The sequence below is a fragment of the Protopterus annectens genome, chromosome 3.part0, assembly GCF_019279795.1.
Source record: "Protopterus annectens isolate FY-2018-M chromosome 3.part0, PAN1.0, whole genome shotgun sequence".
NCBI lineage: Eukaryota > Metazoa > Chordata > Ceratodontiformes > Protopteridae > Protopterus > Protopterus annectens.
Genome location: NC_056731.1, coordinates 159701845 through 159773933, shown reverse-complemented (window position 1 = coordinate 159773933; position 72089 = coordinate 159701845).

Here is a 72089-nt window from a genome sequence, read left to right as displayed (position 1 = left end):
GAGATTTAGACTTCTGGCATTGAGCAGCATTACCCTTAGTTTCTTCACATTTTTGTTTTCTAGGGTGGTAGGTTTAGAATTTGAGCCTTGCCTAAAAAAGGCACTATGGGGTGGCAAGAGCCTTAGCCAATATCCGAATCCCAGGGTGACAGGTGCAAGCCGTCCCTTGCGAAGCAGCGTGGCTTGTCGAGCATGTCATCCCAGGCAGACAGGCACTGAATCCCCTTTGAATGACACCAGAAATTAAGCCAATTGCTAAAACTGATCATCTTGTCACTATATTGTGGCATCATTCTTGGTGAAGGAAGGATACTGCTCAGGGTCAGGGTCATACCTGCCTGGGCTACATAATCAGAGAGCTCCTCTATGTCTCTTTTCATGTAGTCCAGGGAGGTATGTCTCAGGTCGTTCACACCAGCATGGACAATGACTGTGTCATACTTGTACTTGCCGTGGAGTGACCTGAGTGCTTGTGTTATGTGGCGGATTCTAGCGCCCGATAGGCAGCTTACCATGACCTTCTCCTTGTTCAGCCTGGTGAGTGGGACGTCAGTGTGTCTGACTATGGAGTCACCTATGACAAGTATTTTTGGTGTTGTATTTGGCCTTAAGGGCAGTGACTGCTTTGCACACTGATTTTGTTGTTTATGTGTTGTTTGTGTGGTGTATTGAGTTTGCAGTTGCTTGGGTGTCTGCTTTGGAGGCCTCTGCTGTTTAGGTAAATTTTTACTCAGAGCCTCCGAGTATGTCTTAGTGTGTTTATGTGTTTGATTCAGTGGTGTGGTTGAGTTATGTGAGACTGGTATTGTGGTGTGTGTAGTTGCCTTCTCCTCCTGCCTGGTCTTGCCAGTCCTGATTGGCAGTAGAGTTTTTACGGTGTTGAGTTGCCAGCCCAGTGCCCAACCTTCCATGGAAGGCACACATATGCACACACTCACACCTAGGGCCAATTTAGAGTGTCCAATCCACCTACAGCATGTCTTTGGGATGTGGGAGGAAACCAGAGCACAATTTTAGTAAATAAACTACTAGAAGTAAAAACGGTATCAATGTTTGTCTGGGTGCCAAATCTATAAGAATAATGTGTAAAGTTAAGAGAGTCAGTTGATGTAATATTGTAGGTATTTCTCAAATGTTGAGAATTAATGAAATGATCTAAGTGTTTAGCAACTGAGGATACCTTAGGAACCTTATCAGTAGTTGTATCTTTACTATCAAGAATACAGTTAAAATCTCCTGCAATAATCAATTCACCTTTTGTATATAAGGTTATAATATTCAAATTTTTCTTAGCAACTTTGGTTCCAATTCCTGGTATCCAGTAAGAATTCACAATCACAAACATATAAGGTTTTTGTCAATTTCTACTACTGCTATGCCAAACATGCCATTTTTATCTGAATAGGCATTTAATATTTTAGGCATGGGTAATGAATTTCTCCAAAGAATAAGAGTGCCTCTCCTTTCTGATTTAAAATGAAAACTCACAAGAGTTGAATAATATTTTAACATCAATCTAGCTACATCTTCAGATAACAGATGTGTTTTTTGTAAGAAAATTATGTGAGCTTTATGCAATTTAAAATATTTGTTTAAGCTACTCCTCTTCACGGGATTATTAAGTCCACTGATGTTTAATGAGAGACACTTATATGCAGACATTCATAAGAACATGTAATTTTAAGATGATTTTAGCTTAAAATATAATAATCAATTACTAATAATTGTTGCCATGGACAAATAAAAAAAAGACCACAAGATGTCACTAAACAGAAATTAGTATCAGGTGACTTTATGTCCGCAGATGTCTTCTTTTTTTTCTTCCCACTGCATTCTTCTTTTCTTTTCTTCTTTTCAATATTTCACTTTTTAAGAGATTGAGCTAAAAAAACTACACATATATGTTTTAAAATTAACTAGATCAATTTAAATGTTTTATTTTTGTGTTTCTGCTGCTTGTTTTAACATTCTAAAAGTTCACTTCCTGTAAATGAAGGTTAAAGTTCAAAATGCATTTCCTGCAGCACAGACAACTTGAATATAGAATTTACACTGTTATAAGTTGAAAACGAACTCAAGGTAAGTGAAAAAAAACACATTCTAAAGCAATTTAACTAACACTGGGAGGGAAAGGGGACTGAAAAGTAGCAGTTACTGTAAAAAAAGGGCTCACAACCACGTTTAATACTCACAAGTTAAATAAAAAGACATTTTTATACTTTTAATAAGAACAAGCACTACTTTTTTTTAAAAAAATGACTTAACATTTATATAAATAAATGTACCAACAGTGAATAGCATCTCTAATTCTTTGAATAAGAGCTCAAGTAATGAACAGACACCACACAAGTTAAACCTATTAAAAGAAAGTGAAGTAATGTATATAAATGATTTCCATGCAGCCAAAACCACTCAACACCCACTGCATAAAGATAAGTCTTATCACATACAGCCACAGTCACCAGATAGAATAACCAAAAATAAAAAAAAAAGATTACGTGAAATTGTGTATAGAAAGTATGTATAAATTAAGTGGATTAGTTAAACATGTTAATATACACCCCCATACACTGTTTCGATCCCCACTGTAACCAATTTGCATTTTACATGTGAAACCAGTGCACAAGCATTTTATTTAAATAATTAGCTGCCAAATAACATATATTTGTTAACCAGAGTACTGTAGTAGGTCCAGATGTGAGGTGTCAGTTTAATAAAGATGTGAAACCCCCATATAAACATAAGTGCCCCATACAGTATAGTCACACATGAATAAATGTAATGAAAGTGCATTGGGAGGTGTCAGGGACAGTAAAAAAATTATAATATGTAATGAATGATGAATCAATCCCATATAGCAAATAGTTTGTAAAATAAAAAATAAGCAATGCTAAGCATTGCACAGCTTTGCTGACTGGGTATAAGCATTATGTACATATGAATACTAAGCAATGAATAGCCAAACTAAGTGGATTTTCCCACTGGTAAGCAATGCTGAACCTGCCCCTTTAAGCACTGCCAACCTTAGCTAAGCAGGTTTGCCTGTAGCTTAGTTTAGCTCAGCATATTCAAAACCATCCAATCATGGCAAAGGGTGGGAACTCGGCTGTATTTAAACCCCACAGGTGGAAATACAGCTCATAAATGGTTGCAGCTTCCCACTGTAGGCAGTATGGCAAGAGTTGGTGAGGGCATGCACTTCCAGATGCAGTGCTGGGGCATACAGAAGTCCAAAGTCATGGTAGGACTTCTGGTACAAAACCATGATGAAAGACTGCTGCAGGGCCAGTACCAGGGCTCTCAGTATAAAGCAGAAGCCTGGGACTATCTCACCCATGATCTCACCAGTGCCACTGGTGTCCCTCGGACTGGTGAGCAGGTCTGGCACCACTATGCCAACATGAAGTGGAGAAAGATGGAGCTCTTGGATGAGTGGGTCCAAGAAGCAAGGCAGAGAGGTGATGTCCCAGCAGTGTGTAATTAGTCATACCAATAACTGTTTACTAATGTCCAGCCTGTGTATGTGATGGATAGGTATGCCTAAATATTTCTCTAATTCCCTTATGGCTGCAGCTGAGTGGACTGTGAATCAGGAAGCCCATGCTAGTAGTTTGAAAAGGCTGAGTTGCGAGGCTGTTGAGTAATAATCCTGCTTATAGTAGTCATACCAAATAAATATAAAGTACTAGAAAGTCACCTAGCAGTATAAAGAATTGTTTATGGGTTGTACTGAATAAACCAGACAATATGACAGTAATATTTCCCATATAGGTGATATTTAAATAAAACTTTAACTGCCTGGCAATAAAGTTCGAAATCCTGGACTAGTTGTGTTTACTCTGATATTGTATGGCCTTTAGTGTTGCATTCTCTGAATAGTAATGTTGTGTTAACCACTGTTACCCACACTGTGCTACATAAAAAATGTCTAGGAATGTGCATTAAGAGACTGAGAGGTATGTGCATAATATTAACTAGGAATCTGGGAATATGTGTAGAAACAATCAGGTAGTGTTAAACGTTGCCCCCACAGGTCTGTCAGATAAGAAAACCGCAACTGCCTGACAATAAAGATTTAAATTCTGGACTGGTAGTGTTTACTCTGGTATTGTATGGCCTGACATGTAGCATTCATCAACATCTGATATCAGAATAGTACTGTTGTGTCAACCACTGTTTCTCACACTGTGCTACATAAAAATATGTCTAGGAATGTCTGTATAAGACTGTTGTAATTACAAGGTCAGATTATGCAACCAAGAGAGAGACTTAGACAGAAAACACTGAAGGAATAGACAGCCATATCCAAATACCATACTCTGATGAAACTTAAATTGTTGTAGTTTTAGCAGACACAGCCATGGTTCTAATCCTATGAGTGGTAGTAAGCTATATGCACAATCATACCTCTCAACTGTACAGATTTTTGCAGAATGTTCAGATAATTGGCTCATATTTTCTGCCTATTTCTCTGTCCCCCTGGCAAATCAGTGGGATGATCTCAGAAATTTATTCATGAAATAATGACATACATTTGATTTTCAGACCTCGAAACCTTCAGAAAATGTATATCAAAACAAATCATGTTACACTAGCAACTCTCCAAGTCTATGAGAGCAATATTCAAAATATGTTCCTATTTGTACCCCCATGTTGTCAAGCTTTGTCCAGAGTGTGTGCATTAAAAGATTGAGAGGTATGTGCATAATATTAACTCAGAATCCAGGAATATGTGTAGAAACAGTCAGGTAGTGTTAACAAACATTCACTCCACAGGTCTACCAGGTAAGAGATGTAGAATTTAACTATAAGACAATTGAAGTATACAGTGTGTACAAACATACCACTGCCCAAACCAAGGCCATAGAGTATTGTAATAATAGCTGTAGAGTAATGATTAGAGCAATGGTCATTAAAATTGTGAGTACTGGAAGAATATATAAGTTGTTAATTTACATCTCCCCCCCACCATATCTACAACAATAATCTAAACACACAAATCAATGGGTATGTTTACACCAAACCTACTGTTGGGACATATGTCCTATTCTTCAACAAATATTGAAATCTGTTTCTATTAATGTTCCATGTTGAAATACTATCATTGGTGACCTGTTGCTATCAATGTAACCTGCATGCCGTTGTAATGGGCACTGTGGTTCCATATATGTATGTGTTCTGTTTGCTAATCAACGGTTCCAAATCTGGTGTTTTGGATTAATGGGAATATCTATGCATGCTGTTATAACTAATCCTGGATTGTGTTGACTATTACTAACCCACATATGTTCTAAAACTGCAACACCATAGCACGTTTGGGAAGGCTGATCCCAGTGGATCCACCTCTCCCACCTCATCTGGCCGTGGCACCGGGGTCCAGCACGTCTAGGACCCACCCGAGACCTCCCCATCCGGTGGTCCTGCACCACCTTCGGGTGGAACCACCTCAGGGGATGGGGCTCATCCCCCTGGGAGTGGACGCAGACAGGATCCTATCACCCAAACTCAGATCTGGGGATTTGTGCATAGTGATCTCTGAAGGGCATTTGGAGATCTGCTACACCAGTGTGAGGGCCACATGGCACATTTAGAGGGTCAGCCTGCCCCTCCTGCTCAGCCACCAGCATAACCATCTTCGGGGCCATGAAGGTGCAGCGGTGACTGCCCATGGGTGGGGACCTCAGTCCCACTGATTCCATTTGGGGGCTCATGGGCTTCTGATTTCCAAACCTTTCTACCTGTCCAGTGTGTTTACCCCCAACATGTGTCATATACTGCCCCTGTATGCTGTCTTGTCTGTCTTCCTACCCAACCTACCTCCCCAAATATACCTACTATCCTTCCCCAACATCCCACTCTCACCTTAAAAAAAAAAGGGCAATCTGTTCCCAAAAAAAAATTTCACCCTGTACATAGCTGTCCATTTCACACACATGTCCACTGGACACATGTAATCTGGTCTAATTGGCTTCACAACACATTATTGTTGTCCTCACCCATCTCTCAGGTGTTTGAGTGTCCAAATATACCTCCAAATACAGTATATATGCACAGTTGTTGCTGTAGAAGAAATGGACATCTATGGACCTTCCCTACACCCATCCAGCACATGCCTAGCTACTTTCCCTGTTGTCTTTCCCTCTTTGTGCTCCCTTTTTTCACCACTTTCCTATAACCCCTTTTTTCTCTTAAAGAAATTAGCATGGTGGTAAGCATTATTAAGCAGTAGTAAGTGAGTTTAAGCCTGTTTGTGTGGTGCTAAACAGTGCCTACACAGATTAAGCACTCTCAGGCTGTCTGTAAGTATATTTAACTGTAAGTTATCATTGCTTTCCGCCGCACAAACCCACTTACAACTGCCTTAATCACTCTGTATCCAACAGCCCTTGTTCTGCCCGGCCAAAAGATAATCAGCCCTTGCAAGTCTCGAACCCAAGACCCTGCACACCAAAGGCACAGCAAGTTACCACTAAGCCATTTGAGCTGTAGATAAGTATGATGTTTTCTCAAACATTTCATGCAGCACAGTCATTCAGCAGTAGAGAAAATGTATTTATACATGTATATTTATGTATGTATGTATATATTATATATATATATATATATATATATATATATATATATATATATATATATATAGACATACATGTCTACACACACACACATATATATATATATATATATATATATATATATATATATATATATATATATATATATATATATTGCATTCGGACATCAGATCCACACTCTGAAGCTCTCACTGCAAAACATCTGACCAAAGGCACTGTAAATGGGGAGTGAAGGGGCCCAAAATAGGGATCTCTTGTAATTATTGCCATAATCCCTTCCTCCACAGCTGAACTGATCTAACTTGCAACAAAATAACCAGCACTTGTACGTCTTGAACCCAGGACCCTGCACAACATAGACACAAGTTACCAGCAAGCCATCTCAGCTGTAAGATGCTGGGATGATTTCCTCTAACATATCATGCAGAACACTCAGTCTACCATGGGGAATGTACAATTTGGAAGCACTAAACATTCTAATGATACACACACACGCACACACACACACACACACACACACACACACACACACATATAAAATATATAAATACTTATAGATATATGTATATAAAGAGAGTATATATAGAGGGTGCATAGCATATCATTATCCCTACAGTTGCCACCTTTTCAAATGGACATTTTCTGATTCTTTCTTACAAATGAGAATTATTGCATGAACTATATACCCACACACAGTGCAAAGGACATAACACCACACTCAGTTTGCATACATAGAAATGTTTTTTGTGTACCATTTCAGTTGTTTATGCCATTTTATAGCATGTAGGTATTTGAAATACATAATAACTAATTAATGCAACTCTCAAAGAAAACATGTGATATAGTATTCTGCAAAGCATAACATACTTTGCTTTCTAGGCTAAAACCTTCAAGAAGTACAACAGTGAAAAACACACTTCCCTGAAGATGAGACTAAATCAACACTTAATTACATTTGTAGTTCAACAACCTCCAATTACACTCTGTACTCATTCCCTAGGGGGGAAAGCATCAGTTGTCACAATGTAAATGTATCCATTACATAACAATGCTTAACTTAAAACATCACTATCACACTGACAAACAGAACTGTGTGAAAGACAGTAAGCTACAGCCCACCACTGTTCCCATGGTGAAACATATGAAAATGTACATCCACATACCTTAATGTTTCTTATTACTGATATCCCTCACATGTTGTAACAGCCTATGTTTAAAACATTTAAAACCCCTCCCCCATAAAATGTGTTATAAGGGCGTATAACATTGTTCTCCAGACACTGACCTCCAGACTGTACAGGGGTCACATGTGTTTTGTCCAGCTGTAGCCCTCATATATATGGATCCTACCCCACAACTTGTGTGAGAGTCTACATCACTGGAATGATAACAGGAATGTCAGCACTAAATAATGATAGACCATTAACTATCAACCTTCTACTGGGTGAGATCTGGACAAAGGCTGGTATATAGGTGGAGAACAGAGGCTGAAACACAGGGCCATATTTGAAATGTTGTTATACACTGTGAAAGTTGCTGGTGTTACAGGACTGGTTGCAACATACCCTTACTCAAGAATATGAAGTCAGAAACACTAATGGGTGTTGCCATGTACTGATTACAATCAACAGAGTAAATCCCACTGATATGTCAGGGTCAAGACCTGTGGTGGAACAGACAAAACATAACAGCCAATCCTCTGGCCGTCATGTGGATAAGCCCACAATTGAGAGCTATGCAGACAGACTGCATTCCATGTAAAACTAGCATGTACACACAAACCCTGTAAAACTAGCAGTATTCAATGCATATAATAGCAATACTCACACACTGTCCCTAGGTCTCGTACCTTATACAAACATGTAGTTGGCCTGTGTGCCCAAGCCCTGTTGTAAGAGGTATAGCTATCTGCTGTCAGTAACACCACTGCCCACACACAGGAAGGCTGTCCATACAGGAAAGATAAAGGGACAACTCCCACACTGTCACTGCATACAACAAAATAAAATGTGTACTGCTACTAATTGTTGGATTGCCATGACACTGATATGGGTACTACAGTAGGCATGCTTATCACATAGCAATCACAGAAGTGTACACCTGTGTTATAACCTTCTGTCCATGCCTACCACTAACAGCTATGTCAACACCCATATACACTGGATGTCAAAGTGTACAATACTTGTTGGAATGCCAGGTCTGTGTGCTGTATGCCAATTAGACCACAGGAAGTCATGTCAAAACATTTCTCACCTCAAATGTGACCCATAACCTGTAAAATTCTATTTAAAAAGAAATAAAGCTGTTTCATGGAAGGTGAGCAACCATTGGCAATTGAAGATGTGATATGATGTTAGAGTACAATCCAAGACAACTGGATGCTGTAATCATCTCAGCAGGTGTTTACACAACATACCAGTGTTAGGGTGTGCACACACATTCAACTGGCTTACTGTACTGAGTATTACTTCCTATATGCTGAAGGGACAGGTTCATAACCCAGAGACTCCCCATGCTATGGAATAGACTTCCCATACATGTCAAGCAAAGCACCTCACTGGCCCTCTTCAAGAGAAATCTTGATTAGTGGATAGAAAACAGAAAATTCACCACAGCGATCACTCCAGTAGCTTTACTTGCCAGAGGCACTGGGAACTAAGGTTGGGTGGCACGATGTCAGGGTAATCCCATGGGCTAGGCTTGTAAAGGCTCCAGGGCCATTAGCCTAGTACATACCTATGAACCTATGAACCTATATGTTTCTACAGGACAGGTTATGTTCCCTATTGAACTGAGCAGGCTATAGGACACATCACAGGTGGGGATTGTGTTGACGTGCTTTTGTGGGGTCATGTTCCAATTGCACAAGTACCATGCATTGTAACAGGGGTGTGTACACTTCATATCCACTGTAGCTATATGGAATCAGCAGTACCTTACCTGTACAACCATCCTCCACCAACGATAGACTAATCCCCCTTGGTGGACACCACAAAGACACAAAGCACATAATAGGTTGCTATAGTGGCTCTACAGGGACACATAGGGGCAGACCACAACTTGGAAGCAAGTGCACCTCTATCTGAGCAAGCATGTTGGTTCACAGGTGACCTCCTGTAAGGCTGACTATGACTAGAAGTCAGACATATGCAAACCACAGAGGCCAGTTGCAACCATGTCTACACGTATGTACACAGTCTCAGAGCCAGTAACACAAGTCAACCTGTACTGGGGGTAAAGCACACCTCATACACACATGCCATGGATACAGGCAACCTGCATCAGACAGGATAGGCAGGAACAGTGGCACACTGTCCACAACAGTTGAACAGGGGAATATGCACATCACCCACACTCCTGCCTACATCAATGGTGAGCATGGGCATAATGCTAACTGATGGCAAAAACATCAAGTCTCCATGGGGCATGAGAACATCACAGTTTGCCTCCTACATTAACACAGGCATGTGCTCACAGCCACATCACATACTACAGTCAAACACACTCATGCCACCATCCACACACCATCCACATGGAAGATGGCCACTGTCATCCCTCTACACAGAAATGAATGGTGTGTAGTGGATTATGCCATTAAGTGTCCAACATTTGGGGAACTGGACAGGTTAGGGCCAGGAGTGTAATGCAAGATGTACAAGCCATGATAGATTACAGTGTTATGGTATATTCTGGATTATTTGCAAGTAATACCCACTGTTGATGTGCATGTGGAAAACTGTATGAGGTTCCCTGACCTTTTTTCCTGTTTATGTCTTCCAGGTACAATGTCCCAGGAATGCCTGCCCACATACACACCCCTGGAAAATTATGCTATATTCCAGTTCCTTATAGTCCATCATGCCATCCTCTTCGGCCGTAGGGCCCAGGATCCGTCCACAGGGTAAACAATGTCAGCCTGCACAACTGTAAGTGTGAGCAGCTGCAGCATTGCTCCATAGATCTGATTCCCCATGCCCATCAGTGTGTCGCTGCAGTTAGGCGGGACAAGCTAGCCACAGCTGGGGGTTATGCCATCTAGCCCCCACTGACACATGCTGAGGAGCTCCTCACCAGCCTTGGGGCACTCGCCAGCCAGCCAAGCCAGCAAGCTGAAGACAGCATTGTGAAGGTGGGTGCCACCCATACAATGAACAAGGAGCATGCAGGTAAGGCCCCAGGACACATTAAAAGACCACTGTTGTTTATCCATTTTCATCTGTAAAGAATCAACATGCATATGTCAGATAAGATAGTTTGTTGCTGGAGTGTAGTAATGAACAGATGTGCATAATCTCTAGTATTGTGGGTTTGTACAGTCGATGTGCCAGAATGCTGCTTCCACCCTGTACCAATGCTACAGGTGTGACTACTGACATTATGTCTCTCACACAACTATTTAGGTCCCTCTGGTATACAACTGGGGCAGCAGCCTGCAGCTGGTGAGTATGGAGTTTTTTGTTCAGGTTTGCCAGTACACCGGCCATGTTATGGTCATGCTATTTGCCATGCACACCTGTAACACACCTACCCATAATGCACGCTGTACATGTTCACTTATTGTTGCTGTTAACTGCATTTCATCACAGTGGTCACCATGGTGGCATATCTGAAGGGTGTGTAAGAGTTCTGCAGTATATCTGTCAGTGCAAGATGTGTTAACAGAGATGAACATAATGGTGGGACAAATGGCCTACAGTAGGGACATGTCTGAAACATTACCCTTATACAGTGGCTACGACAGTGTATACACCACTATTACAATGGCAACTGTTCGTGATCTAAACAACGACAAATCATAATACCACATTCCACACCTTTTAGAACTTGTAATGTGATACTAACATGAGCAATGAATGTGTAATATGGAAACTTATGTTAAGACAACAAATATGGGGAATACATGCCTTAACATACACTGGAAGCATATGTGTGCACAAACCCCAAATAACATATTGTGGAAACAGCTTGTGAGGTACTGACAGCATTCATTCTTCTTGAGTACAGACCTTCCATCAAGTATAGGGCCTCAATGTCACACCGAGTAATGGTCTGCTGTCCAAGAAGCATGTCCATGACATTTGCCCACTCACCTGCAACAGAGGCAGCCATGGCTTGCACACATCTTACAAACAATGAAATGGATCCCATATCCGAAAGGTAGCACTCATGAGTGGAAAATTAGCCTTACCTCACCATTGCATATACCATAGCAAACAGTGCACACAGTCATGTATGTGTATGAAGTATGGGACAACATTAATGTAGAAAATAAATAGATGCCCATCCAAAACAGATGACAACACATGTTGCAAACTGGTCATGGAGGCTACCCAGAAATAATGCAGCAACACTGAGAGACTTGCAGGAATGTCTTGCAAATGCTGCCTGTGCAGTACCTGTGTGGACAATCACCTGGAATCTGCATAAGTGTGGCCTATGGGTTAGGGTAATCAGACGGAAGAGTTGTTCCACAGGCAACATCATCCAAGGCTCTCTATAGATAGCATATGCATAACATCAAGTCTCCCAAAGGCATGTGTTGCAATGTGTAATGGTGTCATGAGACCAAGGCTGAAACCTACAGACAGTATTCATAAAGATACATGTGGTGCACATGCAACACCTCACACCACCTCAGGGCCACCATCTTCATTTGTACCTCACTGGTGCCAGTGTAACCTTTAGGTTTGCTGTTCATTAGCAAGAACTAGGCTGGTAGACATGGTGTTCGGAATTTGGAACACTGCAAAATAACACTCATGTGTCTCCTATAGTTGTCAAGCATCTGCAATAAGGCTGCGGATGGGGAGGGGTGTCATCCTGAAACACAACAGTGAACTGAAGCATACATCCAAAGCTCGCTAAGAGTGGTTATATCTGAACACAGTAAAGGTCATGAATTGTGTCAGACATAACTCTGACTCCACAGAAATAGTGAAGCCACTGTGTGACCTCCAAGGGCTGTGCACATGAGCTGACCTTGCAATCTGGCAGAGTTGGGGGACATTTGCAGGGAGGAGTGACCAAATAATGGCAAGTAAAGATGGGCCATGCTAGTATACCCCTTCTAAGAATAGTGGCTGCTGTAGTTCACTTAACAGGTGCTACAACACACCATTGTGTTAAGGGTGTGCACACTTATGCAACCCACATATTGTATGCATCTCATTCAGCATCTGCACAACTAACACATTTGTTTGATACTGCATTGGATTGCACAGGTCATATGTCACATATCAGGTGTATGTAATATTAACATATGCAGTATTGTGGCCCCGTTGCATACCATGGAAGAGGCTGGCATGTCAACAAGGGTGTGTACACTCCTCATATCTACATTAATCTTTGAAGGTTGTCAGTGTAATTGGATTTTATTGCTTATACATGAACTGCTGCTGATGAGATCTGCAAATCAGAGGTCAGGCATTAACTATTGACATCAGTCCTCATATCATCCCAGGTATGTGTCAGACAAACACATAAGGGCTGTGAGCAACAGAGCAAACATAACTGCCACACATATATACATTAAGCAATGGTGTGTACACTCGTGAGGTATGGTGCACAGTACATGTCAGTGTGCTGTACAGGTGCACAGCAATACTGTGTACATGGGTGCAGTGTGTTCCAGGTGGAGGGGCATCACCTACTAACACAACTCATGCATCACAGAGATGTATAATGTTGGTAACAAGGATTGAGTATAGCTGCAGTACATGCTGTTGAGTGCCATATGTCATGCATGTTGACTGTTGGGTAATGAGAGGTCTGTGTAATATCTTTGCGCCACCTCACCTGTAAGTGTCTGTGTGTGTGTGTGTGTGTGTGTGTGTGCGTGTGTGTGTGTGTGTGTGTGTGTGTGTGTGTGAGTGTGTGTAGAGGTAAACTATAATGTATAGTTCTTAAATTAGATTTTTTTGTTTGCCCCTCACAGGTGGCGAGGTGGGTCAGGGTCTCTCCTGCAGGCAAACTGATGTTAGTGTCCATACAGACTCTAACAATGATGATAGGCATGGTGAGGCAAATACAGTGTTGTCAGGGGGTAAAGCTGTGCCATCAGTTGACATCCTACTTTTATCCACCCCATCCCCGCGTACAGTCTCAATGCCCATACATACCCCATCACCAGTGGCCATAGATGAGGGACAGTTGGCGGGTGGTGGCATGGAACAGGACAATGTGGGGACTATGGCAAGTGTGTCTGAACACAGCAGCCATAGCCAGATGACCGGCGAGGTACCACACAGGCAGATATACAGGGGTGCTCGTAGGAGGGCTGCTGGACATCATGCCCCTGGCAGTAGTGCCACAGCAGGTGTCATCAGATGCATGTGTTGGGCCACCATGGAGGCAGAGGCACATATGGAATGTTACACCAGACAGAGTCTGAGGCTCCAGAGGGCTACTCATTCTGCTGTACTTGACAACATCCATGATCCTGCAGGTGCCCACCGTTATTTTGCAGACGTCCTGGATAGAAAGTTGGGTGAGATGGTGGTAATCCTCGACCATGTGGTGTCTGTGGTAGAGCATGTGGTGGGTGTAGGGCGGCAGCCTTATGGACGTAGGTCAGCAACACCAACTGGTGGAGGTCTACGTGGATGTGCAAAAACTCACTGCCGCTCCTGTAGTGGCAGTACCAGCAACAGCACTGCAGGGGGGTGCTGTCCACACCACAACACAGCAGGCTACATGCACATGGTCCTTGCCAGTCCTAACAGGGATGCAGATCCAGTGGACAATTGTCATCATCAGGGGAGAGTAACATATCTGGGCTTCTACCTTGTAGTGCCCGTGAAACCCCTGGCAGGCACAGTTCCAGTGTCCGTGGCCAGAGACAGTGAACTGTACATCCTGCCATGTACAGTCTGTAACTGTCCAACAAACCCCTGTATAGGGCAGCCACATGGCAGACATGTGTGCATACATACACACACACTTCACCAACAAAGCTAGGGCACCTTCATACCTACACATGCCACATCTGCACAGCCCATTTAATAAAGAACCCCTAACCCACACACATGATGTCAACCAAACGGTTCAGCCTAGGCCTCTGGCAAACCTGAAAAAACACCCTGTGCATATGATGATACCTGTGCCACATATGTGTTATCCATACCATCGATGCAGGGACATACTGATATGGTTCTGAGGCACAGGGTGAATGTCCTAAGATTTAGCAATGCAATGCTGTTGAACATGTTTTCAGCTGGAATGATTAATGCTTACACATCAGGGAGTGTAGCTGTCCAGTCATGATGCATTATAGCTGTTATTAACATTGACTGATTGTGGTCTCCATAATGTATTCTGTTTGTGTTCTAGGTGTCTGTGTGTCAGCAGGATGTTGGTCTGTCCTACAAGGGGTGTAGCACTGTGGTGACACATTGACTGTGTCATATCCCGGGTAAAGCTGAACACAGGTAACAGGTCTATATAACAGTTACTGCATTTGCCACATGGCTGATAGGTATGAGGGGTGTATACAGGTGAATACATGGTGGCTGATGTCAGCAGCTCTTCTACAGTGGACAGTTGTAAGTGTACTGTGTGGCACACACCAAATGTCCATGAATAACATATACACAGGCTTTGGTGTTGATGCAATACACAGAAAATACTGTTCTCATGGATGTACTTCATTTTGCAGTGAACTCATTTTGGCCTATGTAATTCCACCCAGACCATATTGCCAAAAGATCACATCAGGAAAATAATCAGTTCACCAGTTTAATGTCATTGACAATGGTACTGGCAGGGTATGTGTCCTCTTACCCCAATGTAGTACAATCCTGGAGTTGGTAAACATAGGTGTGCTGGTGTGGGTGGCACAGCCTCCCACTTTGGAGGGTGTGGGGTGACGTAGAAACACACATAGTATGATTAACAACTACTTAACTTGTTAACATAAACTGTAGAGTATAACAGCACACTAAGCGGGGATATACCCACAACAATAACCCCAATGTGGGTGGCTGTGGCCACAACAACCACACCCATGTATATATACCAACTCCTATATAACTGTACAGCTGTACAGTGGGGAAGAGGGTATGCATACATCCCATACTAGTTTTGCTTGAATGTATTTCCAGAAGATGATTGCTTTGAAATGTTACCTTTAGCCAGGTAGTTCATGGACAAATGATCTCCTGGGACATATATTTTCTTCAAATTGAAGTAGATCCCTTCACACACACACACACACACACACACACACACACACACACACACACACACACACACACACACAAACACACACGCACACTTACTTGGCAACACTGAGAGTAGAACCCCTACCAAGGTACTTATTGCTACTAATGTGTTTGACTTTCATTGCACACACCACAGAGCTTTTAGGATGAGGTGTGTTACGAGTTTCCTGTTAAGTGACGAACATCACCAGGCCTTGTACAGTATGGTAATGGGGATGTACTAGGTGTTAATGAACAACACATAGTATGATATACTGTCATATGCACATTGACGAACACATACAGTCATAGACATGTCTGACAGACCTGGGTTTAACAGTGATAACTACCTTGTCAGTGAGTCCATTCTGTTTCAGAGAATTGGCATGCAGCACATGCATCATTGGGCTGGATAGTGTAATCAATTACTTGTATGGTTGATGGTGACAGTGGTACTCATACAGTGGACCTTGGGACATGTACTGGGTGTACCATGGTGTAAAGACAGTATACCCAGCACTCACACCCTACATTGGATATTGTACTCACTGAAATCCATGATAATGCTCTGACATATCCACAATCACACGTTGACGAGGACTGCAGTACAACCCCTTGTCTAGCTAAACAGTGCTACTACAGGGATATGCATTTATTGCACATGCCACAGGGATAGTAGGGTGAGGGTTTGTCATGGCTCTCTTAATGTCAGCAACATCACTATCCCTTATAATGTATGGCAAGGTTTATTGTATTTGGAGAATGTGGTCTCAGAATGCTGTCTCCTACAAATATACACACTCACACACATACACACACTTGCCAGGAGTCAAAGGGTAACCCACACCTATCTAGCCATTTGCAGAACAGTGTTATGCTGGTACTGCAAGCTCCAGGTAGCCCATAGGGTGAAGTGTGTAACAAGGTACATTTAATGGCAATTACAGCAGCAGCCATTTCTAAGTATGGAAATGGAGGGTGTAGTAGGTGAGAAGGCCCTCAGAGTATTGTCAACAACAAGCTTACAAACACACAGACACTGTTATTCTCAGTAATGCACACTGACACATGTGTCAGTACTGGGGTCAATAGGTGCAAGTGTTCCTAGGTATATACCAGGCTAATGTCCATGGAGAGATGAGAAGATCAAGGCATGTGGGTACACTGGTATCATGCCACCTGACATTTGTCAGTAGGCCATCTATCAACTGATGTCACTTGAGTGATACCCAGGCAATTCAACATCCAATCATTTGGTTTTCTCTTGCAGACGGCCAATGAGGTGCTCCAATTGACATGTATGCAACATATATTACACAACATGGCCAGTGTCTGGGTCAGAGACCTGGTCCCAAGCATGTTCTGTTGACTGTGGTAGTCTGATTGAGGTATCTATGGCATGTGGTGCATACAGAGTGGGGTCTCCTAGCTGTGGCATTCATAACACAGCTGGGCAGACATGTCAGTGTCAGATTGTCTATAAGCAGCCAAGATGGATACCTGACATCTGCACATCTGTACAGAGGACAGACAGAAATCAGCTAGCCAACAGGTTATGCATTAGGATGAATGTTTTGACAGACAGACATCTGACACTGATAGGTGCCATTATTACATGACAGCAGCCATCAATGACATGTCCTAAACACATAGTAGTTAATATCCACATATCAGATCAATATTGAGTAGGAGATACCTAATAACATACAGCTCACACACACCAACAACACAATAGTCAGTACTCAGAGTCCAGCTTTGAATGCTGGGGTGTATGGTTCCAGTACTACAAGCTGCAATCTACTCTTACTTGGAAAAACACTGTTAAAAGTAGTAACATAATGATACAATACATGCAAGTCTGACTGCATATAACCTGGAATACTACCCATGTATGAAACACATACAAAGAGAAAAGATTCATAGATTCATAGGTTCATAGGTTCATACTAGGCTATCTGCCCGAGGGCATTTATAAGCCTAGCCCATAGTTTTGTGGCTTATACCACCCCTTTAGTTTGGAGAAACTATGCCCATTATTTTGCTGTGCCTCTGTCGAGCAGTGACACTGAGGTAACCCCTGGGGTGTATCTGCGATCTCCCATCCATTGGTCAAGATTCCTCTTGAACAAGGCCAGCGAGGTGCTCTGCCTCACATAAACCGGGATTTTGTTCCACAACATAGGGAGTCTTTGGGTGATGAATCTATCCCTCCAGCACGTCCTATTAATAACCGTGTCGAGGTTTAAGTCTCCCGCCCTTGTGGCTCTGAGGGATCTAGATTTTTTGAGATGAAGCATGTTCATCAAATCTGGGTTTGACATGGCCTTGTATGTCAGGCATAGGTCACCTCTGAGCAAGCGGTAAGCAACTGAATATAACTGGAGTTCTTTCAGTCGGGCAGCATAAGACAGATTTTTGAGACCCTTTATCCTTTTGGTGAGGAACTTTTGTGGCCTCTCCAGCTGCTGCAAGTGTCGGGTCAGATACATCCGAATGGGGCATTGTACTCGATCATTGGTCTGATGAGTGATGAGTATAGGGAGACTATGACTTCCCTTGATCTAGATGTGAATCCCTTCATGATAAGGTGGGCAATGTAGAAGGTCTTCCTAACTACTTTAGCAATATGAGTGTTGAATGAAAGGCTACTGTCAACCTGGGTTCCCAGGTCCCTAATAACTTCTGTGTTCAGGGGATTGCCACCTATATGGTAGCTAGGGGTAACCTTATTTTTCCTGAAGGGTATGACTATGCATTTCTTGGCATTTAACTTTAGGCCATGGCTCTGGCACCAGTTATCCATTTCTGTGAGACCCTTCTGAAGGATATCTGTGTCGGATGTGTTTTCAACTACGGCCCAGTTTGCAGTCATCTGCAAACTTTGTCAGCCATAACCCTCCTGTGTTTGCTTGTACTTCAGAAAAGTAGATGCCAAACAAGAGTGGGCCCAGGACTGAGCCCTGTGGGACACCATTTGTGACAGGCTTTGAGTCTGACATGGCGCCAGCAACTCTGACCCTGTGGGTTCTGTCACTCAGCCAGTTTGCAACCCATCTTGTAATGTATGGGTTTACATTTAAGTTGATGAGTTTTTCAATGATACCCGAGTGAGGTATTGCATCAAAAGCCTTCGCCAGGTCTAGGTAGGCTGTATGGACTGCCTTTCCCGTCAATGGCCTTGGTGACTGTTTGAAAAGTCAACCAAGTTTAGAAGGCATGATCTGCCTTTGACAAAGCCAAACTGGGTTGGATCCAAAGTCTGCAAGTTCCCTATGTCTTTATTTATGAGATCCATTATGATCCTCTCCATGGCTTTGCAGATAAGGCTTGTCAAGCTAATGGGACGGTAATTTCCAGGGTCGGTGGAGGCACCGCCTTTGTGGAGTGGGACCACAGTCACTGTGCCACTCCTGGGTACATATCCGGAGGTGAGACTAAGATTAAACAGCTGTCCTAACTGTGGGTTTAATTCCTCGTTGAGTTCATGGAGCACACAGCCGGGGACACCATCAGGTCCCATGGATGCTGTGTTCTTTGCCTTGGAGAGAGCAGTTCTCACCTGGGTGTTAGAGATGTTTGCAGGGCTACAATCATTTGCTACAGATATCTCTACTTTAGGGGAGGGCAAGTTTGCACTGAACCTGTCAGCCAGTATGTTGGCAATGTCTGTAGGATCAGTAATCTTCACATCATTTTGAACTAATTCTGAGCATATCTGGGAGTTTCCTCCTAGGTTTCTGACATAGCTAAAGAATGCCTTATGGTTATCTTTAGAGTCCTTAGCTATTTTTTCTCAAAATTAGCTTTGGATGATTTTATGAGAGCTCTTGGCTTTTACTTATAGTGATCAGCGGTGTCTTACCTTTTAAGGATTTTGCTCTATCTTGTAGTAGCTTTCTCCTTTTGTTGTAGAGTTTGTTTATGGCTGGGGTCCACCAGACTGACGCTTGCCTTTGGTACAAAGAGTCTTTGTTTTGCTTGGGATTGCCTGATCCATGCAGCCCTGCAGGTGCTGGTAGAAGGCATTTGTAAGTGATTCAGCGGTTTGGGTAATGTTAACCGGCTCAGGGCCTTAAAGGAGACCACACTAGTCTTTAGAAGTGTGAAGTCGGCTTTCGAGAAGTTCTTTACTGTGGTCTTTTTCATTTCGGGTGGGGGCGGGATGAGGACCTCCAGCAAGATTAGTTTGTGATCAGATCTCACCAGTGAGGGGTATACTTCCGGCATTGAACATTGTGCTCCAATGTTCATGATGATGAGATCAAGTATGTTTTCTCCTTTTGTGGGGATGGTGACTAGTTGTTCCATGGCATTTGAGTTTATGAATTCCAGGAACTTTTGGGCTAGAGTGTTTGGGCTTGAGTAGTGTTCCCAGTCTATATTAGGGTAGTTGAAGTCACCTAGTATGATGGTGTTCGGAGATACATTTATCCCCTCCAGTGTTTTCAGGAAGGCCATATGAGGTTCCTGAGTTTGCGAGGGTGGCCTGTAACATGCTACAAATTGCAGAGCAGTCTTGCCTATGGTTAATTGCACCTGGATGGTTTCTGATGCATCGTGCGATGCCACCAATCTTGAGGTGTGGGTGTCCTTGATGAATATGGATACCCCTCCTCCTTTCTTGGTATTGTCCGGGTTTTGGGGCGGAACGCATGATATGAGGTAAAACCTGATAGTGCTGGGGTGCTCTCAGGAGCCTTGAACCAGGTTTCTGTCACAGCACAGACATCGATGTTCTCCATACTGAGAAGGGCCTCGAGTGTGTGCATCTTGAGGTTGAGACTTCTGGCATTGAGCAGCATTACCCTTAGTTTTTTTTCTTTGTTTTGTTCTAGGGTGGTAGGTTTAGAATTTGAGCCTTGCCTAAAAAAGGCACTATGGGGGTGGCAAGAGCCTTTGCCAAAATCCGGAATCCCAGGGGTGATAAGTGCAAGCCGTCCCTTGCGAAGCAGCGTGGCTTGTCCAGCATGTCATCCCAGGCAGACAGACATTGGATCCCCTTTGAATGACACCAGAGTTTAACACAATTGTTAAGGCTGGTCATCTTATCTCTGTATTGTGGCATCATTCTTGGTGAAGGTAGGATACTGCTCAAGGTCAGGGTCATACCTGCTTGGGCTACATAATCAGAGAGCTCCTCTATGTCTCTTTTCATGTAGTCCAAGGAGGTACGTCTCAGGTCGTTAACACCAGATTGTTGCACTAGCCAAGTATACTCAAGGGTCACATACAGTATACTTACACCCCTTGCTACTGCAATGACAGCACATAGAAGCATGTTATGTAGATGGGATAAAATACACTTATTAAAGATGTCATTACCCTGCTATTTTATCAGACTCGAATGTGATCACTGGTTACCAGGGCTGAGCTATGCTTAGCAGGTGCAAGCATTGCTTAAATGTAACTGCTAAGCAGATATGTACACTGGTAAGTGCAGCCTACATGGTGTAAGCATGTATTCGTTTAACCGTACATTAGCACTGCTTGCCATCGCGCAAACCCGCTTAAAGCTGCTCAAAACTGCCTTAACCACTCTGTAGCCAACAGTCCTTGTTCTACCTAGCAACAAAATAAACAGCACTTGCAGGTCTTGAACCCGGGACGCCTTACACTATAGGCACAACAGTTAACCACTAAACCATTGGAACTGTAAAGATGTCTGTTGCTTTTCAAATATATCATTCAGTACACAAACTGAATAGTAGTAAATGATTGCTTTGACTACTGCAATTGTTTAGAACTTGTAAGTGAAAACAGGGTTGAATCAGTCATGTTTTTATATCTAAATATACACATATCAGATAAATATGGTGGGATACATCTGGGAAGGTATATACAACACTCATGTTTACACATAAAAAGGATATGTGTGTATATATATATATATATATATATATATATATATATATATATACATATGTAGATATATGTGTACATGTACATACACACACACATATATATATATATATATATATATATATATATATATATATATATATATATATATATTTTTTTTTTTTTTTTCATATGCCCATACCATGTAGTGCATTCATACCTCAGCACCATAAGTCACAACCTCTTAGTGCAAGGGAATGTAATGTAAGTATTGCAGGTATAAATGTAGAATGTTGTTACAGTAACAGGGGTTGTGTCAACAGACATGTAGTGTAGGAAGTCACCTCTGATACTGACATGTACGCCATCAGTTACTGACAGGCATCATAAAATCATCATAGTGTAGTACCACACAAATCACAGTAATGATCCTGTGGAAAACAGCAGAAATATGACCAATAAACGTGGTGAGTCTGACACAATCTGGTCAGTCCAGAGGTATACACAGAACTCTTTAGTGCAAGACGTGTGGACCAAGCCTGACAGGGGGTTGTTTACAGCCATGAAAATGGAGATATCACACAAATGCTGGAATAGATAAGATCACACAGTTGATGCATTCACACCCTCCTGTGTGTCTTAACACATATTAACCAGGGGAGTAGAGGTCCCAAGCCAACATAATACCCACTAGTTAGTGACATACATCTTCACAGCATCCCACTGCTTTTTCAGAAATACACAACACATATGGTGGCCAGGCAACAGTACATCTGACAAATATCTGGACATAACATTGCCCCAGGTAAATACACTGAGCTGCTAGGCATGTCACAAAGCACTGTGTAAACTACAGGCAGACTGCACCCAACATTGACCCAAGTTTCCTATTGGGGAATACACATGTACTTGCAAATATAGCAGGCACTACAGGCATGTAACAACACTGAGTATCAGACACCAGTGTGAAAGTGCATACCCACAACCAATCTCAACACAGTCACAGGCACATTATGGTAAGCCTAATTAATAGTACAGTATATGGATTGTGTGAACAAAACCATCCTCATATTTGCCACTCGCACACTAACCCTACATATATGGGACATGTCTCAATCTGGCCCTACAAACATATAAGCTGATAGGGTACCAGAAACTGGAACAGCATGCAATGTCAGATAGAACAGGACCAAGAACATTGACATCTACCACAGTCTGTACACAGGACAAGTAAAATATTCACAATACACTGCTACACAATACTGATACTCTGTCAACAATCACTATAAGTACACAGACCTCACTACTGTACAGAATACAACAGAATGTCCTAGTTTTGCCCTCAAATATAAGGCCTACTAGACATAACATGTATAGCAGTCTGATATATCACTGGATTGTTATCAGGTATGATGTCAATAAATAATGATATACTGTACATATGCACTTCTTACTGCATGACATATGGACAAAGGGTGACAGACGTGGGGGGACAGAGGCACAAACACAAGGCCAATATTGACATATTACTGTGATACACTGAGAACATTCCTGGTGTAACAGGGTTTGTTATGACATATCTCTTCTGAGGGATATGAAGTCAGTAACTCACGTGGATGTCACCATGTACTGACTGCAATCATCAGAGTATGCTACTGCATTTCTAAAGATAGGAAATGTATGAGTAACACACCACATCTAAGACTCCAAACTCTGGACAGTCTGCAGATAGTCCTACAAGTGAGAGTTTCCTCAACCACATAACACTGTCATGCCAGACTTTAAATCATATATAACAGCCATATCCACACAAACCCTGTTAAACCAACATTACTTCAAATGTAGAACAGCGATAATTACATTATGTCCCCATGTCTGGAACATCCCCCTCCTGCCTGTTGGCCTGTCTCCACAGTGTATGTTGTAAGAGGTATTTCCAACTACCCTCTGTGATGCTGTTTGTGAGACACTCACATGAAGTCCTGCTCACAGTGAAGGAAAAGGGCCAACACCCACATGAAGTGCTTAGTTATAGGAGTGTGTTTCCATGCATTTGGCTACAGGACAACTGTTTCACATGCAATTAGCATGTGGGAGACTCCAATTCATGCACAGGCCATCAGCTGATCATGAGCTTTACCTACAAAACTCAAGCCGCTGCCTATGCAAAAACAGATGTACTTTTCCACATTCACCAGCGAGGGAGAGAGAGAAAGAGAGAGAGTGAGAGAGAGACAGACAGAGACAGAGAGAAAGTAAGAAAGGAAAGGAGTAAGAGCCAAGCATGTTTGTGTATGGTCCTTGGGTGAAGAGTGGTATCTGAGTATTATAACGGTTGCCTATATTGTTTACTAATCCATACTGTCACATAGTAATTGCACATGGCTGTACACATTTATGGCTGAGGATTGTCTACAACAACCACTACAGTGTTTGAAAACTGTTGGCCTTGTAATGTAGACATTGGGACATATAGGTCTTCAATATCATGATGTAGCAAAACCCATACTGCAATGGATCCTGTCATTACACAATCACTTCAACACCCACACAGGATACTGATGACACACACAAATACACACTTATCAGTACTGAGTTTCAAACCCCTTCCTGACTATGTATTTCTATTATAGTGTCATGCAGTTATTGCATGCGCCATGGAGCTTATATGTTTGAGAGTTGTCCAAAGGTATCTTTGAAGGTGAGTGATATCCGCAACAGTGCTAAAGGAGGGGTAAGGGAAGTGTAGTAAGTGTGAATGTCCACCAAATCAGGTGTCAACAAAGACACACATACTCTCAGAGAAACACACACATTATCACAGTTGGCAGGATCAGGATTAGAACTCCTATCTAACTAGTTTGTTGCACTACAATATTACGCAGTTATCGCGAGAACCACAGTGCATATAGGGCTGAAACATTGCCAAAGGGTTATTTCAAGGTGAATGACATCAGCAGGCATGCTAAAGTAGGGCAATGGGAGGTGTAGTGAGTGTGAATGACTTCAAAATCAGTCTCCACACACACACACACACACACACACACACACACACACACACACACACACACACACACACACACACACTTGCCAGTACTGATATGCATAGGTTCATTGCTTCACAAGTGTGTAGTAGGTGAATGGGCCTGAAAGCTGTACAAGGCTAGGCAAAGGGAATACCTTGGTATCAGGCCATATGACAATAGTCCCCAGTGTGGCTCAGGGGTGTAGTCCCTGGAGTGGTCCCCAGGGGTGGGTACTGTATTCACCATCCACTCATCTGGGTTATTATTTTGTGTGGCCAGTGATGTGCACTGCTTACCATGTATGTGATCTATATTCCATAACATGAACAGTGTCTGGGTTGTGCACATGTCCCAAACACATGTTCTTTGACATGTGGAAGTGTACTAGAGATCTCTGGGTGATGCTGTGTGGACAGATTGTTATCTTCTGATGTAGCCTTCCTGACCTCATTCTGTGAGACCTGGCTATGTAACTGACATCATACTTGCACCTACATTGACAGCATGATACAGGTATTCAGTGCAGTTAGTGGCATCTGTCCATACAGGGCATGTGTATAAGGCATGGTATTCCCTTTGGGGGTTATGTTTGCAGACTCTACAGTTGTTGCAGGGGTCCAGTGGGGAACATAGCAAAAGGGCCAATGTACACATTTATTTGCCTACTGCAGGGATGGAACAGGGTGCCATGTCCTTTTACTTACTGGTAACACACACTCAGTCAGGAGATATAACACATCACGGTACTTTCTGATGTCAGTGGCACTGTTGTGGTCAACAGGGATGTAGTCCACTGCAATCACACCATGGTTACTATTTGTGAGGCAATATGTAGGGAACTACCAATATAAAGGTTGTAGCCTAGCCAGGTTTGTTTGTGTATGAGATGTGGGTGCAGAGTGTTCTTTGAGTAATAGAAGGGTTGCCTATATTGTTCACCAATCCATAATGTCACATGTAGGGCTATGGATTGTCTACACCAACCTTTCCGGTGTTTAACATCTGTTGTACTTGTAAGGTGGACATTGTGACATACACTAAGTCCTCAATATAATAATTTAGCAAAACCCACCCCACAATGGATCCTGTTATTACACAATCACAGCAACCTCCACACAGGATACTGATGACAGCCACACACAGCCACACACACACACACACACACACACACACACACACACACACACACACACACACACACACACACACACACACACACACACACACACACACACACTTGCCAGTACTGAGATTCAAACCTCTACCTACCTATATATTGTTACTATAGTGTACTGCAGTTATCGCATGCACCACAGAGCTTATAGGATGTATGTTGTCCCAAGGTACTTCTAAGGTGAGGAACATTACCAACCCTTGTAAATACTGGTATTGGTTGATGTAGAAGGTGAGAGATCCCAAAAACAATTTTACCCTACACACACACATATTTACATTTGCCAGGGCTGAGGTTCAAACCTCTATCTAACAATCTTTACAGATCATTATGTTACACATTTACCACATGCACCACTGACCTTACATGGTTTAGGGGTGGCAACCAGGTACTTCTAAGGTGGGTGATATCTGCAGTACTGCTAAAGTCAGGTTCTGAGATGTGTACTGGGATTAAATGGGGCCAACATTTTTGAGGTACAGACATACATATGTAGACATATGTATACACACAAACACTTGCCACAGATGAGATTCAAATCCATACCTATGCAGTTACTGCTACTACATTGTTCCCCATTTATGGCACACGCCCTGGAGGTTACATGTTGGAAAGTTCTCCACAGGTATCTTTGAAGGTGACTAACATCAGCAGCAGTGCTAAAGGAGGGGTAAGGGAAGAGTAGTAAGTGTGAATGTCCATAAAATCTGGTGTCATCAAAGACACACACACTCTCACACAAACACACAGTTTCACAGTTGCCATCTCTGGGATTAAAATGCCTATCTAAATAGTATGTTACACTATAGTATTACGCAGTTATCCCAAGCATCACTGAGCTTATGGGGCTGGCACTTGTTCAAAGGGTTATTTCAAGGTGACTGACATCAGTAGGCATGTTAAAGTAGGGCAATGGGAGGTGCAATGACTGTGAATGGCCTCAAAATCATTCATCTACACACACACACACACACACACACACACACACACACACACACACACACACACACACACACACACACACACACACACACACACACACACACACACACACACACACACACACACAGCTGCCATGTTTGGGATTAGAACTCCTACCTAATTAGTATGCTATACTATAGCATAACACAGTTATAGCAAGTGCCACAGAGCGTATGGAGCTGGCATTTGTCCAAGATTATTTCAAGGTGACTGACATCAGCAGGCTTGCTAAAGTAGGGCAATGGGAGGTGTAGTGACTGTGAATGGCCTCAAAATGATTCATCTCCACACACACACACACACACACACACACACACACACACACACACACACACACACACACACACACACACACACACACACACACACACACACACACACACACACACACACACACACACACACACACACACACACACACACACGAGTTTCAAAGTTGCCATGTCTGCAATTAGAACTCCTACCTAACTAGTATGCTACACTACAGCATTATACAGTTAGCACAAGCACCATGGAGCTTATGGGGCTGGCACTTCTCCAAAGGGTTATTTCAAGGTGACTGACATCAGCAGGCATGCTAAAGTAGGGCAATGGGAGGTGTAGTGACTGTGAATGGCCTAAAAATAATTCATCTCAACACACACACACACACACACACACACACACACACACACACACACACACACACACACACACACACACACACAGCTGCCATGTTTGGGATTAGAACTCCTACCTAACTAGTTTTCTACACTACAGTATTACACATGTATCACAAACGCCACGCAGCTTATAGGGCTGAGACTTGGTTAGAGGATTATTTCAAGGTTACTGATATCAGCAGGATTGCTAACATGGGCAATGGGAAGTTCAGTGTGTGTGTATGGGCCATAAATAATTCCTCTGGAAACACATATAAGCACTCAGTCACACATGACTTTACATTTGACAGCACTGGGTATACAAATGCTAGATGAATACTGATTTGTACTATCGTGTTACACAGTTATCACAAGCACCACAGACACTATAGGGCTGAGGGCTACCAAAAGCAATGTCTACAGTGATTGACATCAGCACATCATGTGATATTGGCCAATTGGATGTGTGGTGGATGGGACAGGCCTCATGATGGAAATCTCTCTGTCACTGTCTGTTTCTCTCGTCCCCACATCTGTGTGTGTGTATGTTTGACATATTATAGTGTGTTGGCCTTGGATATGTGTGAATATTCCTATTCAATGTGTGTGCAAAGCATGAATGGTGTACAATGGGGTGTGTGAGCACAGACATCTGTGACTGACAGATATTTATAGTCCACTGTATTGTTAGACATGGGCTTAATTTCTCTAAGTGTAGGAGCATGCCCAGTATGACCTTCTGTATTGATTGTGTAAATCCATTCCAGGTAGGTTGTACTCCAGTCCAGGATTTGGTGTTCTACACCTACAGCTAGCAACCTGTTTCTGCAGGATATCTGTAGATAGGTTGACAATATGGAGCCACAATGGGAGACAGATAGTGGGATACTGTGTGTAACTACTGTGTCTGTGCTGCTTTGTTACATGGTTGGTGTTAGAGATATTCAGACATATGTACTGTTTTACACTGTGATGTATTATGTCATCAACTACTGACAGATATACTTATTTACTCACAGTTATTTCCTGGGAAATACAAGATGAATGAAGCTGTGTCCAGTAGTGTGGTCTGCAGCCTGCATGTTCTTGCACACTCATGCCATTCTGGAGGGGGTAGCTGCAGACACTTGATGATGCGTCTCTGTAAATGGTCCAGCACCTTGGTACTGTGGTGGCTGAGGATCCTGGTTGTACATATATCGACATAACAGAATGGCCATATCCTGCTGTGGCCATACCTCTCAGCTGTACAGATTCACCCAGGTTACCCAGTGGCAGGCCACAGTTTACTATCACATAGTCGATCGCACTTTGTGCAACTGACTTATGTACAAGACCTGGTTTGTATAACTGAAAATGCGAGCACCACAATGTCGAACCATGTGGTGCAGATCACACTAAAGTGGAGATTGGGAAATGTACCCTTTCCTTGACTGTAGTGCAATCTCGGAGTTTGTATATATAAGTAGTGAGTGTGTGGGGGGTGCAGCCCCCACATGGGGGATACTGGGGGGTTTTCCCCCCTGCAAAACGTGCAATTTAATGCTGAGCAGATGTGAGCATTTCAGTAAAGTCGACATGTTCGAAATTCGACTTTACTGAAATGCTTACTTCGGAATTTACTATGTTTGGTGTTTGGTGTGAACATTTGAAAGCAGTGAATTAGAATATATGATAGTAAACTGGTAGAGCTCATATATCTGGTCATTTCCCCTTCACTTTGTGGTTTATGAGCAGGTTTGTAGCCACCCATTACTGGGTTTGCAGGCAGGGGTAGTATGGGCACACATCAGAGTTTCAGACTTCACACACTCTGTGATGTCCATGCTTCTACACCCCCCACTCTGTTGTTCTATCCTCTTCCTAACATAATGCGGGCGATATCTGAGAAGTATCCCTATAGTTGTCCCTTCATCGCAGCAGTATTTAGGGGTTGGTCCACAGTTAATGCAGTAGGACATGGCGGGAATGCTACTGGGATTTGTCAACATGGCTTTGCATTTGTGTTCTGTTGACTGTGTTATGTTGTTAGTTGGGACCCCATGAGATACTATAGATTGGCAGTACGGGTGAGGGACAGGCCTTTGACAGAGGACTGTAGGGCATTTGGTAGTGATGCAGGCCATCTGTAGCAGGTCAGTGCATTCTGTCTCTCCTGCATTCCCAGGCTGTGAGCCACTGGATTCCCCTGGGGTGACAGAGTAAGTGTGTGAGGTGTTAATGGCAATAGTTCCTGTCCATATTAATCCATTGGTCTGGGTGCTGTAAGGGTGCTGCTTACAGCTAGGGACACACCTGCATGGGACACCTCTTCAGCTTGGTGCATTCTGTGGATATTCCCATACAGAAGTGGGGGTCATAATGTACTCATTCCCAACAGTAGGGATATGACCTGTGATTAACCTGTGGCTGATGGTGGGGTGAGCTGAGTGAATATGTGATATGGAAGCTTCTTGCAGCTGACTCAAAGATATACCTGGGACATTCCCCTTATGCTGCCTTGTGCTGGGACATAGGCAGTCTCTCATTACTTCATAACTGTGCCTTTTGTGGTCTGCCACTGATTGGTCAGACTACATCAGTATTCCATACTACACATGCAACTAATGTGCTGCTAACCTGTATGTACAATTCCAAAGGTGTGTGCAGTTGACAGTTACATTTTATGTACTCTGTCTAGGGTACTTCCACCTGTGTACTGTGTGTATGTCTGGGCCCACATTCATGGCATGTCCATCTTTCAGGTGGTGACAGATATTGACATATCGGCAGTGAGTATGGACGACTGCTGACATGATTATTGCTGAGATGTATTCTGGTTGGCACTGCAGTTGTTGGAACATGGCCCTGTCATCAACAATACTGGCCATAGGCCACTGAGAGACAACCCTCCATGCCTACATACTGACCACTTCCAGACAATATTGAACACACAACAACCTAACACACGGACCCCTGTATATTGTACACATGCAACAATCTATCCTTTATATTGGGCCAGCTCATGTAATCTGTGCTCCACTGTTATTAAACCCACACATACATGTTACTGCATTTCTACATAGGATTGTGGGGAGTGTGGCACACCTGCTGACTTTAAACATTTGCTATGACTGTATTAGTATTTCAGGTACTCTGCTGACTTCCATTTCATTTTGTATTCTAACCTATCATACAGACTAGAGGCATATTAGAAGAGTACAGATCTTAGGTTTTATTGACCCATATTTCAGTTTCAGACTTCTTAAATTTCAGAACTAACATACAACTGCCAGACCTGTTGCAGTTTGTCTGTGTAGGTCTGGAGGGGGGCTGTTCACCATTGCCATCAATTGGAGGCCTTAGCACAGTCTTTCTTTATGGTCATCTACACCTATCCTGCTGGCTGAGGCTGGTGTTGGGTACGTGAGCCTCGCTGACATGCATGTGTGTGTGCTATGGACACACATTTGGGCCACCACATGTACTGCAGTGGGATTTGTCACCTTGTCTAGTACTGCCTACTTTGAAGACATCAGTATTTGTTATAGGTTCATAGGTTCATACTAGGCTATCTGCCCTGGTGCATTTATAAGCCTAGCCCGATTGTGTTTGGCTTACGTCACCCCTTGATTTGAGTATACTGTGCCCTTTTTAAAGTTTAGTTTACTGTGCCTCTGTCTAATAGTGACACAGAAGTAATCCCCGGGACAAACCTATGATCCCCCATCCACTCATCAAGATTCTTCTTGAAGAGAGTCAGTGAGGTGCTCTGCCTAACATGAATTGGAATTCTATTCCAGAGCGAAGGGAGTCTCTGGGTTATGAATCTGTCCCACCAGCATGTTCTATTTATTTCTGTGCTGAGGTTCAAGTCCCTCAAGCACATGGCTCTAAGGGATTTAGATTTACTGAGGTGGAGCATGCCCATTAATTCTGGGTTGGACATAGCTTTATATGTCAGGCATAGATCACCTTGAAGTAGGCGGTATGCAACTGAGTAGAGCTGGAGTTTTTTTAACCGAGCAGCATATGGCATCTGTTTGAGTACCTTGATCCTCCTGGTGAGGTACTTTTGGGGTCTTTCTAATTGCTGCAGGTGTCGGGTAAGGTACATCCCAAAGGGGGCATTGTATTCTATGATGGGCCTGATGAGGGATGAATAAAGAGGCACGATTACCTCTCTTGATCTAGATGTGAATCCTTTCATGATGAGGTGGGCTATGTAGAAGGTCTTTCTAACCACTCTGGCAATGTGGTTGTCAAAGGAGAGATTGCTATCAACTTGGGTTCCCAGATCCCTAATTACTTTCTCTGTACTTAATGGGTTACCACCTATGTGGTAATTTGTGGGCACATTGTTTTTGCCAAAGGGTATGACTATACACTTTTTGGCATTTAGCTTTAGACCATGGCTCTGGCACCAGTTATCCATCTCTGCGAGACCTTTTTGAAGGATGTTTGTGTCAGCTGGAGGGTCGATTATGGCGCCCAGTTTTCAGTCATCTGCGAACTTGGTGAGCCAACGTCTTCCCACATTGGCCTGTACCTCAGAAAAGTAAATACCGAACAAGAGAGGTCCCAGGACAGAACCTTGTGGGATGCCACTTGTGACTGGTTTCGAGTCTGACATGGCTCCAGCAACTCTGACTCTGTGGGTTCTGTCTTTGAGCCAGTTTGCGACCCATCTTGTGACATAGGGGTTTATATTTAGGCTGGATAGCTTATCTATGATGCCTGAGTGGGGTATTGTGTCAAATGCCTTTGCGAGGTCCAGATAGGCTGTGTGGACTACCTTCTCTTCATCTATGGCCTTGGTGACTGTTTTGAAGAAGTCGACCAGGTTCAAAAGGCAGGATCTGCCCTTGATGAAGCCAAATTGGGTAGGATCTAGTGTCTGTAGGTCCCCAATGTCTTTGTTTATGAGTTCCGTGATGATCCTCTCCATAGCCTTGCATACTAGGCTAGTCAGGCTTATGGGGCAATAGTTTCCAGGGTCCGCAGAGGTGCCACCTTTGTGGAGTGGGACCACTGTTGCTGTACGCCATTCTTTGGGCACATATCCTGTAGTGAGGCTGAGATTGTACAGCAGTTTTACTTGAGGGATTAGTTCTTGGAGTTCATGTAGGACGCAACCTGGGACACCATCTGGTCCCATGGAAGCAGTGTTTTTTGCTTTGGAGAGGGCGGCCTTCACCTGAGCATCAGAGATGTTTGGGAGGCTGCACTCTGCCGGGATAGATATTTGCTCTTTTGGGGGGGGAGGGGATTGGAGAAGTTTGCACTGAACCTATCTGCCAGGATATTGGCGATGTCTGTGGGTTCAGTGTATTTTTTGTCATTTAGAATCAACTCAGAACAAGTCTGGGAGTTGCATCCCAGGTTCCTAACATAACTGAAAAAAGCCTTATGATTGTCTTTAGTATCCTTTGCAATTTTTCTCTCAAAGCTGGCCTTGGAGGATTTTATGAAGGATCGTAATTTTTTGCTAGTACTGATCAGAGATGCCTTCCCTTTTAGGGACTTTGCTCTATCATGTAGTAGCTTCCTCCTTCTGTTGTACAGTTTATTTATGGCTGGGGTCCACCAGACTGGATGCCTGCCTTTGGATGATTGGGTCTTGATTTTGTTTGGGATAGCATGATCCATGCATTCCTGGAGATGTCCGTATAATGCATTTATATAGGATTCTGCAGTTTGGGCCGTAGTTTCCACTGGCCCTGGGGCCTTGAAGGATTCCACTTCAGTTTTGAGAAGTGTGAAGTTCACTTTTGAGAAGTTTTTCACTGTGGTTTTCTGGGCTGGGGTTGGGGTCGGGATGTGGATATCCAGTGAAATTAATTTATGGTCTGATCTTACAAATGAGGGATATACTTCTGGTATGGAGCATAGAGTCCCCATGTTGGTAATGATCAGGTATAGTATGTTTTCCCCTCTTGTGGGAGTGGTGACTAGTTGTTCCATAGCATTTGAGTTTATAAATTCCAGGAACCTTTGGGCTAAGGAGCTGGGGCTTGAGTAATGCTCCCAGTCTATGTTTGGGTAGTTGAAGTCACCCAATATAATGGTGTTCGGAGAGATCTTAGTGTTCTCCAATGTTTTCAGGAAAGCCGAGTGGGATTTCTGACTTTGAGAGGGTGGTCTGTAGGATGCTATAAACTGAAAAGCAGTCTTGCCCACTGTCAGTTGCACATGGATGGTCTCCGATACTTTGTGCACTGCCACTAACCTGGAGGTATGGATATCCTTGATAAATATGGAAACTCCCCCTCCTTTTGTGGTTCGGTCTGGGTTTTGGGGCCGAAAAGCATGATATGAGGTATAACCTGGTAGTGCTGGGGTGCTCTCTGGATCCTTGAACCAGGTTTCTGTCACTGCACAGATATCGATGTTCTCCATACTGAGGAGAGCTTCGAGTGCATGCATCTTGAGGTTAAGACTCCTGGCGTTTAGCAGCATTACCCTTAGTTTCTTGTTCCTTGTGCTGTCTATGGAGGTGGGTTTGACTTTTGAGCCTTGCCTAAAAAAGGCACTATGGGGGTGGCAAGAGCCTTTGCCAATATCCGAAAGCCCAGGGGTGACAGGTGCAAGCCGTCCCTAGTGAAGCAACGTGGCTTGTCAAGCATGTCATCCCAGGCTGACAGACACTGGATCCCCTTTGAATTACACCAAAATTTTAGCCAATTGTTAAAATCGATCATTTTGTCTTTATACTGTGGCATCATTCTAGGTGAGGGTAAGATGCTGCTCAATATCAGGGTCATACCGGCCTGGGCTACATGATCAGAGAGCTCCTCTATGTATCTTTTCATGTAGTCGAGGGAGGTATGTCTCAGGTCATTCACGCCAGCATGTACAATGACTGAGTCATATTTGTATTTGCTTTGGAGTGACCTGAGTGCCTGCGTTATGTGGCAGAAAAATATACATCTTCAATCTGTTAATCTCTTGCCAGTGGTGAGAATCAAACCCTGCACCTTGTGCTTGAAAGGCATGCACCTTAACCACTGTACCATTGGCCTTTCATGCTGCCCATATAGGTGTCCACTATTTGCTGCCATCCCATTCAGCCACCCGATTCCCTTGCATGCTCACATCCATACCATACCTACAACTAGCAGAACTTACTACTCCATTCAGCAATTGATTGGAAGAGTGACTTACCTTGTGGCTGTGCCAGTATTGAGGACAGTGCTGGAGAGCTGACTATGTCAGATGCACATGGTACACTCCCTATACATGGTAAACCACAGGTAGTGTCATGTTTGGCATCCCTTTTACTGTATGTGCGAGTCAGAGAGAGGTGTGATTCCCTGGGTCCTGACCATGTCAGTGTATGTGCTATACGTTGCCTCTTTGCCAAAGCCTGGGCATACTGGGCAACACTGCCTTCTGCCTAAATATGCAAGCTCAGGTTGTTCCTCCTCTGTGCCTGTGATGGCCTTGGCAATGGTGGTGGGGCTGTGTGGCCTTGCCCCGTGCTATTCCTGCTGCAGCTGTTTCCACAGGATCATATTGTGTAGCACGGCACATACAATGAACATTTGTGTACATGTAGCTGGATATGTCCAGGCAGGGGAACCATTACATCTCAAACACATGCTCTATTATGATTCTGGTTTCTGCATGTGCCTGATTATGGAGTTCTTGTTCAGGTGTCTGTGCATTTCTGATGGGTGTCATCAGCCACGACTCCAGTGTGTAACCAGCATCCCCCACTAGGTGACCATATGGGATGTGCCCACTGGCAAATTTCTGGCACAGCTGTGTCATATGCCAGATGTGGGAGTCATGATAGCTTCCAGGACTGCCAGCACACACATTCAAGATGATGCCCTGGGTATCGCACATGACCTGGCAGTTGATGGAGGGGAAGCCCTTGCGGTTTAAGTAGACCCTAACCCACTTGCTGGGAGGTGCATTGATGTGTATGTGCATGCATTCTCTAGCACCCACTACAAGAAAACCAAATGACACCAACTGAATGGAAAAAGCAGACCCGGAACACTTTCACAAAGCCACGATACACCATAGATTCCAAACAGTATTTTATTGATGCTTCCTGGTACCTCGGCCAGTATGCCTTCAAACGGGAATAAATTTTCAGCATCAACACCTTGCCTTAAATACATTTTCAAAATCATTTTGGTGTGAATTAACAACTCATTTATACCAATCTACAAAGTTTCTGAGTCTAGCTGACTTATTTTGTGAGGTCAGCAGACTTTGTAGGAAATTACATCTTCGGATGTTTTTTCATAACAAAAAGGTAGATGTAACAACTAATGCATTAGATCCAATGTTGTGTGAAGATTAAGTTAGTTTAAATGATTCATTGTTGGATTTATCTATTTATGAAAATTATCTTTTTGACTGGGAAAACGTGGATATAAATAGTGATGTGGAAAGTATTGTTTTGAATAATGGGGAGAATGCAGTTTTCTTCACAGGTTATGGCAAATGTCAGTTGTCAATGTTGTCTGTAACTAGTATATTCATGCCCCCTAGAGTATCCTCATCTATTTGCACCTTTGAAAACTTATTTAAATAATTACGTTTGGAATACATCAAAGCTAGAAAATGTTTTAATAAAGTTAACTTAAATAAAAGTGAATGGAAAGCTTTACAAGTTATGAGGGAGCAAAATGATAAGTATGTATTTACTCAATCAGATAAAGGGGGCAATTGGGTGATTTTTTCAAAAACACAGTATGTAACAATAGCTGAAAGTTTACTTATGGATGTTACAGTGTATGACAAACTGGCAAGAAATCCTGTGCAAGAATTCAATGGAAGTTTGTTGGAGCTTCTTGAAAGAGGTGAAAGGTTGGGTTTCTTTTCAGCTGCTAACATTAGAAAATTGCATGTAAAGAGCCCTAGGGATGCCACATTCTTCATAATCCCTAAATTACACAAGTCCATGGTGAATCCTTTGGGAAGACCGATAGTTTTGGGGAAAGGTAAGTACCTACAAAATTTAGATATTTTTTTGGACCACCAACTGAAGAGTCACTTATCTAAGGTAAATTCACATATTAAAAATAGGAAGGAATTGTGTGATTTAGTTGGTGGAAAATGTTGGGGTAGGAATTTTTATTGGGCTTATATTGATGTAAAGGCATTATATACTACCATTAGGAATCATTGGGGTGTGGACGAGGGCCCACGGACAAATTATTTAATACAGCTCTTGTAGTTTTCCCTCACACATAATTGTTTTCGTTTTGAGGGACAGTATTTTTTGCAAAAGGAAGGAACAGCAGTGGGGGCATCATATGCCCCTGCTTATGCTAAATTATTTATGAATATTTTTGAGAATAGGTATATGTTTAATACAGAATTTTATGTTAATCAAGTGATTATTTATAAAAGATTTATTGATGATTTGTTTTTTGTTTGTGAGGGAAATCCAATGGAGTTTGAAAGTTTTTTAAAATTTGAATGAGAATCCATTGGGCCTGGAGTTTACTTCTGAAGTTAGCAAGGATAGTATACATTTTTTAAATGTAGAATTTTTTTGTGGCAGAGAATAGAATCCATTTTAATCCATTCATTAAGAAGACAGCTGCTAACAATTTATCAGCAGAGAGTATGCATCCACCTCATCTTTTGACTTCCCTTCCATATGGGGAATTTAAACGTCTCTATAACAGCACTTTTGATAAGTCAAGTATTCCTAAAGAGTTCATGAAAGTTAGACAAAAAATATTTAATAGGGGGTATTCAATGGCACGTTTAGATAGGGTAGAAGATAGGGTGTTGGGAATAGGTGATGGCAGGGTAACAGGTAACAAGAGAACATATGTGGGAGATTTTAAGAAAAGTGATGAAGAAAGCAGATTGTTTTTTGTTTCGAGGTTTTCTCCTTTGTCTGCAACATTCAAAAAGTTGGTGGAAAGATTTTGGCCTATTGTTTGTGAGGATGACAATATTGGACATTTGTTCCCAAAAAAGTAATGTTTTCTTACAGTAGGTTTCTTAATTTAAAAGAACTATTGAATTTGAGAAAACCTCCAACAGTAGGAGGTTCTAAGGGGAGTTATATGTGTGGTAGATGTAGCGTATGTTGTAGGCTAAAAAACTTGGATGATAGTAAGATAAGTGGTGTTAAATATATATCAAGGAACCAATTTACCTGTAGGTCATGTGGGTTGGTATATATTCTGGGGTCTGGATGCATGCCAACCAGGTGGTATATGGGATAGACTAGGATGATGGTTAAAAATAGAATATCAGAACATCTGGGAGACATTAGAAACAACATACTTGAAAGCCCTGTAGCTTACCACTTCCACATGGTCCATGGGGGTTCAGCAGCCAGTTTATTTTTTGGCATTTTAGCCAAACCATTGCACATACAAGGGGAGAATTTCTCTTATGCATTAAACAATTTGGAAGCTAAATTTATTATTAACTTCAACACATTAAACCCTAGGGGGGTTGAATCAGGAACTAAACATAAATATATAAAATAAATATTCATCAAATGTATTGATGCATTGTGGAAAAGTTATTTATTGTCATATTATATATATAGGGTGACCTTACCTTAGGGTATATATGTATAATGAAGTTTGAGTTTATAATTATGGTATATCTTCTTCTTCTTTCGGCTTTTTCCTGGTTAGGGGTTGCCACAGTGGATCACCTGTCCGCTCATGATTGGCAGTGGAGATTTACGGTGTCGAGTTGCCAGCCCGGCACCCAACTTTCCACAGAAGGCACACACACGCACACACTCACACCTAGGGCCAATTTAGAATGTCCAATCCACCTACAGCATGTCTTTGGGATGTGGGAGGAAACCGGAGCACCTGGAGGAAACCCACATGACCACAGGGAGGACATGCAGACTCCGCACAGAAGGCACCCCAGCCGAGGATCGAACCGGAGAACCTCTTGCTGTGAGGCAGCAATGCTAACTGCTGCACCACCATGGCCGCCCTGTAATTATGGTATATATAGTTATTAAATTTTATTTATGGTGTTTAGAATGTAACTCTTGATGATCCTGCATTCCCATTTCATTGTTTTTATTAAAGGGTAGTTTTCATATGCACTTTTTTACTATATAGTTGCACTGTCACTTTAAAAATTTGGGTTCTGTTAACCAAATGTAATTGTTTAATTGGTATAAATGAGTTGAATTCACAAGAAAGTGATTTTGAAAATGTATTTAAAGCAAGGTGTTGATGCTGAAAATGTATTCCTGTTTGAAGGCATACTGGCCGTGGTACCAGGAAGCATCAATAAAATACTGGTTGGAATCTATGGTGCATTGTGGTTTTGTGAAAGTGTTCCGGGTCTGCTTTTTCCATTCAGTTGGTGTCATTTGGTTTTCTTGTTCTGGGTTCGTTTTTTGAAGATTATAGCACCCACTACCTCAGGGTATACTGCTATTTGGTGGAAGAGATACATATTGCTGGTCAATGCCTCACGGGTGTTGAGGAAATATATGTGCTCACCGGCATGTGCTGACATGGCATGCAGGAACTGGTGGAGTACCCTGGATGCTGATGCCTGTGAGATCCCCATGATATCCCCAGTTGGACTTTGGAAGGCACATGTGGCTAGTATTCTTAAGCCTACACATACCTTGGTATCCACTGGGATGTGTTCCTCTCTGTTGGTTCTGTGTGTGAGGCATGGCTGGAACAGCTCAACAGTTTGCTGTAGAATGTCCCTGTCCAGCCTATAGTGCTCCACTATCTCCAGCTCATGTAGCCCCTTGTAGGTTACCCTGGGTCTGTACACTCTTCTCCTCCTCCTCACTGTGGGTTGGTCATCAGCATTCTCATCCTTACCACCCTTAGTCTCTTCCACATATTGATGTATTAGAGCAACAGCAGCCCCTAACATTTTGTTAGTTTTGTCAGGTAAAATTTCCCCATCTGTGTAAACTGGTGGTGTAGAGTTTGTGGGAAAAAAACAGAGTGAAAGGTGTTTGCATAGTTTATAGTATTGTGCTAGGCTGGGCTGCTGCCTGTGTAATTGGCTGATTCTGATACATTTCACCTGCCAGCTATGCTAGTTCTCCTTGATTGCCTTCCTACGGCTGTTTTCCCTTCCAATTGCCTTCCTGTTTAAGCCCTGAGGTGTGGTGCGCATATCCAGTGCTCAGATGTGAGCAGAGCTGCTATTTCCTGTTTTTTTTTTTTTTGTTTAAAACCTGGTGCACGGCACACACACCCATTTAGGCAATGTAAACACTGCTAGGCAGCCTCAGACATACCCTCTTCCTTAGCTGTGCTTAGCTAAGGGCAAACACAGGCCACAGAGCTCCAATAAGCTTACAGCATGCATGACACTCCCCCTTATGAGGTCATTTAGCTCTTATACTTGTACCATGGTGTTGCTGCACCTACACGGTTGGGTGCAAGCTAACACTGAGAAGAATTCTATGATTCTGTATAAATCCCCTCATTTGCATAAAACTGAATGCTAACTCATCATTACCCCACTCACACTGAGCCTTCCCCCTTAGCAACCACTATTCCCTGGTATTGTTGTTTTATGCATGCCATTGACTATCATGGCAAAATGCTGATTTGGGTTTAAAAGCTTATTTCCAATTTTGTTTCATATTTTTGGGCCCATCCCATTTACACACCGTTGACCTACCCTTAAATGGCCGAAATTGGCCAAAAAAAATTAAAAGTTATTTTTTATAATTTTGCAACTATTTCCCATGCCAATGGTCATATATTTGGCCATTGGCATGCCTACTACATTGAATACATGCTTTCTTTGGAGCTGTCATGCCTCCATTTTGTAATTTGCAGAAGTGTATTTGGTTAGTAACCGAATACATTTCTGCAGGTTACACTATTCCTGCACATATGCCTGCCTGCTTCTTGGATCACTAATTCACCTCATTTGCATAGTTTTCACCAGCAAATGGGGTAATTAGCATATAGCAGTGGTGTCCATGCAGGAATAGCGTAGGGGCGCTCGTGCACGTCCTGGCAGCTCATTCCTGGATTGCTCGTCGGCCATATTGCCTGCAGCAGCTCTTGCACTATTCCTGCACTCTGTGCAGAGCTTGCTGAATCCTGGGGATTGTCAAACCTGATAGTATTGTTTTCATTTGTACTGGAGAATTAGCCGAAGCAGTCTTCAGTACCAGGTCCTTGTCTTGGCTGAAGATAAATTTTACAGTAATAGATCTTGAGACCAGAGGATTTTTCTTAAAAAAAGAATTTGAAAGAGATCTGTGGGCTCTCTCAATACCAAAAGAGAGAGTTTCTGGTAGAATTAGAATTTTAGGCATCCAGTTAGTTAAAAACCGCAACATATTGTAGCCTTCCTTTTCTGGTATTACATATATCATATTATTTCTTCTAGATCTAGATTTAGGTCCTGTAGTTTTTCCATAAGCAAAGTATTTTGTTTAACAGAAATTCTGTGTGATTCTCACTCTCTGCCATTCTGTTATCCAAGTAATTTAATGTGCCTTCTATTGCTGAGATCTGAACAGATTATTGTTTTATGATCTTTTTCAACATCTCTGTTTGTTTCTTGGAATCTTCTTTTATATTGTCCATTTTGATCTCAAATTTATCAAATTTAACAGAAAGCTCCTGGATACTGCCCATTATAGACTCTAATTCATTTTTTACTTAGTTGTCTTGAGAGTTCATTTTTGAGTGGCTATTTCTGTCACAACAGTCAATAAAACTTCTGACAGGAAAAAAATCAAAGAAAACACATAAAACTTGATTTTTATTTCAAATAGCTGTCCATACTAGTTTAAATGACTCAAAATGCATAAGATTTTTTTTGTTTGCCTAATAAAATCCTGTCAGAAACAAAGAAAATGAAGCAGAGCTAAGACATTGTGCAGTTAATAGTTTGCCATCTTGGCCATGCCCCTCAACATTCTACTTTGTGATTGCATCATTTGCTTCTTATTTTTATAGCTTTAATTTTGTTTCAAGTGTTAGATTTTCCCATGGTTTTACACAGCAATATTTTATCATTACATTACTATATCATACCTTTCTATCTTTTTCTATATCATCAATTTTTTATTTTCTACAAAAATATTTTTTCTTGGTAACATTTTATTTCTTTGCTTAAACACTCTTTTTCCCTTTTACACTTTTTTACCATCTCCCAAAATTTATTATACTTATATTTATACAATTATACTACTAATCTCTCATCTTTTTTCATTTATCCACTTTAGCACTTTGTAGAAATTTAATGAAGCAGAATATATCATACTAGGTTAATTAACCCTAAACCTCCTTCTTCTTTATTTACATGAAAAACGTGTCTTTTTACTTGATTTAATCTAGAACTCCATATAAATGAAAAATAATATCTGCAATAGTTCCTTTTCAAATACTTTTAGCAACATAAATACACCTGCTAAGTATGCTATTTTCCCATCTGTACTGAATTTATCAAATAAACCTTTTTCTGAATTATAATTTACACATTTTCCAGAAAACACATTCATTTTATTTCTTCTATTGTTTTTCCCACTGAATTTTTCTTATATCTTTATTTTTGAATTTTATACCAAACACAGAAATTTCATTCATTGTAAAATATTCACCCCCATCTTTATTACATCACCTAAACCTTTAATTTTCTCTTAATTTAAAGCCATCCCTATCACCTCTAGATACTCATATAAGCAATTTATTACTTCTTTTATCCAAAAGTATTTTTGTAATTATTATAATGACATCTCCATATGTTAACAGAACTGGAATTTTTAACCCATCAGGTGTTATATACTCTGCCTCCTTCATTCTGTAATTTATTTCACATACTATCATATTTATAACTAATGCAAAGAGTATACAGCTCATCAGACATCCCTGTCTTACACCACTCTTCATATGTACCATTAGGCTTGACCAGCCATTTATAAGTATTTTTACTTTATTGTTACTACACACTGACATACATAATTTCCTAGCTTTCTCACTTATATTCTTTTATTATTACTAATAATATTTCATGTCCAATTTTATAAAATGCCTTATTAAGGCCTCCTATCATGATATTTGCTTCTTCTTTTCAATTCATAATATCATCCACAGTTTCTATATCATTAATAACTCTTGACAACCCTTCCCCTTTATGCTATATATACTATCGTGCATAATATTTTCTGTTTTAGTTTCTAATCTTTTTTGTATTTTTTTCATAAAGATGTTATAATCATTATTATTCAATACTGTTGGTCTCCAGTTTTTTAATTGTCTTCTATGTTCCTCCTTCCATATGAATTTAAGTATTCCACTTCATATTCTTTATACATAAAACCTTCATTTAACCTTTCATTCAACATCTTTAAAAATATTGTTTTACCAATCCCTTTAATTTTATACATCTAGTCCTGCAGCCGAACCTATATTTACTTGTACTTTATCTAGTTCATTTAAAGAAATCCCCTTTTCCAACTCTTTATTGTCTTTTTTTAATGTTAACTTTTACTTTCCATGTTACTTTCACTCTATTCATTTTTTCTTTAAGTATTTCTTGTACATATTTTACTACGTTATTCATAATCTTTTCCTGAGTTCTTGCTATTTCTCCTTTTACATATTTTCATTTCTCTTATTACACTACCATCTTCCTTTAATAATTTGCTTAAGTAACTCAATAATTCTTCTCTTTTTCCTTATATAAAATATATTTGCTCATATAACAATTTGTGTATTTTTTCTTGATTTCTTTCATATAATTCTTTTTCTTTGCCAAACTTTCTCTCATTATGTTCTATATCTTCCAATGCATAGTTATGTGTTCTTTTATATTTTTCTTTCTCTTCTTTTCTCACATCATACTGCCACTGTAAAAGCAGTTTTTATATTTTTCTTAAATACCATCCACCATTCAGACCAATTTGTATAAAATGTTCTCATAGTAATATGATCTTTCCATAACTGCATTACCAATGTATTTCCTTCTCATTCCATGCATTCACATTTATCATTTTTATTCCCTTTGCCTATTTTTATATATTCCTTGTTTTTCTTTATCCCCAGCCATATTGCAAGCTGATCCAAAATCCTGTTTCAAGTATCTCTCCTTCTCCTATAACTAAACTTTCTGATACTATAAAATAATCTGTTTCAGTTCCATGCATACCCTTTTTGAAAGTCCATGAATTTTTGTCTCAACGTTTTAACTTACTGCATCTTATAACTTCTAACATTTTTCTTATATAATTTTCATTCTTTTTATGCTTGGCTTTTAAATCACAATTAAAGTCTCCTGCTATTATAATATTAATATTTATCACTACATAGTCTAAAATCTGATGAAATAAGCTTTCCCTTCCTTTACAAATAGTATAAGCATGTAATGTTATAATTCTTTGTCTTTTACTCTTTTACCAATGTAATTATTTTTTATTTTCCTACCTCCCAATTTATGTCATCTTCATCACTTATTTCAGAAGCTTCTTCTATGTCCTCTATTATTTTTCTCTTCTATTTTTGTTTCTATGTCTGCTTCTCCTAAAATTTCTTCTTTGTTCATTTTCTTCTCTTTCTTTCTCTTTTTCCTTACTCTTGTTTTCTTTTTTTACAATCCATCCATAAATGTCCATTTTTTTATATTTATAACATTTCAATTCACATTTTTTGCATTGTGTCCCATTTCCCACAAATATAACATTTTCATTTAACACAGTTACTTATCAAATGTCCTTCTTTTCCATACAAAAAACATATTTTGGGTTTTCCCCAATATTTTACAACATACCTATTTCCCTCCACACTTTTCATGCTTGGTATATGTATATATTTTTTCTCTTTCTGTTTTTAATACAATATTATAATCCCACCTACAGAAGCATTAGATGCAGGACACTAAGAAATGAAACCCAGCCAGGCACACTGGACCTAATAAAAGAAAGCACCCCTCATAATCAAATACAGTGGCAACTGATGAAACAGTAATAAGTAACCAACACCACGACCAAAAAAATAAGTAACGCACCACACTTTAATGGACCGATTTAGTGCTTTCGTTCCCCAGCAGAGAACTTCATCAAAATATCAAACACTCCACAGTTCACATTCAAATCCTCTCTAAGTAGACTACCATTGGTTGTATCATTATTAAAATAAATAAATCATTGGTCACATACTAAATACAAATAACCAAACATATATAACCTATAAACACATATAATCGTGGAAAGTTCCAAACCAAAAACGTCCTAATTACAATACATAATTCAAATGTATATCTGTATGACAATAAAGTTTACTTTGACTTTTTTGCAAAGATTATGTCATTCAGTTACTTTTCATTAATTGCATTTTTATACATGCAATATGCTAAGCAGTACCATAAGTGAATTATTATGTTTGAGTAATACTTTCATTGAAGCAATAACCTTTAAGTATATAATGCTATTTTTAACATGGTTGTCTCTAATACATAGTTTGTCTTCAGTGTAATTGACCTCTGAAGAACTCCCTTGCATTCACAGAACAATACACAATCACACTGTAAATAGTACATCAGTTTAAATGTTGCCAGGGAAACAACAGGATATGGTAGGTGAGTTGGCTTGCTGATATCAACTCTTTTTTTCAGAAGTAAGGAGCAGATCAGCTCAACCCGCCCAATGCACACCCTACCCACAGGATGCTACTGTGGACAAACGGGGTGTGAGAAAGTAGGAGACACACCCCTGAAACAGGATGATGTAGACTTGTGATGCCTTGATCTCCTCACTAGTCCTAATTATAAATTAAATAAGCTTGGGGGTGACCAGGGCAGCTAGGCCTACTCATTGAATGAGGGAAGGAACCAGGGTCCAATGATGGTCATTTCAAATGGACAAAAAAAAGTGCAGCAGTGCCCACCACCAAAACAGCAGTCTATCACCATGCAGTGCCCACCACCAAAACAGCAGTCTAGCACCTTGCAGTCCCCACCAACAAAACAGCAGCCAATCACTATGCAGTGACAACCACCAAATAACAGCAGCCTGTCCCATGCAGTGCCCACTACTTAAACAGTAGCCTATCACCATGCAGTGCCCACTATTTAAACAACAGCCTATCACCATGCAGTGCCCACTAATTAACATCAGCCTATCACCATGCAGTGCCCACTGCCAAAACAGCAATTACCATGCAGTGCCCACCATCAAAACAACAGCCTATCACCATGTAGTACCTACCACCAATTAACAGCAGCCTATCACCATGCAGTGCCCACAACTTAAACAGCAGCCTATCACCATGCAGTGCCCACCACCACCAATTAACAACAGCCTATCACCATGCAGTGCCCACCACTAAAACAGCAACCTATCACCATGCAGTCCCCACCACTAAGACAGCAGTATACCATCATATCTTAAAAAGACAGGTCATTCAGAGTAGGCAGATGCCCATAGACATTACTAGCATCAAACAACTGCTATGGAAGTTACCAAGGAAAAAAAAAAAACTCTTTAGACAAGAAGTCTCTGAGACCACAGAATGATTAAAATCCATTTGGTGGCAGATCATGATATTTGCCCATTACATCGACAGTTTAACCAAAATAATACCAATATGCAAATTACATTGTAAATGTCAGAATAGCTGCAAATGCATTATAATAATTTACTATTGTCAAAATTTATAAAAAAATATTCCCAAGTCAAGTTTCAGAAATGTACACCAGGCATTATTTAGATTGTAATTTATGTTGTTCAGAAAGCTGCAGGATGACAAATTTAACTTGTTCTCATTGTAAGACATGGCACAGTATCCCATGCTAGGTAGGAGCCATACACTTGAGTTTTAAGATACCAATGGCCAATCTCATCATGAATTCTTGGGCTTTAGAAGCACAGTGACTAATGAATCTCTCACCTACTGTAAATGCATTTGACTTCATAGGAGAAAACAAGTATGACTCTAACTCTGTAAATGCAGAAACCAGATGATATGCAGCAGTCATCCTAGGACACCTAGCATTGTCATACTTCCCAGAAGAATTCCAGTATATGATGATTGGATGGGAAATAGGAAATTCACCCCGGGGATCACTTCTGTGGCTCTGCTCGACAGTGGCACAGGGAAATAATTTTCTTGGGTGGCAAAAGCCAGGGTACCTTTTTGGCTGGGCTTGTATAGGCCCTAGGACCAATAGCCTAGTACCTACCTATGAACCTATGAACCTATGTAGTAATGTAATACCAAAGTTCTCAAAATAGATGAACCACATGGGGGATCTGCCTAGGCTCCTCAGTATCCAAACAAGAATAAAACATTACTGAATTGCTCCACAGCTAGTACAGAATCCACACTGTCCTCTTATATTAGGGCTTTGTCTATCAGAAGGAGTAACCCGGAATAGGGTTTTTCAAAGGGGCTGATGACCATGATCTCCCTCTATAATTAGAACACATCCTTCTGATTCCTGAAAATGTGGAACAACCAAAATCTTCGACCCAATGGTACTCTCCTCATCTTCTATGCAGCACTGAAAACATACATTATCTATGACTCCAATAATGTCTGTGCTGCTACCTTCAGCATTTACAGAAAGGTCTCATCTGGTCTCATAGCCTTGCTAAATTAGAAGCATTCAGTGACCATCCAGTCCAGCCAGATGCTTATTACATTGCTTCTTTCAATGGAGACATACCTACCAAGTTCAAGAGATGCAACAGTAACCCCAGTCAAGGTCAATGTTATTCATCCCTTGCTGGGAACAACCTGGTAATGCAACTCACTCCCTAAAGCCACCTGATAGCTTGCCATAAATTCTCAGATGCCATCTGAAAGTAATTCTCTGTGACCTCACCAAACTCCTCCTATAACCAGGCCTTAATTCAGTGATTTCCAATGACTGCAGATTTTCTGCTGTCATTAGCTATTAGCTAACTCTAGAGCCACCCCTTATTATCACTGCATAGAAGACCCCCCCCCCCCCTTAACACTGGCTTTTTTTTCTTTTTTTCTTGATGGCAACCTTTATTGCTGGTTTCCAGCAATGAGTCTGAGCTACCATATTTCACTCTCAGCTCCTTGCTGCTGTCTCAACTAGTATGGTCTTCAACAATATCCACTTGGACTCCACATCACTGACAATCCACAAAACAGGAAGTTCTTCCTTAGGTGGGAATTGAATGCATCACACACAGAAGTATCTGGTGAGCATTTCCAGAACACCATCAGCGTGCATTTGTGTCTTCAGGATAACCTGTCTAGCCACTGCCTTAGCCATCTGACCCAAGTCAGGATCAGCACTTCTCTTCCCAAGTTAGTCATCAACCTTTGGTCCAAAGTATTCTGATACTAAAGTACACTTATGAGCAGTTTTGTGTTCGGGCATTGTGTTTATTATGGACAACTTAAGAATGCCACAGAGGCCTTATAACAATTTAGCATTCAGATGCAGATCAGTCATGCTGTTCTAAGTCCTGGGATTTCCCATCATTCTTCATGTGTGTATTGATATCTCCCTGTAGAACCACTGAGTCAGTAAGGATTACCCTAATGAGGAGTACTCCCCCAATTTCCACAAAGTCTAAATACTCTGATTAGCTTTTAGATGCCTATGAACAAGAAACATGCAAAATTTTGCTTTCTTCAACTTTTTCATATTGAGCTAGTCATCTTATATACTGGCAAAAACTTCACCTAAAAAAGGCCTTGTCATTAGCTTGTGATTATTGCCAAATTCATCTGAGCTCTTTCCTGAAGACCAAATCAAAATTAATAGAGAGTTCACCCCCAAACAAGATGTCTAGCTCTCTAACCAGTACTATCTGAAGAGCTGATTCCACTTTATCTATGTGACATTTTCAACCACCTGCAAACTTTGTGGCTCCTTTTCATCAGTGAGAAGGCATTCTGTATCCCAGGAACCAGTTCCCATAGCCATGATCTGGTCCATCATAATCCATCCTGTGAGTACTTTCCACATACCTGCCATTGCAGCAAACCCTCACCCATCATTTTGCATCCAATTTATCTCAGAAAGTTTGCACTGTAACTTCCAGTGGGCGGAGCCTAAGCATTTTGACAGAATCGAATTATGTCCTCACATTTCAAACAAACGTTCATATATCTGGGACCATAGGAATTATGAAAGTATAAATGACAAACCCTTCAGCACAAACTATTTTTATAGTGGTAGCATTCTTTAGGTTCTAGGTATTAAACTGAATTTTATAAGTCCCAGTAAACACAGTACATATTACGTTTGTAATATTTTGTAAACAACTTACAAGATCTCAGTAACCACTCAAGTCACACACATACTGTCAGCAGCATTTATTCCTCTAGCTGAGGAGTTCTGTCTGTGTTAGTTGGTTTTTGAGATATTTAGAAAAATGTAAAAATGATATCTATGTTGTATCTTTCGGCTTTTTCCGGTTAGGGGTCGCCACAGCGGAACTCCGTTCCGCTAATGATTGGTAGTTGATTTTTACGTGCCGTGTTACCAGCCCTGACACACAAACTCCAACGAAGGTACGCCCATTCACGCATGTCTCCACGCAGAAGACGCTTTAGCTGAGAATCGAACCGGACAGCGTCTTACTGTGAGGCAACAATGCTACTGCAGCACCACCACTAGTTAATATCTATTTACTTGCACTAGACTGAGATCAAATATTAATGCAGTTGAGTTTGCCATTGTGTAAGCTTTAAGATGAAATCTTTTAAAAGCTTGTACATAGCATGGTTTTTGAATTATTGATGCAAATATGAACTAGTAACATTTGATGCCTATAGTCGTCAGTAGGGGTTAACTGCAAATGCACCTGGAGGTGTCACGCGGATGTAATGAATTAAAAGCAAAGAAATTGAGAGGAATTGTGTTGTCTGTTTCACAGTGCTAAGTATTTTACTGTCTTTCAAAGCTGGTAAAATATTTTATGCTAATACTCTATAATTGGTATTACATGTTGCAGATAAAGCTCCATGCACTACAAACATTTTGATAAACTTTTTATCATCCGTTCCCATCATTGACGCCAAGATTAATTTCTGAAGCTTTGCTGCCAAGATGAATTTTTTTATCACCAATGTCTTGAACACATAATAAGCGGGTTATGATCAGAGACCTGATCATAATCCTCTTTGTAGCACTATTACTATTTGTTCACATAATCACTAGCTATTCGGATAATATAATCCAATCCAGTTGCTCCTGTTTATGTAATTGTAATATATAACAAATTAGGCCAATATAAATGACCATTCAGCAATGAATTAATTAGAATGCTCAGAGTCAGTTATTTTGTATGGTCTTTATGACTTACTGCCCATCATGGTACCAGATTCTACAATATTTCTGTAATACAGAGGTACACCCTGAACTTGACTGCATACTTAGTATTGCAAGTACATTTGATGCAGGTATGTATTTAACTTTTCACAGTATGTTCTTCCTGGCATACATCTAGTGTAATAGTTTGTGTACAGTAATTTGCCTATCACTTTGTAAGTACCTTTATTTTTATTTCTGTTTTTGAAAGTTAATCATTTAGGAATGGCTACTGCACTAATGTATTCCTCTTAAGCTCTTCTTCTCACGATGCCACTTATTTTTGCCACTTTACCCATTTGTTTGACAGTTCCTAGCCAGGGTCACTAACCGCCCTGTCTAGAATTAGTCCATGACTAGGTGCATATGGAGACAGAGCTCAGGAGTCATCACTACTGCACATAGAGAATGGCTTGACATGATCACCAGGAGGCCATGGAGGATGGCTTGACATGATTACTGGGAGATCCTACCCCATATGTTCTGATATCTGCACACCTACTCTGTAAGACAGTGATACTACCTCATCCTCCCTGGTTACTTTTGTTCCTCCACCTTTCATAACATCCATCCCACCGTAGGCTTAGGAATGGCCTACACTTTGCCAGCATGTCCCTAGATGTCTCCCCCAAATACAAGGAAGTAGGCAAAGCTAATTCACTTCTCTCTTTTTCCTTGCCAGGTCTAGCAACCTACACCAATGAAACTATCAATTTGAAAACACTTATTCTATTATGCTCAGTTTGTTTTCTTGTACTCTTTTACACAACTCATATGCTGCTCTAATATGCATGCATTATATTGTTTGCATGCTTTGACTTAGTTTCCGCATTATCTGAGTTCATGGATTATGAGCTAGTCAGTTAGAATACTTGCATTTTTCTTTTTTTCTACCTCAGCATTATATCACAACTGAAAGGGCTCAGTAGAAAAAGATAATAATCAGTTATCAAATGAGTACAAGTGAACACATAAGTACAGCTATCTTTAGAACACTTTCTTTTTTTTTTTACATAAATGATTTGAAAGCTCCTTAAAAACTGATGTCTTTCCATACTGCAAAATGTGTTTTTTTCCATACATCCAGAACTCTATGCCTTGCTTAAAACAAAGTTTGTATACTAGCAATATTTTAACATCATTTGAGGTTTCTATTTACGATGATTTATCTGCATATAAAATGCCATAACCAGAAAGCAACACAGACAAGGAGAGATAGAGAGAGAGAAAGATATAGTGCACAAATATTTCAATCCCAAATGACTTCTCTGAAATTTTCTGTACTGCTGTTACCTTGCTTTCATGTAGTAAGTGTCACATGTGTGCTATCTATATTCATTAGTAATATTTATATTTACAAATGTTATTGTTGTAGCTACCTTAAAGCAGAATTTATACTCATGGTAAGTACCAGTGAAAGCGTCTGTGAACATTAGTATGTTGAAAACAGCATGGATACTTACTTTGAACAGATATATTCCAAAGAAGATATGATCACAAAGACAGATGTTTATAAAATATTAAAAGAATGCCTATTCCAATTGTACTTAGACCAGGGATAAAAGGACCAAGAGATGAAAAGATAATTTCTGTGTTGCAAAATCAATTAAAGTTTTATTTTTCATGTAACCATAGACATAGCAGAATCTTAGTGTAATATTCTGCATATAAAGTTTCACTCGTTGCATTACATGGAGGGACAACAGCACTGGCAGTATAAAAATAAGGTGATGTATCTGCAGAATAAGTCCTTTTTCTGGTAATTATGTAGAACGGAAATCTTGTGTAGACTAGAATGCTTTCTTGACTGTTTGTTCAGCCATTTAATGCCTTGCTGTGGCTATGTAGTGAAGACATAGCAGAGTTTCTGTGAGATACTGACTTGTTATAGCAGAGGAATAAGCCTAAAAAAATATGTTATACCTACTTATGTACCCTGCTCAAGCTTACCTTTGCATTCTGTTATCAGCACATTTGCTAAAATATTTTAATTCATGACCAGTAATACTATGGTTCAGGAAATATATAGGTCAGATCTTTCCCTTATTATAAGGATAGTTTAAAAATTCCCTTAAAGATTATTTTATAGATATCTGGTTGTTTCTATACAAGTGAAATTACCTGAATGATCATAAACTGCCTATGCTTTATATTTGGGTTTTCTCAACTGTCTGCAGCACTTAAGTATTCTATATAGTATTACCAGACTTGTATGGTACTCTGTGGTAGTTGTGGAACTTTTCTCCAAAAGCCTCCAATGAAAATGGAGAATTCCTAGTGAACTTTCTTGGTAAACAAAATTACATAGATACATATGTACCTGCACGCATACATATGTATATTAATAATGTGAGGCAGTCAAATTGCTGATTGCTGTCAGTACAACTGCTGTTAGCGTGAATCCGCATTGCTGGATACCATTTTAGTGACCATTAAGGTTGTCATTTTCTCTTCTATTGTGGAACAGGAGAGTTGGTACATATAAGTTGGAGGTGTAGGGAGTTCCCCCTGTGGTATTGCAAGGGGGCTTGCCCCTTTGCAAAAAAGAATGTTTTTACTATCCGTTGAAAGTAGTTTTAACAATGTAGATTCAAACTATCAGCAATTGTTCTGACTGTCATTGGAAAACTGAAATGAAGGCAATGCTCTCACCAAACCAGACAGAAAATCACAGTTGATTAACAGATATTTTAAATAACATAATCACATAAGACCTTATTTCAGGAGGTCTACTGTTTTACTGCACTCATACCTGGACTGCCTGTTTTCTTAGCCCTCGCAGGATCAGCATTGTCTGTTTTAGCTGGAAGATTTAGCAGAGATAAAATAAACAAAGGCATGCTAACAAAACAAAAATTGAAAAATGAATTTATCATTGGGGTTCTTACACGCCCTTTCTCTACTTCAGCCCCAGTACTTGGACCGACGCTCCAAAGGTGGTGGTGTTTCCATATTCATAAAGAATGGGCACACGTCCAGATTGGTAGCCCAACATAATGCATCAGAGATACTTCAGGTGCAGCTAACATTGTGTAATACAGCAATTCAGGTCATAGCCTGCTATAGCTCCCCAACCATGTCCCAAGACTCACGCTCCATGTTCCTAAGCACCCTGGAGAATATTAGGGTCCAACCTAACACTCTCATACTGGGCAACTTCAACTACCCCTCCGTTAACTGGGAAAACTACTCATGTACCAATACACTTGCCCAACATTTCTGGGAATTCATTAATTCCAATGCCCTGGACCAGCTCGTTCTTACCCCCTCTTGAGGTAGCAGCATTCTTGACCTGGTCATTACTAACATGGGCGACCATTGCTCTACACCAATAGTCAACTCCTCCCTTGTTAGATCCGACCACAAACGAATCACCTTGGAAATCCACCCCCCCTGACAAAGGTAACCACCATGAAAAACTTCTCCAAAGCTAACTTTGGGCTCCTAAAAACAGAGGTGGCTAACTTCACGGCACCCATGCAATTGAAGAATAGTTGCATGACCACCAAATCATACACCAATGCACTGTACGAACAGATACACAAATGCATGGATCTTGCCATACCCAATAGAACCAAGAAGCTCTCCTCCAAAAAAAGGAAGCCAATCTGGTGGTCCCCTGCCATAAACAAACTCTACAACAAAAGGAGGAAACTGATGCGGAATAAGGAGAAGTAACAAGACTGGAAAAACTCCCTTATCAGCCTCTACAAAAAGCTGAGATTCCGCATCAAATCCTCTAAAGCTAGCTATGAAAACAGAATTGCAGCAGATAGTAAAGACAACCACAAGGCCTTCTATAGTTATGTAAAGACTCTCCACGGCAATACCCAGATTGCTCTGAACTACTGCACAATGGCACCTCCTATACCGAGCCAACAGATATTGCCAATATACTGGCCGAAAAATTCAGTGCCAACTTTACCCCTCTCTCCCCCACCAAAGGACCAATCACAATACCAGTAGATTGCTAGCCACCCAGTATTACTGCTGCACAGGTTACATCAGTATTGTCCAAGGCCAAGAATACAGCTTCTATGGGACCTGACAATATCCCTGGCTGTGTTCTACATGAACTACAGAATAATACGTGTTTATTAAAATAAGCATAAATGCAGTTACATAAAAGACAATTGCATAAACAAAAGAGCATAATACAGTATTATATTGTATATAGGCATTAAATTATAACATCTTGCAAGCCCCACCTAATTAGCCATTCCTTCAAAAGAGCACACAATGCAACAATAGAACAATGAAAAGAAGGAGTGTGCAATTCTTTGCACCTGGCTAACCATAATAAATATAATGTAGAAATTAAAACAAAATCTGCCCTCGTCACAAATGGGGTCCAAAACATGTTGTAATTACCGTATAAACATTTTTCTATGGTAATGGGAAATAAAGCTGGAACATAAAAAGTTTTTTTAAACAAAGACCAAAAACCCTTAATTCAGGTACATGTAAAGAAAATGGGTCCCGCTGTTTCAATATCATTACAGCCTCTAAAGCAGAGACGATTGGAAATGTCTCCAAATTTAGATGCTCCCCATAGAGCTAATGAGTTTAGCGAGCATCGCCAAAGAAAATCATGTCAATGAGGGACATTTATGAGGAATAACTTGCGTTGTAGGATACCATGTTTCCTGAATGCTGGGTATTGAGAGAAGGCATCGATAGAATGGAATGTAGATAGAATCTGTGAATACCAGTTTCTGGAGGGTAAGTCCGTGTCCAGTTCATGCATTTGGTATTTTAGAACAACATTGCGAACCCCTTGCAGTTCTAGATTGGGCGCAGGATGTTGTCTCTTCCCATGGAGGCATGCCTGCCAAAAGGAGGGTGAAGGCGCTAGCAATATCTGTCCAATAAAAGAAGGTGGGGTGGCTTTGATGCAAGTTAATAATTTGTGTAGAAAAAGGATGTGCAGGAAAAGTACAGCGTGCTTTAATCCACAACCGCCTTTATTGGGTGATGAAAAAACTATTGCCCTCCGGATAGGATTCAACAGGCAGTTCCAGAAGAATTGAAAGTAGCTCCTCATTAGAGGAGAAGCCCATGCAGGATGAAAAAGGTAAATTGAAAAAACATAGATTAGTCTAGCTAAAAAAGAACCAACTAAAAGATAGGCCTTCTTTTTGTAGGAGAGGCGAAAGGTAGCCCAGAATTTTAACAATGAGCAAGCTTTGTCCAGCCTCTGTTGACAGCCTCACTGTACATATGCTGGGGTACCAAAACAAACTCCCAAAATGTCCATGCCAGTGTTTGTAATTGCCAACTGCTGGAACCGTTGGCTGCATGGTGTCGAAAGGGTGAAGACCATGGATTTGTCCGTATTGAGTGACCACCCAACTTCCTGAAGGAGAGGTTGCAAGACCTGTGAAAAATGTGTATGGAAAACAGTGGGATCCTCTGCCAGAAACAAAATGTCATCTGCATATGACATAAGGCGGGGAATGAGCACCCCTCTGTGTGAATAGGAGAAGGGGGCAAGATGTAGAGTGGCTCTGAATTTGTAAAAAACAGCACTGACCACCAGAGCTAAAAGGAAGCTACTGATGGGACAGCCCTGTCTGATGCCATTGTTCATATGAACCGCCGTGCCAATCCATCCATTTATAACAGGAGTGATCGTGGAGCCATGTAAGATTGAGTTGAGCCAGTTCCTGAATCGAGGGCCAAAACTGTATGTGGATAAAATGTGCTGTAGAACTTCATGTGAAATGTTGTCGAAGGCCTTTGTTATATCACAGGAAAGTAAGAGTGAAGAAGTTTGGGCATCCATGTCGCTGGAGACTGTCTTAATAATTTGAAGCAGGTCCCAAATTGGCTGATTTGGGACTCCATAGACTCCAGGATCTAATAGCAAGTGCAATTTGGACCGCAGACAGAGCTGGAATACCTTTGTAAAAAGCTTGAAATCGGTGTTGCACAAGGCAATGGGCCACCAATTGGAGAGTTGTGTCCTATCTCCCTTTTTCCATATGAATTTTAAGGCGACATTTAAGAAAGTTGTGTTCTGGAATCCATGGGTTTGCCAGTGCAGAAGTACTTTGTGCAGATAGGGCAGTTGTTCATCTGAGATTGTGGAATAAAAGCTGTATGGGATGCCATCCTGGCCTGGAACTGAATGCTCCCTGGTCAACAGTTGTAACACCTCTTTAAGTTCAAGCATTGTGATGTCTTCCTCAAACACTGCAACAAGCTCATTTGGCATGGATAGAATGGGCCAATGCACAGAAGTGTGTGGCTTGCCCTGGTATAATTTCTTGAGAAAATTCCAGACTATGTCCAAACTTTTGGTCTTGGAATTGTGGAGGTTTCCCTCCATATCGCGAAGGCCCCTAATGGTGGAATCCTTGTATATTTTCCTCCTACCCAAATATGGGAGAAACTCTTCTCCTTTACCCTTGAGGGAGTGAGCAAGGTTGTATAGTTTTGCAGTTACTCTTTTTTTTTTAAGGTCAAAGAGTTGCCAAAGTGCCAGTAGAGCTGCGGTCAAGTCCGTCCTAGCATGTTGTTGATACATGTCATACGCTATATCAGTGTCCCTTTTCAATTGAGCATGGAAATGTTTCAGAAACCACCGGTATCTGTCAATAAGTTTGGATTTAAAATCCAGCCACCATGTGGCAACATCGGTATAAAGAGAGTGGAGGGTAAGGTGATCTTCCCACAGTTTTTGAACTATCATGCACCAATCTGGAGAAGTAATGAATAAAGGCAACATCCAAAAGAAACCTGTGCCTTTGGACTTGTTGGATGTAACTCCAAAGGTGTACTGCAATGATGTATGGTCCGAAAAGGGAACCAGGTGGGAGGCATAGTCAGCAACAGAAAAGGATAAGGAGTGCCAACAAAAGTCAATGGTGGTTGTGATGGAGCCCTTGTGGTATGTGAAGAGGGGAGCTGGGGCCAAGGAAAGGCAAGCCGCCTTCATGATTTTGTAACATTCCCTGACATCATGATGTGGGCTATGTCTGCCCTGCAAGAGGTGAGTATTAAAATCTCCCCCCGTGACAATAGGGAAATCCACCATCAAAAAGGGAATTAATAACGAAAAGAATTTGACCCTTTCGGTCAGAGCTGGGAAGGCATAGATGGAAACTATTCAAAAAATTGTCCAGAAATGGAGACATCCAGTAGGAGTGCTCTGCCCGGGAGAATATGTATAGTATCATGTACCATTACGACTGCTGGGTCGTAGAAAATTGCCAGACCCGAGTGGCGGTCCAGCCCTTGTGACCAGATGTTGCGGCCATCCCAAAGGCGTTCCTATTGGATACGGGCTGTATCAGACAAGATACCAGTATCTGAAATGCAGATGAGGTGTGTACACAAGCTTTGAATCCATTGCATAACCATGAATCATTTTCTGAAGGAGGCAGCAGAGTTAACGTTGCAAAAAGTTATCCCGATACTAGCCATCCCCCTTGGTGTGTTTTGCATTTTGACTGGCTTCTTGATGTTGGCGTGTAACTCATCATTCCTCTAACCATTTCTTCTTTGCAGCAAGGCATTTCCTTCTCCTGGATACAGTCGCTTGGACTGAGAAGTCGTCTTCGGAGGTGTGAGGGTCGTCTGTATTGGGATTAAGGTCTGACTCCATATGTACTGTGTCATTCACATCTATCTCAATGTGTTCCTCGTTCTGGAGGGGATCCATTAATGTCGTTGTAGCTGGTAGTTCCTGTGCCCCGGGTTTCACCGGTCGTGGTGGTGGCATGACTTCTTGTGGGTGTTGAGTCCTATGTGAATCCACATCCTGCTCTGTCCTGGCATCTGGAGGTTGTAATGAGGTGGTGGACGTCTCCTGAGATCGACCATCAGTGGCATGAGGTTGATCAGAGAGATCAGTGGTTGGTGGAAAGACATCTCGATTTCCACGAAGAAGCTGCAGAGGTGGAAATGTGGGAAATGGAGGATCCTTCGCAGTAGTGAGAGGTGCAACATGAGGGGCATCATCCACCTGTTGTGATGAAGGTGTGCTTGAAAGGCATTCATATGGGTTGAAGGAAAGGCCTCCGGGCAAGCCGTCCAGTGATGAGGGGCCTCGCAATATGTGCACCACACAGTGCACACTTTAGAGAAGTGGTCCAGGGAGCCACAACGTGTGCACCATTTAAGCGGACAGGCTTGGGTAAGGTGATTGAAGTTCCTGCAGAAAAAGCAGAAGTGTAGCTGGGCAGGATATCATAACATGCCTCTCTGGCCTGCCACAAAGCAAATGCCTGGAATATGCTGGATGTCCGATGTTCCCACTTCCATTGTAACAGATGCCTCCCATCCTCCATCCCAGACTCCAGGGATGAATTTGTGGAAAGTCTTCTGTACTGAGTGAACTGCCTTACAATGACGGCTGAGGTAGTAATGAATTTCATCTTCTGACACATAGACAGTGCAAACATTAATCCTGAGCTTTTTTCGCAATTGTACATCCATATGGTTGATGTCAAAATCCACCCATGGAGAGACTTGCCTATGTGCCATATAAAAGGAGAAGGCAGAGATCGAATCTTGGGTCTCAAAAAAGACGTCCGTAAAGCATTCCTTTCCCATATGGATGACGGTGCTGAGGGAACATAAATGGATGCCTGCCTGACACAGCAACTTATTCCAAATGAAATCGATGGTGAGTGGCGTGCCCTGGACAGATTTAATCCTGATGTATGGCTTTGGCACAATACGTCTTGAAGGGGGTGAAGTTTCAGAGTTGTGTCCTGCAGTAGTGGCATAAGATGTTGACTGTGTGCCCTGTCCTGGGGGCGCAGGGACGGACTGTCGTGGCCTCACAGAGTGGGTGTCATGGCCATTAAGGAGACCTTGCTTACCAGCTATGCCCCTTGTAGTTGAGGTAGTAGTAAGTTCAACCAAAGAGGTTGCTATAGAATTTGTTGGAAGCAGTTCTGAAGGAAGTCCAGCAGATGGAGCTGAAGCTGTAAAATTAGAATGATCAGTTATAATACTTGTATTATGAAAAGTATTATGTTTTGTCATGTGAGCTTCAGTCGCCTGTAGTGCCCTTTGCCCCCCTGTAAATCCTGCAAAGTGGGTTGAAGAATATGTGAAATATTAGTAGATTGAATGTCTGCATTGAGAAACCCAGCTGAACCTGGAACTACAGAGTGAACTGGCACCTCACCTGTGTGCCCTGTTTAATCACAGCCTCACCTCAGGCTTTGTCCCTACCAAATGGCGCACTGCTACAGTCATCCCTCTCCACAAAGGAGGAGCGACTACAGACCTTGGGAATTATCGCCCCATTAGCCTGATGAGTCTGATATGCAAAGCTATGGAACACATCATCATGGACCTAATAAACAAGGATATAGGGAATCTCCAAACTCTGGATCACATACAGTTTGGTTTTGTGAAGGGTAGATCATGCCTGCTCAACCTGGTCAACTTCTTTGAGTCAGTCACCAGAGCTGTGGATGAAGGCAAAGTGGTTCATACAGCTTACCTTGATTTGGCCAAGGCCTTTGATACCATTCCCCATTCAGGAATCATAGAAAAACTCACTAAGTTAGGCATCAACCCTTATATCACTAGGTGGGTTGCAAACTGGCTCACAGATAGAACCCACAGTGTGAATGTAGCTGACTCCAAGTCAGACTGCTGACCAGCCATGACTGGAGTCCCACAGGGTTCAGTCCTGGGTCCTCTTCTGTTTGATATCTACTTCTCCGAAGTCCAGGCCAATATGAAGGGACTCTGTCTGACAAAGTTCACAGACGATTGCAAGTTGGGAACTATTATTAACTCCCCAAGTGATATTGACATCCTACAGAAAGGCCTCACTGAGACCAACGCCTGGTGACAGAACCATGGCCTTAAGCTTAATGCCAAAAAATGTGTCATCATCCCCTTTGGGAAAAACCCAGTTCCCATGAATTACCACATCGATGGTAGTCCACTGAACACAGAAGTCATTAAAAGAGATTTGGAGCACAGGTTAACAGCAACCTCTGTTTTGACTACTACATTGCCACTGTGGTCAAAAAGTCCTTCTATTTGGCACATCCCATTAGTAAGGGTTTTGCATCCAGGAAGAAAGAGGTCATTATCACCCTCTACTCTTTCCTCATTAGGCCAATCATCGAGTACAATGCTCTATTTGGCATGTACCTCACTAGACACCTGCAACAACTGGAGAGGCCACAAAAGTACCTCACAAAGAGGATCCTAGGCCTTAAACACTTGTCCTATATGGACAGACTCAAAAATTTCCATCTATTCTCTGTCTCATATCGCCTACTTAGAGGTGATCTCTGCTTGACTTACAAAGCCATGTATGACCCAGCTCTGTTAGAAATCCTGTCTAAAGAAATCCTAATCCCTCTGCACCACACACTCCAGAGACCTCAACCTCATTACCACAATCAACCGAACAAGCTGGAGGGACAGGTTCATAACCCAGAGACTGCCCATGCTATGGAATAGAATTCCCATACATGTCAAACAGAGCACTTCACTGGCCTTCTTCAAGAGAAATCTTGATGAGTGGATGGAAAATAGAAAATTCATCCCAGGGATCACTCCAGTGGCTCTACTTAACAGAGGCACTGGGAACTAAGGTCAGGTGGCACGATGCCGGGGTAATCCTATGGGCTAGGCTTGTAAAGGCTCTAGGGTCATTAGTCTAGTACACACCTATGAACTACAACAGTAGCCCTATCAGAAAGATGTGCATCAACCAACCAAGCTGAATTTTGCTCTTAATATGCCTCCATTTAGATTATATTGCCTGAGTATGCATCTGTCTTAATACTGGATAAGATGTAGAAGATAGTTGACTTAAATTACTCATAAATGCCACTTATTTCATTCTATAGTTTCTTGTGCCTTTAGCTAATAATGTACAAATGTTAAATTATTCTGCTGATTTCTCATTACATTAATTGACCGTAATGATATTGTCATGCTCTGTTATTTTTTTTAATTATACATACATTATAACCTATTAAGACCTTTCCCAAGCCTTTTATTAAATATAGTCAGTGTACTGGGAAGTACAGTGGTGCTGTGGTGTTGAGCAATGCTGCCTCATAGCACTTGGTTTTGCTGTTCAGTTCCTGCCTAGGGAATCTTCTTTGGAAAGTATGAATGTTCTACCTGTGCAATTCTACTCTTCAGTTCACAACTAGGGCATCTTCTTTGGAAAGTATGAATACTCTTCCTGTGCACTTCTACTGTTCAGTTCTTGACTAGGGTAATGTCTTTGGAAAGTATGAATGTTCTACCTGTGCAATTCTACTGTTTGGTTCCTGAGTAGGGCATCTTCTTTAGAAAGTATGAATGTTCTCCCGGTGCAGTTCTACTGTTCAGTACCTGACTAGGGCATCTTCTTTGGTAAGTATGAATATTCTCCTTGTGTCTGTGTGATGGTTTCCTCCAGCCTGCCTACTTGCATGTTACATCCTAAAGGGTCTATATTAGATGATCGAACTTCCAAAAATTTGACCATCATATGGTCGACACCATGTGATCAAACTTTCAGAAGTTCAAACATCTAATAAAAAAATAAACTACACAAATAACCTACCTGAACATTTTAAGCAGGGGGCAAGCCACCTTGCACCCCCTCACCCCCACTCTTTAAATATACCAACTCCGAGATCGCAGTACAGCGCAGAAAAGGGAAATCTTCCCATTCTGCACTGTATGGAGATCTCCGTTAAAACCTTCAAACTTTCAAAAGTTCAATCATATGGTGTCGACCATATGACAGTCGAACTTTTGAAAGTTCGATCATCTAATATAAACCCCATCCTAAAGATATGTCACATATAAACTGCCCAGTCTTTAAGCTGCCCTTACATGTATGTGTGTGTGTGTGTCTGTATGAATGTATGTGTGGTATTTATTTTATTATTCATGCATTTGATGACCGGGGTAGCACTGATCCAAGTAGACCATTTTCAGTCTCAGCCTGCAGTATCATGATCTGGAATTGAAGAAGAAGGAACTATTGAGTTATAAGGAGGGTGTGATGTGAATTCCCTTAGGAAGTCTGAGGGTGTGATACGTCCTGAGGATGCTTTTATGAAGGATATACAGAAGAGGTCTACTGGGAGAGACTGGCAAGGTATGTTGTTCTCTATGTTCCAAGGTGTGCTTTGATTGTAGTTTAAGACATTCTCAGAGCTTGTAATTTAGTTAGCTACATGTCTTCTGCTGGCTTTTAGTTCTAAGTTATGTAGCAGGGAGTAGTGGTCTTGATTTTCTTTAGATGGACTTTTTCCAGGCCTTCCAAGCAGCACCCCTAAGTTTATAAAGTGATTTTAGTTCATTTGTTAACCATTTTAGTGTGTGTTTGTGTCCTACACAAAAATCCCATCAAGGGCTAGTTACCTGCCTTATACCCACTATGTGCTGTCACAGGCTCCAACTGCTTTGAAGTTATGACTAGGGGTAAACAGGCAACAGAAAATTACAGTGGGGATTTTAAGTTGTATATAGCTTGCATTCACATATACTGCTACTCATTGTTAATAATTATATATATATATAGCATATTGGAATATTGATATAAAATGTCTTCAGATTCTTAGAACCCCAAGTTTGGAAGTAAATCAGTTTATTAGGTAAAATAGACGAGATAATTGTTATTATAATATTGGACTATTAATTTTAAAATCTAAAATAAAAATATGGCCTTAAAAAGTATTTCTTTAAATGTCAATAGATTAAATTGTAGTTGAAAAAGAGGAGCTATACTGAAATATTCAAACTTCATTAAATTCAAATACTTTTCTTGCATGAAACTTGTTTAACTAATTCTGAGGAAGGGAACATATTTAATCCAATGTAAACTTCTGTGCTTTTTTTATTTAAAAGTAAAATAAGAGGAATGTTGGTTTTGTTGAGGAATAATGTTGTAATGCCAAAGATTATTTTCAAGTATAATGATACCTATGCAATGTTTGCAATAGCAATAATAGAATACTGTAACAAAGTTTCAACATTTGTAAATATTACTGGATTCCAGGAATGGGTGTCAGTAAAGCCAATAAACATTTAGATATACTATTAAATAACATAAAAAGACATGTAATATTAGGAAGCAACTTTAATTGCATTTTTGTGGTAAGGAAGTAGAATCTAGTGCAACTAAAGATTCTAGGATACCTGCAACTACCAAATTGCTTAAAATTGAATTTATCTTTCCAACATGAAAGATGTGTTTTCTATAAAATTTATTCTCACTACTCTTATGCATTCAGGACCCAATTATGCATTGATAAAATATTCATTTCAAACAATCTGACATCCAGGATAAAAAGTTTTAAAATATTTCTGTATCCATTTTCAGATCACAATTCACTTAGTCTCACACTAACGTTTCATAATGGTAGACTCGCTATAATAAATAGACTTCCTGCTTATATAAACAAATTTTAAAACTGGTTATCCAGTGAAATATTTTTATTTAAAGGCTAAATTAAGTACAGACATATAATTTGGATTTGGGACTCTTTAAAAATGCATCTTTATAGGTAGATTATGATTTGCAATAGAATTAAAATAAATGGGATAAGGAGAGAGAAACTCAGTAGAACTTACTCTCAGAAAATCCTTTAGTGCAAAGAGGAAACAAATAACTATTTTTTTCACAAAGTTGCGATGTATTTCTAAGGTGAAGGAACTCAAATGAGATTACTATAGGCCTTACTCCAATCAGCCATAGAAAGGTATAGCATATCACCAAACCATAAGTCCATGGTCTTTTTAAAACTTACAAGATTTTATTCCTGCCTGATTTTTAAGGGCCGTATATTCCATTGACTCCCCACTTTGAAGCGAAAAAAAACATTGCTCATAGCTTTGAATTTATTACTTCTAGATTAACAAACTTGGTTTATTCCTAGTAACTTTTCCATGGATAACAAAATTCATCCCCAAAGTCCTATACATCTTCTCATTTTTTAAATGTTTATATACCCATATAAAACTACCTCTATACAGTCTGTAAAACAGAGATTATAGTTCCAGCTTTTTCAATCTCTCCTGATGACCTGTATCCCTTGTGATTTAGATGCTTCTGGTGAAAACTCTTTATATCATTTCTAATTTATATATTTATAATTTAGAATATATAAAAACCTCCCTCCCATGCTCCATTATTAATGTTATTATTGGTTTGTATATTGTTGTCAATACCTTCTCATCCCTAATGGACATCACCCTAAATATAGTGTGCAAAGTAGCATAACATGATTTCAAGAACTTAGTTATATGGCCAGAAAATTCCAAGGTCATAAATCCCCAAAATCTTTCCATACATTCGAAATGGATATCTAATATTTGTTCTATCGAAACAGATAGCCTTTGTATTAGCAAACATAAATGAGACTTTATTACTCAGAGCCCATTCACATAATTAATTTCAGTAAATTTGCAATTCTTGATGATTCACCATCAATGTAACTATCCCTGCAATATCTGCATCATGTGCACATTTTCTACTCAGCATTTGGACTCTATGGGAAAACTTGCCATAAATACATGAAACAAATGAGTCCCAGTATGGATCCTTGAGAAATACCCTTATTGATTTTTGTGAGAAACAGAATCAAAGGCCTTTATCTTTTCATTTAAGCCTCTTATTATTTCTACATAAACACTAATTAAATAAGTAATGACTGATCTCCCAGCAGTAAAGCCATATTGGTAAATATCACAATAACCTTGGAATTTTGATTCCATCAATATTCCTAGAATAAGATGTTCAAAAGTATGCTTATTAGACTTATTGGCCTGAAAACTATCTATTCTGTGTGAAGGCCCACACAGTGGCTTTGGTAAGAAGAAAGTTTAAATTTACATTTTATTCTGTGTCACCTAGTGGTATGCATTGTCTTAGGTGACTTTAATATAGACTGGTCTACTTGTAAGTCCCCAAATCCCATTAACCATATAAATCTTTTTGGTTTCTCACAAATGATATCCACCCCTACGAGAATCCACAAACAAAGTGGTAAGGAAACCTTACTTGACAGGATTCTCATAAACAATCATCCTACTACTTATAAGCCAGGAACCCTTCCTGATGACATCAGTGACCATGCTCTTACTTACATAATTAAACAAAAACTTCATAGGCCCAATCCTACTATTTTTAAAACCTCCCGCTCAAAAAAAAACTTTCACCCTGAGAACTTCCAAACAGAACTGAAGTCTTGTGACTGGTCACCACTGCTTCATCTTCCACTTGATGAAGCAGTTACCTACTTTAATACCAAATTCCTTCAAATCCTAGACTTCCATGCCCCCCCCCCCCCCCCCCATCGCTCATCCAGAATAAAGACCAAAACAGCCCCTTGGCTCTCAAAACAAACAAGGCAAAAAATCCTCCTAAGAAATAAAATCTGGGCCAAGTGGAGAGCCTCTAAAAGCCCTTCTGACCACCTTTACTTTAAACAATTAAGAAATGCTACAAAAAAAAGACATCCTACTAGATAAAAGAAACTTTTACATTCACCTCCAACAAAACCACAAACAAAAACCACAAAAGTTCTGGTCAGCTATGAACAAACTACTTCATCCAGGGCATACCAAGTCTCCCACCCCATCAGGGATCACCCAAAATAACCCTAAACTAATAGCTGATTCCTTTAACAACTACTTTATTGAAACCATGCAATCTCTAGCTAATTCTCTACCACCCACCAGCTCCCTCCCATCTAATACCACATCAAACTCTATTCCTTCTTTTCACATACAACCAGTTCCTACATCTCTCATTAGTAACATCCTTCTAAAACTCAAGCCATGCACCCCCTCTGCTGACTGTATACCAGCAGAATACCTGCAAATTGCAGCTAAAGTCATAGCCTACCCTATTTCTATCCTTATTAATAGAACTATTTCAGAAAGTAAAATCCCCCTTATATGGAAGGTATCTCACATCATTCCTTTACAAAGGTGGGATATCAACTGACATTTCTAACTTTAGACCTATTGCCTTACTCTCTCCTATAGCTAAAATAATGGAAAAATGTATCCACCAACAACTAATTGACGATCTTCTCTACAACAATTTGCTTGCCAACTGCCAACATGGCTTCATACCATTCCATAGTACCTCAACTGCCCTGCTATCCTTTTCTGACTGTATAAACAAAAATCGTAACAATAACACTCTTTCCTCCGCTTTGTTTATTGACCTTTCAAAAGCCTTCAGTATGGTCAACCATAATCTGCTTTTAGAGGTATTAAAAGCACATTCACTGGACGCACAGGCGTTACTCTGGTTTAAATCCTACTTAGACAACAGTCATCAAGCAGTCCTTTGGGATAACATGCTGTCAACTCCCCTCCCCATAAACCTTGGAGTACCTCAAGGTTCCATCCTAGCCCTCTTCTCTTTTCAATGTTTATTAATGACCTAAACACTACAATTCCTCAAGCCACCTGCATTCAGTATGCCGACGATTCTACTTTAATCTGCTCTGCTAGGTCCCCAACCACACTCCAGACCCTCACCCAGTCTGTATTTCAGACTGTTGAAAATTGGTTCATGCAACACTGCCTCCTCCTGAATGCAAAAAAAACAAAATTATTACTCTTCACTCCCACTCTTAAATCACCACAATTTCACTTCACTATAACCTCTAACAATGGAACCACAATATCCCCTGATACCACAACCCGTCTCCTAGGCATAACCATTGACAACAACCTTAGCTATGACGACCATATCAACACTACCATAAAATCTGTCAACAAAAAACTGGGTTCCCTGTATAGAATCAAACCCTTCCTTACACCTACAGCCAGAACCACTATAGCCCAAACTCATCTGATCTCTACCCTGCTTTATGCCTCTGCCATTTATACTAACCTTTCCAAAAGCAACCTTAACAAACTTGCCACTAGCTATAATAACATAGCCAGATTTGCTACCAGCAACCCTTTTAGAACACACCACTGTCTCAACCTCAAACAATTGGGATGGTTAGAACTACAGCACCAACTACTCCATCATCAACTTACTATAACTAAAAAGATACTTTTCCACCCTAATAATATCCCAATCCTCAATAATCTGACTACCCCTTACAAAAACCTTACTACTCTTCGCTCAGCCAATAAGCTCCTAGTTTCCTCTATTAAATCTAAAAACAAAGCTGGAGACTCTCGTTTTGCTAACACAGTTGGCAAGGCCTGGAACCAGCTTCCAAGTGAACTTTCTACTCTCTCTTCCACACATCTTTTTAAAAAACATCTCAAAGAACATTTTAAAACTCACTGGCTCTGCCCCTGCACTAACCCTGACTGATCTCTCCACCTTTACGCATTCCTGCTATCCCTTTTATTTCTTTTCTCCAAGGTACTTTATTACTAATTATTGGCCTTTCTGCAGGACTATGTTGTCCTAAAAAAAAAAAAAAAATTTTACACTTTTTCATTTATTGTAAATTTGTTCTTGATCATCCTCTTTTGCAAATATCCCAAATAATGGTATTATCTGTATATGTTTATAGCTTTTCTATATTATTATTGTATAATAATGTCTTTGCTTGGAGCTTTTCTTCCCGGGCCTCTACTGAAAATGGACATGTATCCAGTTAGACTAGCCCGGTCAACAAATGTAAATAAATAAAAATAAATAAATAAATAAATAAAGCCAAACTTACCAGCAGGAAATACTGCATACAAGGTACTAAGAATAAAAAGCAACAATGTTATAACTGACTTGGAAGAAATTCTTGCAGAATGTTGAAACCATTATGAAAGCATTAACCAATAAGTTCTTTGATAATAATTAACCATTCAAAATTATACTCAGTGCCAGAAAAAATATAAATAAGAAGTTTGAAAAAGAAACCGTAATTGTAATTTGTAAAAAAATGCCTCATCTGGATTATTGAATAAAATAAATAAATAATAACAAAGTTCCATGAGCTGATGTTGTTGTTGTGTCTTTCGTCTTTTTCCCGGTTAGGGGTCGCCACAGCAGAACTCCGGTCTGCTTATGATTGGCAGTAGATTTTTACGTGCCGAGTTGCCAGCTCTGATGCACAACCTTCAACGAAGGTATGCCCATTCACGCATGTCTCCACACAGAAGACGCTCTAGCTGAGAATCGACAGGACAGCATCTTACTGTGAGGAAACACGCTACCGCAGCACCACCAGCAAATAATAGAACAATATTTCCAAGTAAAGTTATATCCTTCCTAAATGAGACATTTATGGAGATGCAGGAAACACATTTATTCCACTTCCTTCTAAGCAATATTCCCACATAATAACCATTCTTAAACAAAATAAGAATCTCCCTTTTTGTGCATCATATATGTCTATTTCACTTTTAAATGTAGATTATAGTCTTTGTATCTATGTTTACAGATAGTTTAGAAGGATTTGTTCCTAGCATAATTAACAAAGATCAAACAAGAATTCTCAACAAATAGACAAACACAAGATAATATCAAAAGAATTTTAACTTTAATTTGCTTGCTCTCTTACACATTGCACCTGACTCCTAGAGTCACACTGTGGAAGCCACTACTATCTGCAGAGTTTTCATGGCAAAGGGGAAACAGAAGTAGGTTACCAGGTCTTTCTTCCATATCACTCATGGTCTCATACCTACAGGGAATTTAAAATTCCCATTCCACCTTACTGTATGTCTTTGGAATCTGGTGGGAAAACAGACCACCAGAAGAAAACCCATGCAAACACAGGGAGGACATACATACTCCATACAAAAGACAACTCAGGTAATAACCAAACCAAAGAACCTGTTGCTGTGGTATGACAATGCTGATGTTGCTCCACTGTAACTTTGCTAACAGTAATAAAATAGAAGTGGCTAGTAATTTTGATATTGAAAATCTTTTAAATTCAATTAAACACAGACACAAAATAGGGCTATCTTCTATTGTATTTGTGTTGTTTGTTGAGCTGCTAGCTGAAGCCATAAGAAGTAACTTAATTCAAGGCATTAGTGTAAGCATTCATTATGAAACCAAAATTGCTCTGTTTGTTGATGATATCATGTTAACAATTACAGACATTAGATCTTCCATGAATGAAATTATTTTTTTATCCAAAGCATTTAAAAAAATCTCATGCTATCTTTCAACGAAAAAAATATAAAAAGCTATCATATTAAATTGAAAACATTTTAATCCTATCATAAAAGAATTTAATATAAAGTGGGGTTCCCGAGAGCTGGAATGCATGGGTATATTCATAAAAGATAACTGGAAAGTTACTAAGGATGTAAATGTTGGCAATTTATACAAGATGCAAACATTTTAACAACCATTTGGAACAAAGTATTTCTAAATTTTGGAGAGAAATTGCAACTGATTAAAATGGTTTTACTTCCCAAGTTTTTATTTATAAGTCAAAGTACCTTGACTCCAAAAATATTGCACCAAAAGCAATTAGCAAGAATATTTTGAAATGTTTATAGTACCCACCAAAACATAGACTTACATACTCCCCTGGATGTATTAATCTTTTGTGCAGGACTAGCTTAGTCCTGCATGGAAGCGACCGTTTAGGAGCAGGACGGCAGCGTGCCATGCATATTAATGTGGCACGCTGCCCGAGCTCCTAGGCTTACATGGAGTATGTAAGAGTGTAGGGGGTATCTGAGAGCAGAGCTCTCGGAATAAACACGCCCCACAATGTAGAACAGCAGAAAGGGGTATGCAATGAGCGAGGCCACTCACAGGTGACCGCATATCCTCACCAACAGTCCCCCTTGTGTACAATAGCAACAGCATATATCAATAAAATGAAGAAACCCTTTTATTTTTTTTTAAAAATTCGATTAAAGCCAACCGTAGGTGTGCGGGTGTGCCCATTGCTTAGCTACGGTTAATGCAGCTTAAATGGCTGAAGAGGATAACAAGGAACATATAAGCAAATGAAACAGCATAGCAATAGTGTAGTGGGCAGAGCATTCGAGTTACGAGCAGGCAGTCCCGGTTCGAGTCCCACTGCAGCACATTCCATTTTACATGGCAAAGCACGTTATGACAAATATTTTTGTTGCATAACCCACTAAATAACATATATTTATGAACTGGAGTACTGCAGTAAATGCACATGTGAGGTGTCAGTGTCATACCAAATAAGACACTAGTAAGCAAGTTTAAGCACAAATAAGCAGTAGTAGGCATATTTAAGCACTAGTAAGTGGCCTTAAGCCCGTTAGCGCAGCGGTAAGCAATGCCTACACTGGCTAAGCAATTCTGAAGCTAACTCTCTGTAAGCAGATGTAACAGCAGGTTAGCAGTGCTTACTGTCGTGCAAACCCACTTACAACTGCTCAAAAGTACCTTAATCACTCTGTATCCAATGACCCTTGTTCTGCCCATCAACAAAATAAACAGCCATGCAGGTCTCAAACCCAGGACCCTATACACTATAGTCACAGTAGGTAACTACCAAGCCATCACAGAAGTCCAGAAGAATGAGGTAGCAGCAAACAAGTCCTCACCATAGTAAAACCAAACTGAACCTGTGAAAGGAATCAGTATACAGTCATATGTTCCATAACCCACTTCTTCTTCTTCTTTCGGCTTTTCCCGGTTAGGGATCACCACAGTGGATCACATGTCCGCTCATGATTGGCAGTGGAGTTTTACGGTGTCGAGTTGCCATCCTGGTGCCCAACCTTCCACAGAAGGCACACACACGCACTCACACCTAGGGCCAATTTAGAGTGTCCAATCCACCTACAGCATGTCTTTGGGATGTGGGAGGAAACCGGAGCACCCGGAGGAAACCCACACAACCACAGGGAGGACATGCAGACTCTGCATAGAAGGCACTTCAGCCGAGGATTGAATCAGGGAACCTCCTGCTGTGAGGCGGCAACGCTAACCGCTGCACCACCGTGGCGGCCATCTTCCATAACCCACTACATAACATAAATATATGAACTGGAGTACAGAAGTAAGCCCAGAAGTGAGGTGTAATTGTAATAGAGTGTTGAAGTCCCCAATAAAACACAAGGACTCCACAGAGTATACGTACACATTAATCATGGATACCAGGTATACATATAAGGTGTAATGATTAATAACTCAATGGAAAAAGGCATTATAATTCAAAGTGTAATGTAAGCAATGCTAAGCATTGCACAGGCCAGATTAGGAGGTGTGAGCAATGAGTAGACCAGCTAACTCATTCTGCCTAGTGGTATACCCCTTTAAACAATGCCAACCCTAGGTAAGTAGGTTTGCCCATAGCTTAGCCTTTTCAAAACCAGCCAATCATGGAAAAGTGTGGGAAAAAGGCCCTATTTAAACCCAAGAGGCAGGAATACATCTCATAACTGGTTGTAGCTTCCCCTTGCAGGCACTATGGCAGTAAGGGGAGAAGGTGTGCGCTTCCGGGTGCAGCGCTGGTGCATCCAGGAGTCCAAGGTCTTGGCAGGATTCCTAGTTAAAGACCATGCTCAGAGACTGCTGCAAGTCCAGTACCAGGGCTCCCAATATAAGGAGGAGACCTGGGACCGTCTTGCCCGTGACCTCACCAGTGCCACTGGCATACCCCAAACTGGTGAGCAGGTCAGGCACCACTATGCCGACCTGAAGTGGCATAAGGGGGGACCTCTTGGAGGAGTGGTTCCAAGAGGCTAGAGCATTAGGGGATGTTCCAGCCATGTGTAAGTATCACCCCAGTATGTGTGTAATAATTGCCATCTCAAGTATATCATGGATAGGTATGGCTAAATATTCCTCTTATGTCCCCCACCACTGCAATGGAGCGGGCCACGAACCAGGAGGCCCACATCAGTAGCCTGGCGAGGTTGCGATGCGAGGCAGGTCTGTAATACTCATGCATTTACTGTCATAGGAAATAAAAATAAAAGTAGTAGTAAATTAATTCCTTGTATAAAACCTGTATTGTTCAAGGCAAGTACCACATACACTAGAGAATATGGCAGGAAGGGTTTCATATTGTTTGTCAGTCAATAAAAGTGTAATAGCCTGACAAAAAAGGTTTAACTGCTGGACTGCATGTGTATATCCTGGTATCATACGATAATGTAGATATGCAATCATGTAATAGTACTGTAGTGATAAGCACTGTTACCCACACCATGCACCATAAATTGAATGTGTAGGAATGCCTGTGTATTACAGGTGTAATCCCCAGAGGCCATTTACCACAACTGAGAGACACATAGACAGTAAACAGGGAAAATTCAGACAATAGAAATGGAATAGCACATGCAACTGAGATGTAAGCTGTTGTTTTTTTAGCACACTCAGCCACGGTTCGAATCCTGCCAGTGGTAGTAGTCTGCATACAGAATCATACCCCACAACTGTACAGATATGTCCAGAATGTCAATTAAACTGGCCCACATCTGTTGCCTATCAACCTGTCCTCCTGGGAAATCAGTGGGATGATACCAGACATATAGGCAGCTAACAGGAAATACAACTG